The sequence below is a fragment of the Bos indicus genome, chromosome 14 (genome assembly GCF_029378745.1).
Source record: "Bos indicus isolate NIAB-ARS_2022 breed Sahiwal x Tharparkar chromosome 14, NIAB-ARS_B.indTharparkar_mat_pri_1.0, whole genome shotgun sequence".
In the NCBI taxonomy this organism is placed as follows: domain Eukaryota; kingdom Metazoa; phylum Chordata; class Mammalia; order Artiodactyla; family Bovidae; genus Bos; species Bos indicus.
Window position 1 is genome coordinate 7102802 of NC_091773.1, and position 72089 is coordinate 7174890.

Sequence of the window (72089 nt, forward strand, 5' to 3'; positions counted from 1 at the left end):
ATTGAAAAATGAGAGATTTCCCTGGTGGTCCAGTGGCTAAGACTCTGAGCTCCCAACGCAGGGGGCCTGGGTTCAATCACTGATTAAGGAACTAGATCCCACATGCCACAATGAAAGATTCTACATGCCACTGCTTAAAAAAAAAAAAAAAAAACCCATAAGCCACAGGGCTGCCCAGGTGGTGCTGGTGGTAAAGAACCCACCTGCCAATGCAGGAGACATAAGAGATGCAGGTTCAATCGCTGGAGGAGGGCACAGCAACCCACTTCGGTCTCTTGCCTGGAGAATCTCATGGACAGAGGAGCCTGGCAGGCTGCAGTCGATAGGGTTGCAGAGTCAGACATGACTGGACCAACTTAGCATGCACCCATGTATGCCACAACTGAGACCCAGAAAAGCCTAATAAATAAATAAATTTTAAAAAGAAAGAAAGAAAGGAAAACAAGCCAACAAGTAAATAAGATAATCTCAGGAAGTGAGAACGCTATGTGAAAATACAGCAATATAACATGCTAAAGGGAGCCTGGGAGAAGGATTCCATATGTACGCGTTAGCATACGATATTTGACACCTCTGATGGGTGTCTATGGACATCCGCTGAGCAAGCTATGTCTGAGCTGAGACTTGAGGGGCAAGGGGCCAACCTTGAAGAACATGAAGATCTGGGGAAAGAACATTCTAGGGAGAGGAAACAGCAAGGGCAAAGGCCCTGAGGGGGAATGAGCTTGGCTTATTTAAGGGAAGGAACATACGCCAGCATCACTGAGCAGAGAGAGCGCAGAGAACAGTGGCGCAACACGAGGTTGGAGGCCCGTGTTTCCTCTGTTCCGTCTCTTACATTTTGGTGCTCAGTTTCTCCACCTGTACAATGGAATTGGTGATCATTGACAGCTTTTACCTCCTAGGATCTCTGCAAGAAGTCTGTGCCAAAGTCAGGTATTAACATTCTCCACTTGATGGGTGAGGGAACTGAGATTTGAAAAATGACTTTTTCCGAAATCACACACTTTGATTCAACAGAATCAGGACTCAAATTCAGCTCTCCTGATTGCTATCACAAGGCCCTCCCCACTCTGTTATAACCTCCTCCATCTCACATGCGCATCTCAATAACAGTCACCACAAATCCTGAGGTGGGTCTTCATAACCTCCAGTTCTTTTCAGAGACGTTTAGCCCCAGTGTTGTAAGAATAGACAAATCGAATTCTTCAGCCTGGAGCACGGAGCCACCCATGGGTTCATGAGTTTTATTTTCAATATACTTTTGCTATTTACATGTTTATCTCTCCCACTAAAGTGTGAGAGATCAACATACTGGAATGATCCATGTGGTAGAACTTGGGTAGGCAGAGAAGTTGGGGATGGAAGATATGGTGAGGGGCACAGTGTCCAGGATACACAACCAAAGTCACTCAGCTTTTAAATTGTGAGACCAGGGCTTCAGCTGATATCTATCCAAATGGAAGCTCTTCTATTTACAATAGCTAGGACCTGGAAGCAACCTAGATGTCTATTGGCAGATAAATGGATAAGAAAGTTGTGGTACATATACACAATGGAATATTACTCAGCTATGAAAAGGAACACATTTGAGTCAGTTTTAATGAGGTAGATGAACCTAGAGCCTATTATACAGAGTGAAGTCAGAAAGAGAAAGACAAATATTATATATTAACACATAAGGTCTGATGCTGTAAAGAGCAATATTGCATAGGAACCTGGAATGTCAGGTCCATGAATCAAGGCAAAATGGAAGTGGTCAACAGGAGATGGCAAGAGTGAACGTCAACATTCTAGGAATCAGCAAACGAAAATGGACTGGAATGGGTGAATTAACTCAGATGACCATTATATCTACTACTGTGGGCAGGAATCGCTTAGAAGAAATGGAGTGGCCATCATGGTCAACAAAAGAGTCCCAAATGCAGTACTTGGATGCAATCTCAAAAACGACAGAATGATCTCTTTTCATTTCCAAGGCAAACCATTCAATATCATGGTAATCCAAGCCTATGCCCCCACCAGTAATGCTGAAGAAGCTGAAGTTGAATGGTTCTATGAAGACCTACAAGACCTTTTAGAACTAACACCCAAAAAAGATGTCCTTTTCATTATAGGGGACTGGAATGCAAAAGTAGGAAGTCAAGAAACACCTGGAGTAACAGGCAAATTTGGCCTTGGAATATGGAATGAAGCAGGGCAAAGACTAATAGAGTTTTGCCAAGAGAATGAACTGGTCATAGCAAACACCCTCTTCCAACAACACAAGAGAAGACTCTACACATGGATATCACCAGATGGTCAACACCAAAATCAGATTGATTATATTCTTTGCAGCCAAAGATGGAGAAGCTGTATATAGTCAGCAAAAACAAGACTGGGAGCTGACTGTGGCTCAGACCATGAACTCCTTATTGCCAAATTTACACTTAAATTGAAGAAAGTAGGGAAAACCACTAGACTATTCAGGTATGACCTAAATCAAATCCCTTATAATTATACAGTGGAAGTGAGAAATAGATTTAAGGGACTAGATCTTATAGACAGAGTGCCTGATGAACTATGAACAGAGGTTGGTGACATTGTACAGGAGACAGGGATCAAGACCATCCCCATGAAAAAGAAATGAAAAAAAGCAAAATGGCTGTCTGAGGAGGCCTTACAAATAGCTGTGAAAAGAAGAGAAGCGAAAAGCAAAGGAGAAAGGGAAAGATATACCCATCTGAATGCAGAGTTCCAAAGAATAGAAAGGAGAGATAAGAAAGCCTTTCTCAGCGATCAATGCAAAGAAATAGAGGAAGACAATAGAATAGATCTCTTCAAGAAAATTAGAGATACCAAGGGAACATTTCATGCAAAGATGGGCTCGATAAAAGACAGAAATGGTATGGACCTAACAGAAGCAGAAGATATTAAGAAGAGGTGGCAAGAATACACAGAAGAACTATACAAAAAAGATCTTCACGACCCAGATAATCATGATGGTGTGATCACTCACCTAGAGCCAGACATCCTGGAATGTGAAGTCAAGTGGGCCTTAGAAAGCATCACTACGAACAAAGCTAGTGGAGGTGATGGAATTCCAGGTGAGCTATTTCAAATCCTAAAAGATGATGCTGTGAAAGTGCTGCACTCAATATGCCAGCAAATTTGGAAAACTCAGTAGTGGCCACAGGACTGGAAAAGGTCAGTTTTCATTCCAATCCCAAAGAAAGGCAATGCCAAAGAATGCTCAAACTACCACACAATTGCACTCATCTCACATGCTAGTAAAGTAATGCTCAAAATTCTCTTCAGCAGTACATGAACCGTGAACTTCCAGATGTTCAAGCTGGATTTAGAAAAGGCAGAGGAACCAGAGATCAAATTGCCAACATCAGCAGGATTATCAAAAAAGCAAGAGAGTTCCAGAAAAACATCTATTTCTGCTTTATTGACTATGCCAAAGCCTTTGACTGTGTGGATCACAATAAACTGTGGAACATTCTGAAAGAGATGGGAATACCAGACCACCTGACCTGCCTCTTGAGAAACCTGTATGCAGGTCAGGAAGCAACAGTTAGAACTGGACATGGAACAACAGACTGATTCCAAATAGGAAAAGGAGTCCGTCAAGGCCGTATATTGTCACCCTGCTTATTTAACTTATATGCAGAGTACATCATGAGAAACGCTGGGCTGAAAGAAGCACAAGCTGGAATCAAGATTGCCAGGAGAAATATCAATAACCTCAGATATACAGATGATACCACCCTTATGGCAGAAAGTGAAGAAGAACTAAAGAGCCTCTTGATAAAAGTGAAAGAGGAGAGTGAACAAGTTAGCTTAAAGCTCAACATTCAGAAAACTAAGATCATGGCATCTGGTCCCATCACTTCATGGCAGATAGATGGGGAAACAGTGAAAACAGTGTCAGACTTTACTTTGTTGGGCTCCAAAATCACTGCAGATGGTGACTGCAGCCATGAAATTAAAAGACGCTTACTCCTTGGAAGGAAAGTTATGACCAACCTAGATAGCATATTGAAAAGCAGAGATATTACTTTGCCAACAAAGGTCTGTCTAGTCAAGGCTATGGTTTTTCCAGTGGTCATGTATGTATGGATGTGAGAGCTGGACTGTGAAGAAAGCTGAGCTCCGAAGAATTGATGGTTTTGAACTGTGGTGTTGGAGAAGACTCTTGAGAGTCCCTTGGACTGCAAGGAGATCCAACCAGTCCATTCTGAAGGAGATCAGCCCTGGGATTTCTTTGGAAGGACTGATGCTAAAGCTGAAACTCCAATACTTTGGCCACCTCATGCAAAGAGTTGACTCATTGGAAAAGACTCTGATGCTGGGAGGGATTGGGGGCAGGAGGAGAAGGGGACGACAGAAGATGAGATGGCTGGATGGCATCACCGACTCAATGCACATGAGTTTGAGTGAACTCTGGGAGTTGGTGATGGACAGGGAGGCCTGGTGTGCTGCGATTCATGGGGTCGCAAAAAGTCGGGGACAACTGAGAGACTGAACTGAACTGAACTGATGTGAAATCTAGAAGGACGGTACTGACAACCTTATTTGCATGGCCGCAAAGGAGACACACATAAAGAACAGACTTTTGGACTCAGTGGGAGAAGGAGAGGGTGGGATGATTTAAGAGAATAGCACTGAAACGCATACATGACTGTAGGTAAAGTAGACAACCAGCAGGAGTTTGATGTGTGACGCAAACCCAGAGCCAGTGCTCTATGAATACCCAGAGGGATGTGGTGGGGAGGCAGGTGGGAGGGGGTACAGGATGGAGGGGACACATGTATGCCTTGGCCGATTCAAAGTGATGTATGGCAAAAACCACCACAATATTGTAAAGTAATTATCCTCCAACTAAAATAAAGCTTTAAAAAAAAATGTGGAAATAAAATGGGTGCTCTTTATAATAACTGGGATGATGCTGCATGCAAAGGACCATGCAGAGAGCCTGACATGGTAACAGCTCACTCAACTGCAGCGGCTGTTAGTGTATTGCAGTGTCTTCTTCAAAGGGTCTCTCCCTAGTCGGCAGTCATCCAGCCTAAAGACAGCAAAGCCTCTACCTGGAGATGCTCCGGACTTGAAAGATCGCCTTGTGAGGATTCCAGATGATTCCAAGGGCTGTGAATCCTCCCTCCATAATTCACACAAAAGCCTGACAGTCTCGCTTCATTTCTCAGAACAGAATCTGCTGGGGACTGAAAGATTAATCAGACTTCATTAATTCTGCAAAATAAACCGTGGCATGTTTACCCGTGCACTCAGAGGCATTATCATAAATCACTAAAATTAAACCTCACCTGTCTTTGGCCTGCACTGGGGCCCTGTGAGCAGAAGGTCACGGCATCAGTGGTTTTTCCCAGTGGCTTCATTTCTTCCTGAGCTTTCGGTGACCAGTGAGACCAGCTGCGCGTTGCTCCAGTTTGATCATTAACAGAATCCTGGCCGCTTGTCCAGCGGTGAAGGGGCTCTAAAGTGTGTGTTTTTGCTTGGAATAAGTAAAGAGACTAAGCTACATTGAGAGGAGATTAGAAGTTTGAGAGGCAGTGACTTGTTTTTTCAAGCCATAGCTTCTTAAGCCCAAAGCCTGAAAAGGTTTCAGAGATCCGGAAAGGATTAGTAGTGTGTCCAAGGTCACACAAACCATTAACAGCAGATCTGGACCCAGAACTCAGGACTCCTGGTTCTCACTTTAGTGCTCGTTCCACACCAATGCATCTGCCTACGGGCTTGGGGGAGATTAAAATGCATTCCAAAATATTTACTCCCTTGTGGGACAAGTCTGCCGCTTACCTTGGTCTTGGTCACACGACTTTCTTTGGCCTTCAAATAGGAGCTGACCCACTGCAAGCAGGGGTTGGAATGTGCTTGACAGGTTGGTCATAAGACCTTCACAATCTCATGGGCCCAAGCGTTACTGAAAGCTTGGCCTCTCTGTGCACCTGTGCCGAAGCAAATCCCAGAGATAGAGTAGAAAAGGAGAGCTTTAAAGAAGGCTGAGTGCTGAAGAATTGATGCTTTCAAACTGTGGTGCTGGAGAAGACTCTTGAGAGTCCCTTGGACTGCGAGAAGATCAAACAGGTCAATCCTAAAGAAAATCAACCCTGAATATTCATTGGAAGGACTGATGCTGAAGCTGAAGCTCCAGTACTTTGGCCACCTGATATGAAGAGCTGGACTCATTGGAAAAGTTACTGATGCTAGGAAAGATTGAGGGCAGGAGGAAAAGGGGACGACAGAGGGTGAGATGGTTGGATGGTGTCACCAACTCAATGCACATGACTTTGAGCAAACTCTGGGAAATAATGAAGGACAGGGAAGCTTGGCATGCTGCAGTCCATGGAGTTGCAAAGAGTTGGACACAATTTAGTGACTGAACAACAATTGTTTTGCAAAGAAAAAGGGGACACAGTGGGCTCCTGCCTTAAAAAAAACTACGTGTCCCAACTCAGGAGGATTCGGTGAGGACTTTTACAGCAGTACTTCAAGGGTGGGATTTTAGACAAATTAGGGTGTGTGCCGGGCCTCAGTCTCCTAATCTCCATGAGTTTCTCAGGTCCCTTTAATCTTGCCTTGTGGTTTTTTTGCTACTCCTCCTTTGATTAGCAGCTGTTTGGAACTCAGGGAAGGACATGGAGGCTGCAGTCTTGCTTACAAGAAACAGCAGACAAAAAAAGCTTTCGTGCCCAGGAGCCCACAGCTAACTCCACGCCCAGTTTAACTAGTGTGATTTGGCTAAATGACCAAGTTCTTCTCAAGAAAGATATAAGTGGAAATGCCATGCACTTCTGGAACACATCCTTAAAAAGAGTGGACTCACCACCTTCATCATTCCTACTGACTTGAAAGTGGACACAATGGCTGGAGCTCAAGCAACCATTTTGGAATAGGAAACTGCATGCCATGTACAGCAGAAAGGAGACAGAAGGAGTCTAGGCTCTGACACCACAGTACCAGCCCCGAATCAGCTGCCTATGAATTTCTTTAACATAAGAGAAAATAAATCATTAACTTGATTAAGCCACCAAAATAAACCATTAACTTGATCAACAACTTGTTGTTATTCAGTCGCTGTTATGTCCAGCTCTTTGTGACCTCATGGACTGCAGCATGCCAGGCTTCCCTGTCTTTCACTGTTTCCTGGAGTTTGTTCAAATTCATGTCCATTGAGTAGGTGATACTGTCTAATCATCTCATCCTCTGCCACTCCCCTCCCCTTTTGCCTTCAATCTTTCCCAGCATCAGAGTCTTTTCCAATGAGTCAGCTCTTTGCATTGTGTGGCCAAAGTATTAGAGCTTCAGCTTCAGCATCACTATTTAGGACAGCCCTATTCTGCACTATCTCTACACAGATTCTCAGTCACCAGTACAGAGCTGCTCTGGGGCCCGGGAATCTGTGTTTTGACAAGCTCTCCAGGTAATTCGTATACTCAATAAAGCTTGAGAGGCACTGATTTAGAGTTTCCCACCACATACACCTAACCTGATAACTGATAAAGTAGTCCTAAATTGCAGGTTTTGTCAAGGGCTTGGTGAAAGCTTAAAAGACAGGTGATGTAAAGCCAGGAAAGACGGCAAAGGCAATAACTGACAATGTCAAGATTTAAAACGATTTTGACAGAGTGGAACGCTGGACCAAAGCCAAGCAGATGAATGCAATAGGGATATAAAAAAAGCAAATCTAGATGTTCTTTTTTTCTTGAAGCAAATATAAAATGTTCTATCTTTGACTTCGTAAATTAAAAAGAAGAAATGTAAAATTACTTATTTTGAAAGACTGCAAATAATGCTATAAATCAATGCCAATTACAGCTAGTGCAAGGGACAAAAGAAGGAAAGGTGATCCGGAAAGGGAATGAGAACAAAACCCAACATCATGAAGAGATGTAGAGTCAAGAACAGAAAGGAAGAGAATGGGGGCCCCAGTTCAGCATCACTCTGTGGATCCTTAGACGGTCTTTGCATCTGGAGGTGATCATGATAAAGCATCAGATTATATTAAAACTCACTGTGCACCAGGCACTGGGTGTTATGCAAATGTATCCTCTCAGGAACTCTATGAGATAAGATCTATTATTATCATTGCTTCTCAGATGCAGAAACTGAAGCAGAGAGAGGCTGAGTCATTTTCTAACAGCCACACAGCTAGCACAAGGTGGAACAAGCTCGGAACCCAGGTGGCTAGACTTCTGGTCTGTGACCCTCAGCACCCCTGGCATGGACCCTACCCTTTGGTGCTGCTGCACACTCCTCACTGATCAGTTTCTACTGACTGATAGCCTGGCATAAAAACAAGGAAGCCCATTACCTCCTGTAACTGTAAAGCCAGAAGTTGAACGGGAATCTAGATGCAGTCTGATTGCAAGCACGAAGACAGCGTCACAGACACACTCTGTTTCCATTCCTATGTGCTACTGTCCTCAGCGTCTGGATTCAGCCTAAGGCTGGTTCCCCGCACAGTTCCAACACAGCCAGGCACCCGTCCTGAAACTTCGTGCTTTGTTCTTCATGGCCAGCAAGGGAGAGACGTCTTCAGCCCAAACATGGAATACACTGGAATACATACTCCTTAATTCAGTTTATTATACCGACGTAGGCAAGTGACCATCCTTAGACAACAGAGGTCACCCGTGGGAATACTGCGAGTTGAGTGGGATAGACAACTCCTTGTGGCCAGAGATGGTCTCGCCAAGTCAGGGCTTCGTACTACTCAGGACAGATGGGTGTCACTATTAGCTGTGATTCTTTTTCCTTCTAAAGCAAATTAAGTTTCTTTCTGTGTTCGAATTCTGGCAAAACAACAAGTACTGAGAAAATCATACACTATTCATTAGAAAGCACCTTGGGTAGAAATCAGTAAACCCCTCTTACCAACTCGGTGCTGGTAGCAGGTGATTTAGGAGGAGAGAGGTGCCCAGTGTGTACTAGACACCAAGAATGATGCCTCATGCTTTATTATTTCTTTTAATCATTACAAGGAAATCATATTATCCCCATTATGTAGATGAAACAACCAAGGCCCAGAATTTGTTTGCATGTGAATTGCTCAATGCCATTCAGCTTGTCAAGTGGCAGAGGTTTAAACTCAACCCTATAGGATTCTACAACCCAAGTTCTTTCCATCCTACTATACTGACCCAGTACAGGGTCATTTCCATTTGAGAAATTATTAAAATTGAATCTCATTTTTCTTTTTCATTTTTGACTGCACACTGCAGCAATGTGGGGCCTTAGTTCCCTGACCAGGGACTGAACCCACACCCTTTGGCATTGGAAGGTAGAGTCTTAACCACTGGACTGCCAAGGAAATCCCAGCATTGAATCTTTTAACTGAGATTTCTTGCTATTTCTTATCTGCTCTCTGGCCCATTTTTCCAAAGAACTACTCCACTTTGCTAAATGCTTTATGTGTACAATCTCAGTTTATCCTGCCAATAACCCTATAATGCAGTTTATTATAGAGAATGCTTTTAGTTGCAAATGATAAAATCCCAAATCAAACGTTATGTGCCAATGGCCACATCCCCAGTTCTTTTCTAGTTATGATTCTCTCTAGACTTAATTGCAAGTATTTTGAGTTTATTTTTCTTCAGTGGCAGAACCACACTTATAATCTCTTTTCCTGGAGTCATTTTGTCCAGTTGAGAAGATTTAATGGGTGCCACCTTCATCCACTGAGAGGTTTTCATAGAGGGACCACGCCTTCTATTGGTCCTTGGTACAAGACTGAATTTTAATCAACCTTTGTCACTTAATCAAACTGGTCAATCCTAAAGGAAATCAACCCCGAATATTCATTGGAAGGACTAATTCTGAAGCTAAAGCTCCAATTCTTTGGCCACCTGATGCGAAGAGCTGACTCACTGGAAAAGATCCTAATGCTGGAAAAGATCGAGGACAGATTAACAATGCTGTGATAGTTTCAGGTGAACGGCAAAGGGACTCAGTCACACATGTCTCCATTCTCCCCAGAACTCCTTCCCCAGCCACAGTGCCATGTAACACTGGGCAGAGTTCCCTGTGCTATACAGCAGGTCCTTGTTGGTTATCCATTTAAAATACAGCAGTTTATACAGGCAACCGTAAGTTCATTCTCTAAGTTGACAGCAGATATTTTTGAGCAAATGATACAATCTACCCAGTAGTGTTCTGGTGAATGTTTAACAACTACCTCTTGGGGAATAAAAGTTCTGATTTATAGCATTTGCCAATTTACATAAGGTAAATACTTCTGCAATGGCTGATTTCAAAATACCAATGAGATGTCACTAAATGCAGAATTAGAAAGCGTTGTGTGCAGTTAGCTTTGTGAACAAGTATGAGCAGGCTGTAGCACGGCTATGAACTTGCCCCATTTTAATTAAATCAATTACCATCGACCTCCAGACCTCTTAGCCACAGATTCTGAATCGGGGATTAAACCAACCATATGTTGAAAATATTTTGAAAAAAAAAAAAAAACATTTCAGAAAGCTCCAAAAGGCTAAAGTTGAATCTGCCGTGCACTGCACTATTTACATAACATTTACATTGTATTTGCAACTATTTACATAGCATTTACATGGTATTAGATATTACAAGCAATCTAGAGATGATTTAAAGTATGTGTGTAGGTCAAATGCAAATGATATGCCATTTCATATATGGGACTCGCGCATTCGTAGATTTTGGTGTCCGTGGAAGTCCTAGTCCCCTGGGATCCTGAAGGCCTGTTAAGTGTGTGTGCTTCGTCGCTCAGTCCTGTCTGACGCTTTGCAACCCCATGGACTATAGCCCACCAGGCCCCTCTGTCCTTGGGATTTTCCCAGCAAGAATACATAGTGGGTTGTCATTTCTTCCTCCAGGGGATCTTCCCAGCCGAGGGATTAAATCTTTGTCTCCAGAGTCTCCTGCATTCACAGGCAGATTATTTGCCACTGAGCCACCTGGGAAGCCCTAAGGACTACTATACTAAACGTAAATTATCTATACTTGTTCCACAGCTTGACTATGAAATCCTGCTGTGGACTAGAGCTATTATATGGCAGCATATACCTGCATAAACCTGCCTTAAGCCTAAATTAAGGATTTCCAGTAGGGCAAGTAGGACCTAGACAACTCAGACTTCATCTCCACATCATTTGCTATTCCTGCGTTAACTGGCAAATTCAAGAGGAGAGTAAGACTGTGAGGTTGAAATAAAAATAACCCTCTGCCTCTATAAATAAGATTCAGCCCCAGGTTCCTCCTCTTTTGCAGACATACTTATTAAGAACTTGGCTCTTTTCTAAGGAAACTAAGGTAGAGATCATTCAAAAACCCTTTCATTCCAAATTACTCATGATAGGAGTCGCTTAATGAAGCTACCTCTTGATTTTTAATCTTTACCATCATAACTTTTTTTCCAGTAAAAACTTTGTTTAAAATGTCCCTGAGCTTGTAATTAACTTTTACAAACAGAAGTTTTCCGTGGTTTTATTATTATTATTTATTTATGAATTTTTGGTCATGCTGGATCTTCACTGCTGCACAGACTTTCTCTAGCTGCAGTGAGCAGGGACTACTTTGCATTGAGGTGCAGAGACTTCCCACTGTGGTGGCGCCTCTTGTGGAACATAGGTCCTAGGTGCATGGGTTTCAGCAGTTATGGTTCATGGGCTCCAGAGCACGGGCTCAGTTGTTGTGGTGTCCAGGCTTAGCTGCCCACCGCATGAGGGATCTGTGCAGATAAGGGATCAAACCTGTGCCCCTGCACTGGCAGGCAGATTCTTATCCACTGTATCACCAGGCAAGTCCCATGGAGAAGTCCTGAGGTTTTTTATTTTCCAAAGAATATACTTTAATCAAATTGATATCACCACTGCAGTGACACTGAGCAAGTTGCTTATGTGCCCTGAATTTCTCCTCCCCCATCTATCAGATGGGATAACAATTCTTATTTCTGGCTACTCCTTATAACCTTGCAAGGTTGTTATGAGACAAGTATCCCGGCACACCTAAAGCACTTGCAAGAGAACGTTGCATGTGGTAGTCAATCAATAAATAATCATTACCATGCATTACGGAGGATAAGAATTTTCATGATTACTATTCAGGCATGGTACTAGAGGGTTGGAGCTACCATTTACATAGTACGGGGCTTTATTCAGTAGCTCAGAGCATTTGGCAGGAGTAATTTGGCTGTTGATTTTGAGTACATCTGACGGGAATGACTTTTGCAGCTTCCCTAGAAGCGTGAATGTTATTGTAATTTAACAACACTCACCTTCCTAGTTTTTAGTCCATTATGGCTGTTGGTCCCTAGCTTCCCTCAAATTGCCAGTCCAACAGAAAGACTGAGCAGCCTGTCTCAGGACAAAATTGTGGCCTGGGTAGGTGTGGGGGATGGATGGGAAGTATGGGGGGCGGAACCCTGAGCCCCATCCCCGGGAGAATGAACAGTTCACTCAGCTCTCCTGCAGTCTTTCATCACGACGCACACACAAAATCTCAGGAGCAAACCCTGCCTCCAGCTAGCTCCACAGTAGTCCTGGAGGAGCTGGAGGGCCATTCACACACAGAAGCCTGGTTCAGTGCTGCATGCCACCTGAGGTCACAAGACAATCAGTGCAGAGAGACCGAGATGACAATCCACAAAAAGGCTATCCCCCCTCCCTTCCTGGGGTCACCTCATTCATTCTTCCTGAGTTGCTATGAATACTCAAGATTATTATTTCAGACTTCTTTAAACCTCTTGACTTAAAAAAAATAATAAGGGGACTTCCCTAGTGGCGCAGTGGATGAGAATCTGCCTGTCAATGCAGGAGACACAGGTTCGAGCCCTGATCCAGGAAGATTCCACATGTGGCAAAGCAACTAAGTCCGTGCACCTGGGCTTGAGCCTGTGCTCGCAAGCCCAGAAGTCACAGCTACTCAGCCCACGTGCCCAAACTACTGAAGCCCCTTCGCCCTAGAGCTCATGCTCTGCAACCAGAGAAACCACTGCCGTGAGAAGCCCGTGCACCGCAACTAGAGAGCAGCCCCAGCTCTCTGCAGCTAGAGGAGAGCCTTTGCAGCAGGGAAGACCCAGCACAGCCAAAAACAAATAAATAAATAATTTTAAAAGATAGCTCTAAAAAAAAAGTGCTGATGCGGATAATGACAACAGTTAAAACGGTAAAAGTTACCTGAAAGTCCACATAGTACCGTGTGTGTGTCTGTGTGTGTGACACTATGTACGCATGTGTGTGTCTACTGGTTTCTCCTGAGTGGCCTAATTATCAGCTTCTGGAATTGAACATAATGATTTTTTTCTAGCAGTGACAGTCACACATAGGCCATCAAAAACTTGGAAGCAAGGATACAGAGCCATTCTTAACTGGGTTCTGGAGAATGTAATGTTATTTGTATGAGCAGCTCAATAAATTTGGGGTGTGAATATGGCCACATGGTCTTTTCCAATGAAGCCATAGAATAAAGCTCACTGTTAAAACAAACAACCGCCCCCCAACATTTTCATTTATTTCTTGCCCATCTAACAGTCCAAAATGTCTGCAGTTGAAGATCAGCATTCTTCCACAGAGTGATTCAGGTAGAATCAAGTCTGATTATACCCTCTTTTCTGGACAATGTAGTCACAAACTTATTCTACAAAAGGTGGCTTCTCCAGTACTCCCAGGAGACGTTTAAAGAAGCCAACTAACCTTTCTGGCCCTTCTCTTGATAGAGCTAGGAGGGGGGAAAAAGTATGTTAAAGCTTTACATTCACTGGGGCATCCTCGTATATTGGATTCTTTGAAATGCAAGAGCTAGATGTCATTTCAAGGTTTTAGTAGATGAGTGTCTTTATCTACTAAAGAGAAATGAGAATTTGGAGACTATCTTCATAGGTACAGGGGCATAAAGAAATTGAAAAATGCATACGTTTTTATTTAGTTATTTATTTAATTATTTAGCTTTGGCAGGTCTTAGTTTCAGCCCTCGGGATCTCTAGTTGCAGAATGTGAGATCTAGTTCTCTGATCAGGGATCGAACTCTGCACGTTGGGAGCTCAGAGTCTTAGCCACTGGACCACCAGGGATCACCAGGGAAACCCCTATAAACTCTTTATTTTTGAAGGACTCAGTTAATATTTATAGTTTTTTATAAGACCTATAGTTACTGTTCGGAGAAGGCAATGGCACCCCACTCCAGTACTCCTGCCTGGAAAATCCCATTGGATGGAGGAGCCTGGAAGGCTGCAGTCCATGGGGTTGCTGAAGATCGGACACGACTGAGCGACTTCACTTTCACTTTCCACTTTCATGCATTGTACAAGGAAATGGCAACCCACTCCAGAGTTCTTGCCTGGAGAATCCCAGGGACGGCGGAGCCTGGTGGGCTGCTGTCTATGGGGTCGCACAGAGTCGGACACGACTGAAGCGACTTAACAGCAACAGCAACAGCATAGTTACTGTTCAACACATTTGTTGAATCCAACCTCTTGAATCATGCCTGGAACTTGGCCGCTCAATTGTTGCTTATTAGAATTAATAAGTGAATAGTAATGCTATTAGTCTAATACGTACTTCAAAATACATACAGATCCTTAGAAATAACTCTATACAGTAAAAGTCATTTAAGTTTTTGAGATAAAGTCATTTAAGTTTTTGAGATGAAAACTGGTGGGCATTCGATAAATATTTATCTATTTGTATTCTCAAAAGTATACTTGGGATCCTTTTAAATTTTCAAAGTAGACAGAGATGTGCCTTGTATATATCACAATCAGGACGGCTACATGTTGAGTACGGTACAGAGGAAGTCATTCGTAGAGACACCCATGGAAACAGCTTCCCCTAGGGTTGTGCAGTGTGCATTACCCACACAGTAACTTCAGTCTATCAGCCTGAACAGGTTATGAAGGTGCAACAGCGGGCTCCCCTTGTTCACCACCAGGACCGATTGAGCTTCTTGGCTAACTGGGTAGTCACAGCCTCTCAATACCACTTCTTTCTCATTCACCACCTTTCCCTACAAGTCTATGTTCTTGTCAAAGATGTTGACTCTCCCAGAGAGAGGGGAGTGTCCTGCAGTAGAGAGTGTGCTTACAACTCTGCGGGAGCCCCACTCCACCTCCAGGGGCCTCTAAAGCCTGGAGCAAGAGATCCCTCCAGATAGGAACTGAACGTTCTCCTCACTTTCTAATGAGGTACTTACCCAACGTCCTTTTTCCTAACCCAACATTTTTTTTAAATGTGGTTATTTATTTATTTGGCTGCACCGGGTCTTAGTTGTGGCACAAGGGATCTTTGATCTTTACTGCGGGATGCAGGATTTTTAGTTGCACAGCATGTGGGATCTAACTCCTTTACCAGGGGTTGAACCTGGGCCGCCTGCATTGAGAGCTGGGAGTCTTAGCTACTGGGCCACCAGGGAAGTCCCCCTGGTAGGTGTTAGAGTTACGTACAGGAATGAAATATACCAAAACCCCTGCCCTCAAGTAGCTCACAGTCTAGTGAAGATAAGACACATGAACACATAAGGTATACTCGTAACACTGAATAAGAGCCATGCCAGAGGGATGAAGCATGGCTGTCCTCACAGACATAGCAAGCACAAATGCAATTAACTTGGTGGAGAGGGCGTGGACAGAGAATCCTAGGCAGGTGAACCTTCGTGTGCACAGAACAAAGTAAGTATGAGAAACTACAAGTATTTAACATTCCTGGAGCAAAAGAGTTCTTGCAAAAGTAGTGGGAGCCTGGCTGAAGAAACTGGCTGAGGATGAAGCATTAAAAAAAAAAAAAAAAAAAACATGGATGAAGTTTGATGGTTTTTCCTAAAGAGGAACAGAGGAGCCGTGGAAGATTAAGCTGTTTGATGACATGGTCAATTCTCTGCCCTTCAGAAAAGTCCCTCTGGACTCTAGAGTACAGTCAAAGTTGGGCTGGACCAGTCAAGATGAGGTGAAGACACCAATTAAGGAGGGTTTTGTCCAGATGAGGGATCCTGTGAAGGCTGAGGGCATGGGGAGCAGTTCATGGTTATCCCCGTCATTGGAAAGGATGACTTTATGAGATTCAGAGACTAACAGGATAGAGGTGGGGATAAACAGAATGGCTTGTGCTATTGGATGTTTCCCAAGCGGTGCTAGTGGTAAAGAACCCGCCTGCTAATGCAGGAGACATAAGAGATGTGGGTTCATGCCCTGGGGAAAGATCACCTGGAAGAGGACGTGGCAACCCACTCCAATTTTCTTGCCTGGAGAGGCCCCGTGGACAGTGGATTCCCTGGCGGGTTACGATCTCTAAGGTCACAAAGAGACACTACGGAAGCAATTTGGCATGCACTGGGTGTTTGGGCTTCCCTGGAGGCTCAGACGGTAATGCAGGAGACCCAGGTTTGATCCCAGGGTCGGGAAGATCCCCCGGAGAATGAAATGGCAACGCAATCCAGTATTCTTGTGTGGAGAATTCCATGGACAGAGGAGCCTGGCGGGCTACAGTCCATGGAGTCGCAAAGAGTTGGACACGACTGAGCGACTAACTCTGGCAGTGCCATTGACGTGAGGAATAAGAGGAGTAGGCTTGGTAGGGATGCACTCACACACACACAGAGGGAGTTAAACAATACAGCAAAGGGAGATCAGGACCACACACAGCAACACCACCAGGCTTTGATTAGGCAAAGGAACAAACGCTACCATACAGAGTAGCAAACACTGCTTGATCTCTTTTTCAAGACTCCTCTTTGCATAACTTTTCTCCTTTATGGGAGCAGTATCACTTGGAGGAATCTGCTTGTTATCCTTAACAACATTTGAAAATCTTTCTAGGTCCGCAGCAGCAGTTAGTAAGAAATCACGACCTCTTCTTTTCTGGATTTCCTACTTCTTCTTTGGGGGTTTTATTTTTTAAAGTTATTTTAGCTGCGTACAGGCTTTCTTTAGTTGCGATGAGCAGCGGCTACTCTCTAGTTCTGATGCTCAGGCTTCTTCTTGTGGTGGCTTCTCTTGTTTCACAGCACAAGCTCTAGAGGGCGCAGGCTTCAGCAGCTGTGGTTCGTGGGCTCAGTAGTTGTGGTGCATGGGCCTAGCAGCCCTGCAGCATGTGAAATCCTCCCATACCAGGAATCGAACCCGTGTCCTCCAGACTGGCAGGCAAATTCTTAACCACTGGACCACTAGGGAAGTCTGTGAACTTCCTACTTCTTGCTCTGCTCAGTATCTTCTGCTACTGCCAAAGCCTTCCTTCATTGCATGAGTGTGACCATGTAATTTCTGGTGCATTTTAGAGTAGTCAAAGATTTATAACTTCCCAGAAAATATTTGGTTCTGAGATATAAACACAAAGTAAAGGCTGCCCCTAAGAACTTTATGAAGTAGGCAAGGAGCCATTCAGCCATTCAACAGCTAGTCATTCTGTAGTTATGGTTCTGAGGTTAATGCTGGAAATGCAAAGTAGAACTAAAAACCTTTCTTGCCATTAGAGTTTTACATTTGATGGAGAAGGTGAATAAATCAAACCTTAAAGGAATGGGTAAGGCATGATTTATTACAACATAAGATGCTATCTGAGAGCAAGGAATAGGAAGAGCCAACTCATATGTGGATATCCAGAGAAGTTTTCAATAGGTGAAGGACACAAATCACAGAACACAATGTCTACCAGGAACAATGTCCCAAGTAAGGAACGCACCAAGTGCTCAGAAAGAGGCACTATTTCATTCTAAGTAGATCCAGCAAAACTTTTTGGACAGAAGTACGTTTTAGTTGAAATTTGAAAGGGTCCAGTGAATTGAGTTCCAGAAAGTAGGGAGTATAAGAGCATGTTTGAGAAGCTGATGATGTCCTTTACCCAGATCAGACTTAGGTATTTTGGAAGGACTCTAAGACAGGGAAGGAGACAAATACTTTTAAACATTTAACAGCAAATCTAGAGTTAAATAGTATTATAGCATTCAAGAAATACCACAAGGCAGTTAGTGATTAAGAGCGAAGTCAGAGAAAGGACTAGAAGCACATGGAAGGATGAGGTCACCAGTGTGTCTGAATCATAGGGTACCCGCACAAATCTGAGGTCACAGGTCTTTTGTGGGCTGGAAAGGCATTCTCGCCTACTCAGTGGATGCAGGGTAAATGTTGGTTAACTGAGTTAATCTTCCCTCTGGTAGCCAGAAATTGTGGAGGACCTTGCTACTGTGTTTACATTTTAACCACAACTTTAGGAAAAACTAAGGCTCCCCAAGGAAACTGAGGAAAGCACCATTCTGGTGCTTATTTGGGCAAATTCATAGCCAGAAAGCTGCCCTCCAAAAACTGCACCAAGGCTGTCCAGTCCTCTTTTCTAAAGTTCTAAACTTTAGCTGGGCGGGGCGGGGGGAGATGAGAAGGGTATTGGTGTGAATTAAAAAGAGATTCACAGAGAGCAAAGGGAAGTTCTTCACATGCTTTTCTTAGTGGTCCACCTCCCCTCGACCCCCACCCTGCCTCCTTGAGGGAAAGCCATGTAGCCAAGAGTATTGAACTTGAAACCTGGGTCTCTGCCACTACCTGACAATGAACAGGTCACTTAATCTCTTCATCTCCGAGTCCTCTGTCCTCATTCATGGTTGTGGGCTCCATACTATTTAGGGTCTACGATATGAAAGGTGAGGCGTTTTCCACGCTCTCTTTTAATCCTCACAACCACTAAGGTAGATTTCAGTAACCCCATTTGACTCAAGACATTCAGTTCAGAGTGTGTAAGTTACACGTCCAAGGTCACACAGCAACAGCGCGGGGGCCAGATGGCAATCCAGGGTTGCTTGAGTCTCTCACTGCGCAGTCCCAGCTTGGCATCAGTTGAGCAGCCCGATACTGGTTCCCTGGGTCCCCCACTCCTGGACTACCGGACTGCCTCCCCTCCTCCCACCTAAACCCCCAGGCTAAGCGCCCCTTTCACCACCGGGCACGCTCAGTCGCTCAGGAAGAGTTTTCGCTCTGCCTTGGGAAATTTTTCACGCCGCTCCGGCAGCCGAACCCGCCCCGCCCACGGCTTCTCCTCACCGGATTGGTCGAACTCAGGGAAGCTACAAGGAGGCCCCGATGACCTCCCAACTACCCCTCCCAACGATCTGGGCGCGCGCGTTCCGAGCGTGCGTGCGTTCGTGCGTGCGTGCGTGCGTGTGAGTGAGCACGTGAGGCCCCGGAACGTGCACTGGGGGAGGGGGGCGGGACTGGAAAAACCGGAGGCAAGGGGCGGGGCTGCCGTTGCCATAGCAGTGACGTCAGGCGTCGCGGAGCGAACCCGGCCCCTTCCCCACGCGCGCGCGCGCGCGCGCGCGCACACACACACAGAGAGACAGGCACACACGCGCGCGCACCGCCGCTCTCCGTCAGACACACTGGAGGGAAAGGTCAAACTAAAGGCGAGGGAGCCGGGAGGCCGGAGGGAGCCGCCGCCGCGCGCCATGACGGACGCGGCCGAGGCGGCTTTCTCGCCGCCGACGCCGCCGAGCCGCTGCTCCCGCCGCGCCCCCGATCCCCCCTTAGCGCCCCGCGCCCCCTCCCCCGGCGCTCGCGCGTCCCCGCGCCCCCTCCTCCCCGCTGCGCTCCGGGCGCGCGTCGGGCCCCGGGCGCGCGCCGGCTGGAGCGGGCGCCGGCGGGTGGGAGGCCCCGCGGCCTCCACGCCAAGAGCCCCCCGACCCCCTCGGCTGGTCCCTCGGCCGGAGCCCGCCAGGTGAGTGCGGTGGGGGACGGGCGGCGGGGAGAGCGGGTGTCAGGAGCCGTCCGGGCAGCCGGCGGGCTCAGCCCGCTGCCTGACCCCTTCCGGGGGTGCTGACAGGCGCGCGGTCCCCGGCCTCTGGGGGGCGTCGCGGGGTCGGCGTCTCTCTCACGGGGTTGGGGGGCTGCGGGGGGGAGCCTGTTTGGCGTCCCTGCCCTTCGGGGTCGGCCGCGGAGCGCCGGGCGCTCGGGGCCGGGGGAGTGCCGCCGCCCGGCGGGAGTCGGTCGGGCGACCCGGCCGTGGGGACCGGCGGCGGGAGGGCAGGTGGGCCCCTCTCGGGGGGTGAAGTGTGGGAAGGGGGCGAGGGGCCGGGCCAGGTGCGCGCGGGGCGGGGGGTCCGCTGAGCTCTCAGGAAATGTTTGTCGGGCAGTTGGGAGAAACTCCGTCCTGGGGACGAGGCGCCTTGCATTTTGCCCCCGGGGCAGCGAAAGTGGAAGATCTTTACAGCAAAACTCGGGGGAAGCCTGGCTGGACCGGACTAAAGGGAGAGGGGGACCCCCCCCCACCACCCCTGCACAGGGACCAGAGACGAACAGACCTGCCTGTGGGTAGCATTAGGGTATGAGGCGTGGACGTTGCCATGCCAGTGTTGGATGTTTGTTGCTGATGGTTATTTTAGGACTAAATGTTTAAAAAAAAAAAAAAGTTTCTTGGGAGAGAGGGAACTGCTTGAATGGTCAGGAGTTCTTCCCTGTGTGTGTATGTGCAGGAATTGGGTTAATCTTTCACACCATCACCACCACCCAACTGAATCGATGCCCAGTGGACTTTAAAAATAATAAATACGAAACCCTAAAGCCCTGAAACGAAATGGTGTTTGTCTGATGAGTTTCAGGTGTCAGGCTCCGGGTTTTGCGAGAAAAACAGAGAGGCAGGACACCGAAGTACTTGATATGCTCCAGCAGCCGTTTTTTTTTTTTTTTTTTTTTTTTTTTTTTGTGGTAATAAGCTTTGGAGCCCATCAAAGTGGAGTTTAGTTATAACTGCCAGGGTTAAGTAATCACATTGACCCCGTGCCACCCACCAATCAGGAGCTTCCCTGAAAGTAACTTGGAAGCGAGCTATCAGTGCAGTCCTCTGCTGATTGCGAATAACCACTGCTTCTGCTCATTTCTTTTTCCCTCTTTAATTTTCCGCTGTTGTAATGCATGCAACCTATTTACCAGACGTTGGAACGAATCATCCATAGTTGAGTTGCTCTCCACACACTTTTCGAAAGATCAGGTGCTAGCTGTAAGATAATTTCTTTTCATGTTGGAAAGTTGTTCGGAAATTTCCATTATAGTAATTTCACATGATAAAGATTTTTTGAGTGGAAGTCTAGCTTAAACAGATGATTACCAAGTGGGTAATTGGGAAGATTTTAGAGTTTAAATCTCATCCAAGAAAACTTCTGGTTTGTGAAAGGTGCAGGATTGTGACCGTTGAGGAAATGTCTTTGGTAAAGAATCAGGAACGCCCGGACGCCTGGTGAATTTCATGTTAATTGGCAGGCTCCGCATATGTTATACAAACTTTCTCCTTACCTAAGCATTTCTAATACGTGGGTGCTGCTTTGGTTGTTTATGGATCTTTAGTTAATTCATCATTTTCAAAAAGTTCTATGAAGAGAGAACTCTCACTTTGAAATTAAGTCCTGGTAGCCGTAGCCAGGATACCAAAGGTTTTCAGTACAAGATGTGAGGGAGGATTTTTCAGTGTACCATCTTAATTCTTTCTCTGCAGCTATTTTTGTACCTGGTTCTGTGCTCTGATGCCCCTTTTAGGCCTTATTCCTATGGCAGTTGCTGACATATGTCTGTATACAATCCTGTAATGGGGTACTTAAATGTTACGATTTAGAACATCATTTCCTGTACTATATAAATAACTTTTTGTTTGTCTTCCTTCCTTATCTGTGTCTAAAGGGAACTGTAGAACTGGGCAAATCAGTACTTAATCAGCATATCCCCCCTCCTGTAAGTCTCGTTGACCTTGGTGCCATCGTGGAGGTCATGTGTTCATGGAGATAAACAGTTCTTGAATAGTTTCCTCCAGGTGACAAAGGCACATGGGAAAGTGATTTGAGATATGAGTTTCTTGATTTTTCAAAAAAAATCATTTTAATTAGGCATTTATTGTGATCATTGCCAAAATAGTTCATTGACTTGTCTTTGGGAGTCCATACATTTCTATTTCACATTTTAAAGAATCACTTAATTTCTTTTTTGACTTTTCTAGTGTTGTATATTCTACTACAGATGAACAGCTGGTTTTTTGGGTGACATTTTTAAAACTTGGGAAAGAGAAGCGCAGTAACGCTGGGAAGAATTTAAGCAGTTGTGCTCAACTTTAAGAAATTTGATATTTAAAAGTGTAAGATTACAAAACAAGTAGTGGTTACTTATGTTATATGAAAATTCTAAATTTTACAAAAAGGATTCCCTAAAGGGTGCCTTCAAATAATAATCCCTTTTATATGTTATTTACCAAATGTGATTTGATTTTTGAAAAGTCAGTTGTCATACAACAATTTAAGAACAGATTTTTGACATAAGATTTATCAGTGTGTTCCTTGAATTGTCCCTTTCCCTAAGGTGTTTTGGGGCAAAGTTAATATTTATGGGTTTCCTGAATTCAAAGTTGTGCCACTTATATGCTGCCTATTAAGTAAGGTTTTAACTGAATGGAAAAATTGCCATTTGATTTGTGCTGTACCGTTTACAGAGTACATTGAAACCTAATTAAAATGCCAAAATTTTATGGTCTGGTTTGTCTGGAACCCTACCCAAGGTTGTTCAGTTACTAAGGTATCAAAGCAGCTTGTTGTAAGATACTCTCACTAGGACGGTGGTCCTGAAGCAAAGGCCAACAAGTGGTTATACCCAGACTTCAGCAAAATCCAAATAAATAGATTTGGTCTAAAGTCCACATGCAGTGAAAACCATTACCTGAGATTTTTCTCTAGGTGCAAATTATTCTTCAGAATTAAAGGTTTGATTTTCCTAAGCTGTAATTCTATTTGGGTCACTTGTGAAAAATCTATTTTGATAAAAGAACAACTGCATACTCTTGGAACTTTCAAGGGAGCTTTTTTTTCCTCTCTCTCTTTTTGTTAGTGCAGTTGGGTTTTATTTGGAATCCCAGGAGATACTGAATGAAGTCCTTGGGGAGTTTTCATTCCAAAATCATTTGGCTTTGATGATATTTAAAAAAAAAAAAAAAAGGAATGTGAGTTAATATGAGTAGAACTTGCTTATGTGTTAGCTCAGACTTTATGTTGGGATAAAGGGGAAAGGGAGGAACTGAACACAAACTTAATTAAGGATAATTAATCAAATTTGTTTTATGCTGTTCATGCCTGGCTGTGTAAGAGTCTCACCCTTCCCAGCTTTAGAGAAATCTTATTCCTAGAGAAGGGATTTGAAGGTTAAGAGCTAAGTGTTGAGTATATAAGTGTTGTTGGAGTATCTTTTGAGCATTTTAATAGTTTTTTGTCTTGTTCTTGTGCATTAGACAGAAAGCAGGAAACTATTTTCATGCTGAATATAGATTGAGAGCCCAACTTTGGGATAATGGGCACAGTTTTATTGCTCTTAGCATAATTGAATATTATAAAAATTAAGGGAACAGTTTGAATGATGCCATTAATTTTTTAGTATAGGCTCTTAGTTCCTCTCCTGAACAAATGAATAAAAATGAAGATTGAAATTGTGATGTTAAAAAAAATGTTTTCAAATTTTGTTTTGCTTTTTTAATCTCAAAGGACTGTCTCAAGGATTGCTAATTTAGAACATAGGTAAAAATTTCATTACTTGGGTTTATCATAATTGAGGGCATGTAATTTAAAAAAATTTTAAGTACATGCAAAAAAATAAGTAGACTACTGCATTTTAAAAATATTTGTGCCAAGATCTATGAGAATAGGGGTAATGATCAGAAATTTTAATTGGGACTTCAGGCTGATTTATGTTATTAGTATCATTATTTAACCCAATGTCACTTTTAAAATGTCATTTAATTTTTCTTTTCTGTAAAATACAATCAGTGGAACATATTTTATATAAAATTGGGTTCTTAAATATTTGGTAGACTTCTTAAATATAAAATATTACCAGGCAAGAGTACTGGAGTGGGGTGCCATTGCCTTCTCCATAATAAAGATGTTTAAGTCTATAGGATTTTTTAAAGTTTTTAGACCTTGTAATCTGCAGAAATTTGGAGAAAAAATTTTAAAAATAAGAAAGGCTGAGTTCAGATTTATAGTCATAGATGATCCCATAAATTGCATTTTACTCATTCTACTTAAAGGGTTTTACTGTTCCGTGTTTATATTTTGCATACTCTCGTCACACTGGGTTTTTTATTTTGATTTTTTGTTCGCACACCACGTGGCATGTGGAATCTCAGTTCCCTAGCCTGGGATTGAACCTGTGCCCCCCGCAGTGACAGCTTGGAGTCCTAATCACCGGGGAAGCCTCTGGTCACACTGGTTTTTAGTGTTGGATCATCTTATCTTTAGCATCAAAGTTCTTTTGTAAAAACTGTCCTCTATTTTCTCCCAGCTCCTCTATCTGAAAGATTGTTTGAATCTGTTATTGAATGTTGTTTAATCAGAAGTTAGTCTATATAGAAGAGTTTTTGCAGTTTTCACAAACTTGGGAAAAATACAGATTTATCTTAAGATAATTTATGAACTTCTTTGTATTAATACAAGGACAATTAAACACTATATAATTTAATATTCCTAACTATTAGCATTTATTCTAAGTTTATTTGATGTACTGTTGAAATCAACATAGTAATTGTACAGTCTCTAAAAAAATATCTATTTTGTCTATGGGATAGTTTTCAAAACACTTCCCTTAAGTGGGAAAGAGATGGAAATTTTACTCTGAAACTTTCTACTTGAATATATAGTTAAATGTTTGAGATTGGGTGTTGTTTTGATTGTTAGTTACATGTGAGGATTTTTTGTACCTTTTTGTAGGATTACTTTCAAGTATGTTTTCATTTTGTAAAAAGCTTTTTTTTTTTTTTTTTTTGGTTATTTTGTTAATGATTGCAAATTCTCCGGCTTTTATATTTGAAAGAAATATAAGTGAGTAATTTATTAAACTGTTTCCCTAAAGTGCGTGCGGTAACATTTATTTTACTATAACAAAGAGAGTTATCTTCATCCCAAACAAATTTATAACAGAATAGTTGGTTATTTTTGCAAATTTAGGGAGTGTTGAGTGTGCCCAGAAATGGCGCATTGAATGCTAGATTTTGGACTGAGTTTATCATATGGAGAGGGTGTTTATCTTATAAAGACGTTTATATTTCTGTTTAAGGACCATATCTTACGTATGCTCGAAGTGACTGTGCTGTACATGTTGGTCGAATGATTTATGGAAGAGTTAATTGGTATCCTGAACTTCCGTCCCCTCTTCCTCCTTTTACTAATTGTCACTGGTTGGCTCTGAGCCAGGTGCTAGGAGGGAACTTTTAATGCTCGATAGATAGATAGAGGATGGTTGTTGGTTTCTTCCCAGTGTCATATCCTATAAAGAAAAGTGAGGTGATTCTCTAACTTTCTTTTAATATGTGTTAAATGTTGTTTTGAACATTTGTTTTCAATCAGTCTATTTGTAAAGGGGATGATACTTTAAAAATTCTCGAGACTGTTTAAGTGGTTATGTTCCCCACAGCAGGGAAGGAGAGGGTAGAGAGGATTGTAGGGATTTGATTAAATTGTGTAAAGCGAATATAATTATTTTGATATAAAACATGTTAAATTAATCACTACCTTTTCTGTAGGATGGTAATCTTGCTTTTTTAATGAGCATATCTCACTGTGAAGAATCAGGAGTAGTGAATTGCTAGGAGAGGCATATGCATATCATTAGTCAGTTTTACATGTTATTGCTGGGGACATTTTAGATGGCCATGAGAAAGATAAGCAGTTTCACTGAAGATCATTTTCAGAGATCTCACTTGGAGCTCCACATTTTAAAAGGTGGGAGAACAGATTCTCAAGTGATGGATGGGGAAGCATTTTCAGATACAAAGTCACTACTAAGAAAACAAGTGTACCAATCTTTAAAAAATTACATTATACCAATTACAATCATATATCCTATATTTTCCAAAACTGTACCAGTTTTCAATATCCTGTGGCCATAAATACACTAGAATTTGTCCACCCATAAGTTCTAACTTTGAGGTTAAAAAGGATAGTCACTTACATTATAGTTTAAGTCATAAATGAAAAAGCTGATCATTTTTATCTTCCTTTTCCTATATTATAACTTTGCCATTGACTTTTGAAGGCCTAATGTTGTTGTTCAGTTGCTCAGTAGTGTCCCCAGCGTGGGGGTCACAGCATGCCGTTTTGCCCAAACTCATGTCCGTTGAGTTAGTGATGCCATCCAACCATCTCGTTGTCTATCATCCCCTTCTCCTGCCTTCAGTCTTTCCCAGCATCAGGGTCTTTGCTAATGAGTCAACTTTTCACATCAGGTGTCCATAAGTGTTGGAGCCTCAGCTTCAGCATCAGTCTTTCCAATGAATATTCAGGGTTGGTTTCCTTTAGGATTGACTGCTTTGATCTTCTTGCTGTCCAAAGGACTCTCAAGAGTCTTCTCTAGCACCACAGTTTGAAGGCATCAATTCTTTTTTGATGTCAACCTTTTTTACTGCCTAGCTCTCACATCCATACATGACTACGGGAAAAACCATAGCTTTGACTATAGGGATGATGGTCGGCAAAGTAATGTCTCTGCTTTTTAATATGCTGTCTAGGTTGGTCATAGCTTTTTTCCCAAGCATCTTTTAATTTCCTGGCTGTAGTCACCGTCTGCAGTGATTTTGGAGCCCAAGAAAATAAAGTCTGTCAGTGTCTCCATTGTTTCTCATCTATTTGCCGTGAAGTGATGGTACCGGATGCCATGATTTTTGTTTTTTGAATGTTGAGTTTTAAGCTAGCTTTTTTACTCTCCTCTTTCACCTTCATCAAGAGGCTCTTTAGTTCCTCATCACTTTCTGCCATTAGGGTGGTGTCATATGCATATCTGAGGCTGTGTAACCTCAGATTCTATGATTGAAGAGAAACTGTAAGAATGAATACTGGCACCTGAGACGTTAGATTCACATTGGGAAAGAGAGGCATGAAGTAAATAAAACACATCTGTGTGGCTATATTAATTCTTCTGAAAAGCAGTGGTTTTGAAGCTATATTCTGTAAAGGGTTCATTCTAAGCATATTCATTCCAGTTTCAACCAGTGCAGTTTTATGTTGCTGTTTTAAATGTGGACGTTTGCATAAGATTTCATGAAATCGGGGTACCATTGTTTAAAATAGAAAGTGTGATAGCCACTTTTGGTAGCATGTTTGGTCTTATCAGTGTCCCGCTTAAACCCTTGCAATGCTTGAGTCTTTATTATGACTTACACAACTTATTTATCTAGCTCCAGCTTCATCCTTCATCTCTTATCACTGTTTCCCTTGCTTTCCTTGGAAACCTTGCATTGTAGTGCTACTTAAATTGCTTGATATTCCCTAAGAAGGCAATGCTCTTTCCATCTCCAGGCCTTAACGTGGAGCCACCCTCATTCTCGTCATGCTGAGGAACTCTGTTTCCTTGGAGCCTTGGTCATTGCTCCACCAAAGCACTGGTTTCATTATTTTGTAACTATGGCTTTCCTCAAGAGCAGAAACCATCTAATTTATCTTCATATCCATACTGCTTGGTGTTCATTAAGTATTCAAATGTCTGTTGAATAATTGCATTCAGGACTTGAGAAGTAGAAGAATTACTGTAATGCGTACTCATGTGAGTAACATCACAGATCTAGTCTGTGTAAAAGTACTCTTAGTGACATTTTGTCAGGCACAATGCTAAGTGTATAAGAAGTACCCAGATGCACTTACCAGGAAGTATAACAAAGCCAAAAGATACATTAAATGGAAAGTTAGATTAGATTAGGTACCAGTGATTTAAATGAAGTGATTTAAATGTATTGGCTTCAGTCATCTAATCCTGCAAGCTGGTTGTGGAAGCATTTTAATAATTCCATACAGTCTTGAAAAACTTTCTTTCTATGTGACTAATGCTAATAGATTCAAAAAGACCTTCAGATGTCAAAATTTAACATAGTGTTGTGCGTGTGTGTGTGCGCTCAGTCACTGAGTCGTGTCCGACTCTTTGTGACCCCATGGATGTAGCCCACGAGGTTCCTCTGTCCATGGAATTTCTCAGGAAAGAATACTGGAGTGGGTTGCCATTTCCTTCAGGGGATCTTTCTGGCCCAGGAATCAAACCTGCTTCTCCTCCATTGGCAGGTGGGTTCTTAACACTACTTGGGAAGCCCCTAACATACTGAAACCTATCCGTAAGAGTGAGCTCTGGAGCTGTCCTGCCTGAATCTCAGTCCCTTTCCTAGCTTTGTGATCTTGTGCAAGCTGTCTAATCTGTGGCTCCTTTTTCTTATCTGTAAAATGAGGATTTCAGTCATACCCTATATGGCTGTGATGAAGGGTGAACACAAGTTAATGTATGTCGAGCAGTTAGAAGAATGCCCAATACACAGAAAACATTCAACACATATTATAATTTCTAGCAGCTTCTTAAGCAGTTTTTTAAAGTGTACATATTTCCATCATTTAAAGACAATTTCTTTAATACATGAGTCTCTAAAATAAAAATAGCACTTTTAGTTAGTTACTGTTCTATCTCCTTATGGCCTTCCCTTGTGGCTCAGCTGGTGAAGAATCTGCCTGCAATGCCGGAGACCTGGGTTCAGTCCCTGGGTTGAGAAGATCCCCTGGAGAAGGAAAAGGCTACCACCACTCCAGTATTCTGGCCTAGAGAATTCCGTGGACTGTATAGTCCATGGGCTCACAAAGAGTCAGACAAGACTGAGCGACTTTCACTATCTCCTTCCTGCCTCATTCTCCTGTTTCCCAGTGGAGTATAGGCCGTTTCTGTCCTCTGGTTGATGTGAGATATGAAAGTGTTCTTCTGATTTCTGCAGCAGAGCATTTTGTTCCCATGACCTGTGTGGTTCCTGATGGTGCTGACAAGAGAGGAGGGGGAGGAGCATCAAGTGTAGGAAATCCAGTGACAGGTTCCTAAACCAGCCTTAACCTGTACCAAGTAAGTCCTAAACTTTCATCCTTCTTGGTAGAGGATAGGTATGCAACTTTTTTCCTTTACACTTTCCCTGACTTTTTTGTCTTGGAAGAATAGATTTTAAAAAAATCCGACTTTATATATGCATACTGGTGTTAGTTGCTCAGTTGTGTCTGACTCTTTGTGACCCCCTTGGCTGTAGCCTGTTCCTCTGTCCATGGAATTCTCCAGGCAGGAATATTGGAGTGGATAGCCATTCCCTTCTCCAGCCAATCTCCTGACCCAGGGATCAAACCCAGGTCTCATGCGTAGCAGGCAGATTCATTTACCATCTGAGCCACCAGGGAAGCCTGTGGATAGAGGAGCCTGGTGGGCTACAGTCCATGGGGTCGCAGAGAGTAGAACACCACTGAGCAACTAACACATATATTCCGGAAAGGCACATACAAATTTAATAAGTCAGTGAACCTATTTTTTAAGTTCAGCGTTCACACATGTACCTGTAGTGAGGACAGGAAATGGGATGTTAGTAACTTGCGTCAGTACCCTGAAAATCCTGTGTGCCTCGAAATCCTGTCCAGTGTGCCCTTTGATGATACAAAGAACAGTTCCAAGGAGAGAGAGCTCTGTTTCCAAGACACTCGGTAAAGAGTGGTTATTCACTTCTCACTGTAACAAGAAGAGAATATCCAGTGTATCCTTACAGCCTAGTGTGACCGCCTCTCTTGTGTAACAATTAAAATATAATGAAAAGCTCATTGGTTTTTTTTTTAATATTTCATTAAAAAGAAAGAAATTTAACAAATAATTTTGAGCTGACTGTGAGTGATTTGAAAGTGAGGGGCCAAGATATAAAGATAAGTTGAGCACTTATCTTTACTACTTATGACCTATTAGAGGGACCAGAGTACTTGGAAGTTGAAAGCTGGGAATGAGATTGTACAAGTGCTGGGTTTTGAACAGATTAAGGAAACAAAATAAGACGTTAACAAGGGACCATTTTAAATGCCAGTGGCATCCCGTGTGATTGTTTGCCTTGGGAAGTTTGAATCCTTATACAAATCAGTCAGTAACACTAGTTTAGCATTAGCAAATTTTTGCTCAAGGGCCTTTGTAGGGACTGTCGAATCCTTTGCACCTTTGTGCAATTGATGAGTGAGGTCATACAAGAAAAACCAACTTCTAGAACAAATACAGTTTTGACTAAACATATTTCTTCCGTGCAGACCTAGACTCTGTCCATGTTTAAATGTTATCTAGCCTTGAAATTTCATTTCCTTCAACAGCATGCCTTTCTGTATTTGTCAGGCCAAAGAACTTCTTGTTTTACTTCTTACCTCAGTTTTTGTTCTTTGTTGTTGGTAGTATTGATAGTATTATTTAATCAGGAAGGAGAAATACTGTTTGGACATTTTCAAATGCCTCAAAACTGTTAGGTTACCTAGTGGAATGAGTAAGATTTGTGTGACTTCTGCCCAGTTGGATCACCTCAAGAACATCTCTGTGCTGTCATCCACCCTTCCTTGTTTTAGGGTTCTGAGTGTTAGAAATAACTTCTTATTGAACTTGATTTGTTTCCCCTCTTTAAGTTTCACTTACTTGTCTTTGGCTGTCTAGGGCACTATATACATGAAACTTAACTCTTCTTACACACAGTAACTCTTAAAATGCTTGGAAATGACTGTTAAATCCTGCTTGAGTCTTGTTGCCACAATAAGGGGGGAAAAAAGCCCTAATTCTCAACCATATGCACATGACATGGTTTACAGACCTTTCTCCGTGCACATTGCTAAACTCATGACAAAGTCTTTTTGTCAATAACCTCTCAAAATACAGTGGCCAAAACTGACTGACGGCCTCAGATGTGGACTGCCCATTGCTGAAGACAATGAAGCTATTATCTGGGTACTGTGCTTCTGTTAATACAGCCTGAAATTTGTATCACATTTTTTGGCGGCAGCATTATCCTTTGATCATATGTAGCTTATGGTCAACTAAAACGTTGTCTCTTTTTCATGTGGACTGCTTGAAGTCTAGTTTTTCTCATTCTTTACTTGCAAGTTGATGCTTTGAAAATAAATGCAGGATATGATGTATTACATTACCCTGAAAGTTTAAGTGAATTTTTTAAAATCAAATTTTATCTTAATTTGACTATCTAGAGATACAGCATTTGTATAAAAAAGCACAATTTTCATGGTGCTCTCTCATATATTTTTATTTAATCTTTACAGCAACCATCCCAGAATCAGAAGAGAAAAGTGGCTTTCTGCTAGGTCAGTTATTGGCAGGTGTAGTACTTGGTCACAGGGGTTTTGGTTCCAGATCCCCTGTTCATCTTAACCACTGTTCACTTGGCATTTAGCGCGTCCTCCGCCATGTGGCCAGCTCCGCGTGGGGCTGGTGCGTTTGTGAGCGAGACAGCCTCTGCCCTGTGGTTTGTGGCTTGCGTGTAAATAGTTGCTGCCGGCTCCTGCGCACCTTCTCCTTCAGAGGGCGCTGTGGTGGACTGTGGGATCGTCCACAGTATGTGTTGCCTCTCTCCTAGGGTCCTCTCTGTCAGAGGATTGTATTTCCCACTCTGTTGACATCAGGTTTGGACACTTGGCTTTCCTAGACTGATAAAACGTTAAAGGAAGTGGCATGTCCCATGTTTGAGCAGATGTTTTAGATTCTGCTTTGCAGTTCTGCCAGTGGCTCTCTTCCTTCTGTCATGGAACCAGCCTGCCTTAGCTGGGGCTGGTCCCAGAATGATGGAACTTCAGACAGAATTCCTGAATGATGGAGCAGAGCTGAAGCCAATTCACGGTTGACATCTAATGTAACTGAGAAATGAAACCTTGTGTTGGAGGCACCATGATTTTGGAGCTGTTTGTTAGCATAGCATCATGTATCCCAAGCAGGCTGTGATACTGACATTCAAGGTGCTGTTTGATGATAAATAAGACTTAAGCCTTGTTCTCAAGGAATGTGCAGTTTTGGCGGGTGCAGTAAATTTCCATCAGTTACTGTAGTTGAGGAAGAGGAGACTACGTGAATGGAAAGGTCTTTGAAGCTGAGGATCTTTCCTGACTGCTTCATCTCTAGGCTGAATCAGTCAATATGTTTTAAATTCAGAGTCTAAGGTCCAGCTACTCACGGTCACAACTTCTATCCAAAATTTGATAAGCATGCTTTCTCTGTCTTGGTTCAAATCACCTTTTTAAAAACAAATGTTCAAGAGGATGGGCTTTGACAGAATAATCACTAGAAACTTTCTTCCTAAGTCTTACTAGTTAGCATTCACTAGGTAACCTAAGAACCTGCCTAGTTGAACTGTTTCCCCAACATACCCATGAGAGTATCATGAGACCCTTGGTCCTGTTGGAATTTTATTTGTCAGCATTCAGATTTTCCATTGCTACAGCCTCCTGTACCTGGTTTTGCATGGGTTTTCATTTAAAAAGGAAGCCCAGGCTGGGATTCTGTGAGGAATTTCCTTACCTGAGAAGCTGAGGGATGCGTGGCCAGGGTTCAGAGGAGCTCTTGAAACCTTTGAAAAAATTACATGGAAAATTTTCTGTAAATATACCTTGTTCTGAGCTGTAGCTTTCATCAGATTATCAAAGAGAATTAATGATTCCCCTTAGAAGGTTGCAGCCGCTTTTGTGGCGTGAGAGGAGAAGTGGAACGAGGATTGAGAGGGCGTGAGTGTGTAAGGGACGGGTCGAGAGGGCACGGGTGTGTAAGGGACGGGGGGCCATAACCCAGGAGGAGGGCTGAGAAGGGAGAGGGAGCAAGGGCTGAGGACCGTGAACACGTGTTTCAGAAGCCAGTTCCTTATTAGTCAGGTTGTTACAAATCGTTCTAGGATTTTGCATGGATTCTACTTCCATTCTCATGGCACTTATTTGTGATTCCTTGGAAATTACCCAATTTTCAGATATATTTAATGTTTTATGCTGTAATTTTTCTCAATCTATAAATATGAATTTAAGCAGTTCTTTCTTCTGTTCCCATCTCCTTCCTATCTTCAGCTTTGATTTTTTTCTTTCATTCTTTTTTTTATCCCCCCCCCCACCCTTAATCCTTATTTACCTTTCTTAGATTAAAGGTCATTCTTATTTAAGAAGGCTGACTCAAGATAGAAACTGTTCCTTAGGTTATCTGTTGATAATTGGCCCCAAGTCAGGAGATAGCCTTTGTTATTCTTTCTTGTTGGGAAGGCTTCCTCCACCTCACCCCACCTCAGGATCTTAGATTCCCAGCCAGGGATCAAACCCTGGGCCACAGGACTGAAAGCACAAAGTCCTAACACCTGGACTGCCAGCGACTTACTGAGGAAGGCATTTTTAAGTTTAAAATTTTTTAACACTTATGACAAATATCTTAAAAAAAACAAAACTGTATTGAGATATAATTGTTATACAGTTAACTGCACATATCAAAAGTATATAATTTGATAAGCTTTGACACAGTGCATACCCATAAAACCATACCTGTAGTCAAGATACTGAGCGTATTTGTCACCCCTCAGTTTTTTTAGTCCCCCTTGGTAACCTCCCCCCCTTTATTACCCAGGCAACTACTGTTTATTTTCTTTTTCTTTAGTTTAGTCAGCATGTCCTAGAATACAGGATGCACTCTTTTTTTAATTTAACTTCTTTCACTCAGCATGATTATTTTGAGATGTATCCATTTTGTAGTGTGTATTAATAGTTTATTCCTTTTTTAGCTAAGAAATATTCTATTGGATGGATACATACTATAATCTGTGTATCCGTTCACATCTTGATGAGTGGGGTGGTGATTCTAGTTTTTGGCTTTTACAAATAAAGCTGCTGTGAACATCCATGAGCATACCTTTGTATGGACATAGGTCCTCATTTCTCTCGGGTAAATTCCTAAGAGTGAAGTGGCTGAATAATATGGGGGGAGGGGGGAGACAGGGAAGAAGAGGTTGAGAAAGTAAGAGAGGTTTATTGTAAGAAATTGGATCACAGGGTTGTGGGGGCTGGCAAGTCCAAAATCCATGGGATGGGCCAGCAGGCTGCAGCTGGCAGGGGAGTTTGCTGTTGCAGTCCTGAGTCCAGCATCTATAGGACGGGCCCAGAGTCTGGGAGTTCAGGCAAAATTTCTGTCCCTGTCTTGACACAGAATCCCTTCTTCCCCAGGAAGCAGCAGTGTTTTGCTTTGAAGGCTTTCAACTGATTAGATGTGGCCCACCCACATTGTGGAAGGCAATCTCCTTTACATATAACATCAGCTAGTTGTACATGGTAATCACGTTTGTGGAATACTTTCACAGCAAACTAGTGTTTGACCAAACACCTGGGCACGAAGCCTAGCTAGGCTGACACAAAATTTAACCACTACAGTCCCTAAATATTTCGTATTTTTAATGCTGTTATAAATTTTTTATTCATATGTTTTTAAATTCAATTTCCGGTTGTTGCTAGCTCACTAGCATGCTGTTGGTGTTTTTTGTTTTGTTTTGTTTTGTTTTTTAAATTTTTTTAAATTTATTTTTTGGCCATGCCATACAACCTGTGGAATCTTCGTTCCTCGACCAGGAATTGAACCTGAGCCTCTGCAGTGAAAGCGCAGAGAACTGGACTGCCTGAGAGTTCCCTGTTGTTTTTTTTAACTGGCTACCTTTATACTACTCTTAAACAGATAAGTGTCAGTTTTTTCATTCTAGTTCAGGATTACCTTCCATCTTTTTAGACATATCCTTTAAAAATAGGAATTATTTTAGATACTTCATAATGTCATTACTTCTCACTTCTCTTGTTTATTGGAATCATCTTGACAGGAATGGCAAGTTCATCTTAATAATCTTGTCTTACCTTATTTGAGTCATCCTTTTTATTTTTTTTAATCATAGGACTATAACACTTCTTAAATATTTTAAAGATTAAAAATGTAGGTGGATTTAGAGTCTAGAACCTAGAAAATTTCAGAGCAGAGGCACTGATACCCAGAAAGGAAACAAAATTTGGGAGAGAAGATTCAGGCTCATATTTTAGTCATCACCTTTATGCCACTCTCTTTGTGATTCACTTTTTGAGCTTCAGGTCCTCATCTGTAAAATGGAATAACAACATCGATTTTCATCAAGCCATTGTGAAATTAAGTGAGCAGTTTTGTGTGAAGAGGCTGGAATCGTGCTTTTAAACATAATAGCTCCCATTACTATTAGCATTTTATTCAGCAAATGTTTGATACTTCTATTTGCATTTTTTAGAATGAATTTTGCAAGAAGTTTATCAGATTCTCCACCAAAAGCTTGCAGACACTGTTCCATGCTCTAGAACTATAGGAGGTAAAAGGATGAGCAAGGTTCCTGCTCTCATGAAGGTTCAACCTGGCAGGCTCTGACAGGACAGGCGGACAATAAGCAAGTAAAGGAACGAGCCGAGGACATCATTTCAAGTCGTGATAAGAACCGTGAAGAGCAGCGGGGCAGATGCAGTGACGTGGGCCGGTGGGGGCAGCCCCGTCAAAGTGGGCAGGCCAGGAAGACCTCTCTGCAGAGATGACGTTGGAGTCAAGACCCCGTCTGAGGAGGGTGTGAAGGAACCAGGCATGTGAAGGGCCATGTAACAACTGGTGTGGCAGAGATTGCAGAGCCTCTGCAGTGGGAAGGATTGGCAGATGGGAGGAAGAGAGAGGAGCCCCGAGAGCTGGTGCAGAGGAGCGGGGGAGTCAGAGAGGGGACGTGCGTTCCACACCAAGCACAGGGGGGAGGCCTTGGACGGGTTCTAGGAAGGGAAGTGACCTGATCAGGGGGCATCGTTGCCCTGGGCCTGTGGGGACATGAGCCCAGCCCTGAGGCACCAGCTTGCTGCACATTTCAGTGTGACTTGGATTTCCAGTTGCCTCAGAAACATTAAACTACATGTTTTCCCCGATATAAAGATCCCAGCCAGACCCTGTCAAAGCCAAGGGTGTATTGTCTAAAGCAAATTCTGTTTTATATCTTCCCAGTTTTACTAAGATTTATTATATACTTCCGTGTATTTTCAAAAATAGTGTTTTGGGGATTTTTTTGCCCTTTCAAGCTCATGTGGCAATTGACTGGCATCGCAGTCAGGGCTCAACCTTGGTGTCAGATATCAGCATAATTATTGACCACATGGAAGCATTCGGCAAATATTAATATCAACAGATCTTTATTACTAGAATATGATTCCCTCATAGAATCATGGAACCAGTGAACTTAAGAATTTGTTGGTCTCGATTCCTTCCTTTTATAGAAGAGACAGCTTGCATCCAAAGAGGTTAAATGGTTCGCATTACATAAACATAAAAAAAAATAAAATAAGCCTGGTTTATGTTATCCTCCCCTGATCTAAGGTGAGAGATTCTTGAGGCAAAATATGGAGCCAGTAAAGACGCAGACATCAGTTTTCTTTATGTTTGCTGCCTTCTTCTCTGTGGCTCGTTTATTTTATACCTGTGGTATTTTACACTTATCCCTGGACTAAGGATACTGGAATGAATCAGACAGCCATTCTGTAGTGGGGAAATAGGGAAACAGACAAGTAAACAAGCAGTTGCCATACAAGTCACATGGCACAATGAAGGCAAGCTTAGCCTGTGGGAGCGTAGCCTGTTATGATGGCCTCGTCTGTGAAGTGTGACCCCAGGTTCAGACTCTGTTCACCTGCAGAGCTGGAAGTGCTTTGGCCACCTTTTAATAGTGTGCATTATATTGCCTTAGCTGTTTGACCTTCTGGTTTCTTGCCTCCCATCCATAACCCAGGGCTAAATGTAGTGAGTTCCGAGGTCAGGCTGTGTCTGACCAGTCCATATCTGACCAGTAAGACTTGTCTTGATACAGCCCTGCTCTGCCCCTGCCACTTGAGAAGCCTGAGGCCTCAATATGGACCCACAGCCAGTGGTGACAGCTTGTCTTATTTTAAATAGAAACCCATTTAGAGACTAATTTAAGAATAGTTGAACTTGATGTAGTTCCTCTCTCAAGTGATGCAGATTTTGTTCTTTATTTTTGAAAAATTCTTAAACAGAAACAATGACTTTCTTTTTTTTGGTTTACTCTGGCCCGTTTGCCTTTTTGCTGTGTTTTATGTGGGGAGAGTGGCCTTTCCTAAGAAAACTAGCACATGAAGTTCATTGTCATCTTATACCATGTTCTCTGTCTTAAAATAAGGCTCCAGAAATGCACTCAGAGAACAGGTAGAGAAAGCAGCACTTCTCTGATTGTGAAGAAACAGTAGTTTGCTGTTAAGCCTTTCTCATTCAAGAGCTTATAATTTTCTGTAAAAGCTAAACATTGTCCCTTGGGCGGGTATGTTTTATTCTTGGCTCTGATTCTGTGTTAGAAAGTTTGATTTAAAAGGAAAGATATTAGCTTTTTGTCTCCCACACAAAGAATGTTCTTATTTGTCTTTATTTTTGGTAAGATTCAGTTTCATTCTCCTGAGCCAGGACTTCATTGGCAGTCCAGTGGTTGAGACCCTGTGCTTCCACTGCAGTGGGGCGCAGGTTTGATCCTTGGTCAGGGAACTAGGATCCCACATGCCACACAGCGTGGACAAAAAAACTGAAAACAAAAAAATACCCCTGAGCCTGCCTTAGTGTGAAGAGTAGTATCAATATCTTTTATCTACAAAAAGTATCTTTGCCATCCTATGTGTGTATTTGTGTGTGTGTGTGTATAAAATCAAAACCTGCAAATATGGTATATGTTGTCGAGGGTATTAATCAACTCCTGATGACTATGTTGTATTTGCACCAGGTGTTAGATGACAGCCATTTTTGACAGTCCAATGTAGTAGGTGATACGGCATATGGGGATAAAATGATCCATCTCTATTATCCATCTCCTCCATTATGGTCCTAGTCCCCTAGATGGGAACTAGAATTTTAGATGTGTGCACTGAGAAAAAGGGAACTCGAGTTGGGTAGCTCAGATGGTAAAGAGTCTGCCTGCAGTGAAGGAGACTCGAGTTCAATCCCTTGATTGGGAAGATCCCCTGGAGAAGGAAATGGCAACCCCCTCTAGTATTCTTGCCTGGAAAATCCCATGGACAGAGGAGCCTGATGGGCTATAGTCCATGGGGTCACAAGAGTCAGATGTGACTTAGTGATTAAACCACTGTAGCAGCCTAAAAAACCGTAAAACCAAATTGTGTATGAATAGTAGTTTGTCCTCCTTTATTTTGTGCACATTGAGAAACTGAGCCATAGGGGTATTTTTAATGACTGGAATAAGCTGTTCATAGTGAATGATTTTAGCTTGTACAGAAAAAAAAGTCTCCAGGTATACCAACTCTAATGCTGTCAGCTCTGAAGGTCTCTGCAGTGATTACTCCTCCTCCTTGGATGACAGAGACAGCACGTAGTACAGGGGAGAACCGCCTCTGGAGCCGGGCTTCGGGGTCCAAAGCCCAGTCCCCGAGCTCCTGTGTTGCTCTGGGCAGACTGCTTTCTGTCTCACACTCCCTTCCAAAAAGGGGATAATACTAGTACTTCCCTCACAGGGTGCTGGGAGAATTAAATGAGTTAATATATGTGGAGCACTTAGAACATGAGGTAAGATTTTTTACCATCAATAATAGTTGATGCTTTTCTGCCATACATTTTAAGTGGCCGGTTTTCCTAGAGAGTTTGGCATTTGAACCGGGCCTGAAAGAATAAATAAGATTTCCAAAAGTGAAATGTAAAGAATTTAAAATGGGGAAAGCTGTGTGTTGAGGGGAGGAAAAGAACGCTAAGCGGAGGTAAAAAATCTTTTCTCCTCCGTTTTGTCTCCCGTTTATTGCTTACTAATTTTACACCTGCCGCAGAGCTCAGCATTGATGAATGTTACGTAAGCTTATTCAGCCCTTATGAAAACCCTTGCCAGATAGGTGTTTTAAAATCTCATTTCATAGATGGGAGAGTAGCCACAGAAAAGTCAAGTCACCAGGTTAAAAGCTTGGCCTAGTTCTGACTGTAAAGCTCAGGCTCTTAATTATCATCTAGTCCTTCCTTCGTAAGAGCAGGCTGTTAGAAGACGGCTCCAGAAAATATTTATAAAGCGATGAGTGCTCTGTGGTTGGAGTTGAAGACGTTCAGAGTGGTGCTGTCAGGGGCGCACGTGATCCCTTTGTCCCAGCGAGAGACAGAGACTGTGTGTGCGATCGTCGCAGAAGATGGACGAGAGGCTCGCGTGCCCGCGCGTGCTGCCTGCGTCGCCGTGCCCGTCATTCCGGCAGCGTGGAGGTGCGTGTGTGCTCCCAGCTGAGAATGGCAGCATTGGGTTGTTGAGGTCTTTATTATTTTTCTCATGAGAAATTGCACACGTTTCCCCCGCGACATCCCGATTGACCCCTTGGACTCGAGTGCTCTTCACTTCCTTTTGTTGCCTCAGATTGACGGCTGTTTGAACACCCTTTTCAGTTCCCTACCTACATCTGCTTCCCAGCCTGGAGCACTTTTTGGTTTCATGCCCGTGAGGTCTGTTGGGAATAAAGTGAGGACGATGGTAATTCTGTTGCTGTTATTCCTTCCATCCCCTGACTGTACTTTGTCACACTGTCTTCCTTTTGAACCTTTAATGGAATCTGTCATTTCATCCTCAGACTTTCGTCTCAAATAGCTCACTGGCCTTGACTTGAATTTTAAGTTGTTCTGTCCCCATGTACTACTTCCTTCCATTAATTAGCTAATGGCTGTTTTTTTTTCCCTCTTTAATGTTCATGCCTTTTTTTTTTTTAAACTGTCAAATTCCTCTTTCCAGAAGACACAACCAACAACTCAGTACTAGGCTTTATAAAACTAGAATCAGACTAAAATGAACTAGAATCTTGGTAGCTAGTATCTTTCCCTGGAATTTATATCTTTCTCTGCTTTTAAGGGAGAGGAAAAAAAAAAAAAAACATTTTCTGAAAACAAATACCAGAGATTCAGCCAAAAATTTCAAAAGAAAAAGCAAAAACATTCAAGATTTATCAGTCAACCATTAACATCTGTTACATAGCCTCCAAGAGACAATGAAGGTTTTTACTTACAAGTCAATCTCATGTCTATACCTTTTACTTATTTCTTTTCATCATCATGAAACAGGCCTTCATGACTTCTCTGGACTGTGGCAGCAGTCTTAACAGCTGGTTCCTTATCCTTCCCACTTCCCCAGGTCATCATCCCTATCAGCAGCAGTCTGATGGTTCTTAAACAGTGATCTAATCTCATGTCTTAAAAGTCTCCTTTGGCCCCTCCTTGCTTGCGCTCATATTTAAATGCCTAACATGCTTCATGCAGCCTTGTAGCCTGCTTCAGAGGTGGTGCTCCATGGAAATAGGTACTTTATTCACCGCTCCCCCCACACCTAGATCAGTGCCTGAAACAGCCTCTCGTGCCCTGAGCTCACTAGGCCGGGGCTTCCCCAGAACAGGTCCTGGGTTTGCCTCTCACAGGTCACAGGTGTGTTGAGAGGTGCTGGTCGGGGCCCTCCACCTTTCGGATGGGCAGGACTCGACTGAGTAATGGGACTCTCAAGTCTGCGCGCGGGCGAGGAGGTACCCTGCCACCTGCACAGCTACGATAGCCGCCCGCTGCAGAGCGTCCCGCCGTGGGTGAGGGTTCCGGGGCTGCTGGCGGGTTTATGATCCAGGGGCCTGAGCAGCTCAGCCAGAGGTGCTACTACTCAGAAGCAGGGGTGGGCTAACAGAAGGCCAGTCAGGGGCGTCGCCTCTGTCTTCACTCCCACAGGATACATTTCGGTGCTTCTGTGGGTGCTGTTCACATTTAGTAGCATCCAGGTTAGCCACGGGCTGACCAGTCCACTAGACATGAAAAATATAATTAAAATCAGGCTTATCTTTTATACCTTTAGGAAGTCTTTCCTAACCTAAAAGTGAAAACTAAGGGTATTGTTTATAGTAGTATTGTCCTTAGGATTGCCGATGGATGGGCCCAGTTAGCCTGTTTGGTGTGAAAGAGAGGCCACTGTTGTTGGTGCTCTTTTGTTTTTATTTTTTGCCCAGGCCAGTGAACGTCACATCAAAGAGAATTCTGTAGAACCCTGTCGTGTTCCCACAGACCATGATCCTCATGGTTGTCCTGTCTTTCCGATGCATACTCGGGAGGAAGGTTCGCAAGAAAATGTAGGTGCAGACCTGAGACTGCAGTCAGCATCTGTACAGTGCTTTGTTATTTCAGATATGCTTTCATACTCACATAATTTTGTTTAAACTTCACAACCATTCTGTGAGAGTTTTTTGGTTTTTTTTTAATTCACATAGGATTTTCTAGTTTTGCAGATTGAAAAACTGGTTCTGAGTAAAGAAACTTAAAGTCACACAGCCAGTATATCAGTGGAAGTGCAAAGATTTGACTGAGCAGGTGAGTAGGGACACAATGTAAGCAGACTGTATGGAAGATAATGACTGGGAGAGTCATTCATACCTCTTGTTCTTAGAAGAGGATTCTTTTTCTCAAGTAGAGCTTTAAGTAGATTTATTATTAGAAAAGTTTGAAAAATTGAAAACAGTATTTAAAACTCGATAGATATACATGGATCATCTCTGAAGATTGACACAGCTTTGACATTAAGACACGCACAGTGAGACGCATGACATCCACTTGTGTTTCACGTGTAGCGATAATGTCTGATACATAAGTGTGTGGATATTTAATTTACTCTGTGTCACTAAGGTTCACAGTTAGGGTCTTAGATCCTTATTTGCTGAAATCTCCTTTTGCTTGTAAGTTGAGGCCAAAGTTGGCAATTTTCCTTCCAGGTGTGGATTTTGAAAATAAAGTCGACTTGTTGAAATGTGACCTGCCTCATCATGATGCATTCATATCCAGGATTATGGGAAATTTTCAGTGTCGTAGTTTGGCTGATGGTATCCATGAACCATGGAAAGCACTCTCCAAGTGAGTTAAGTGGACTGAGCGAGTTATTAGTTTTGTTTTGGGTGCAGTTCATGGTGTTTAAGTCTATAAAGCAGAGTTTGGAGCCTCTTGCATCCTGTTGGCTGAAGAGACTCTGCCTTTCAGCACTTACCCGAGCACTGTGGAATCACAGACCTGCTCAGCTTATCCTGATTCGAGTGGTCTAAATGCTCGGGTCGGCGCTGTGTGTCACTGGTGACTGATTTTGCCCCGTTTATGACCTGGGACCTTCGGTGGATGGTATTTTGAGAATCTAAAAAGATCCTTAAAAATCATGAGACTCTAAAAAGCTGCCTGCCATCAGCTCACTGTCAGTGGTCAGCAAATTTTATTTTAAAAAAATACAGGGAATTCCCTGGTAGTCCAGCAGTTAGGAATTTGAGCGCCCGCTGCAGGAGGAACGGATTAGGAATTTGAGCGCCCGCTGCAGGAGGAACGGATTTGATCCTTGGCCAGGGAACTGAGATCCTACATGCCATGTGGTGCGGCCAGAAAAATTTGAAAACTTTTTAAAAATTAAAAAACTACCAACTTGTGACTGCCCTATAGTTTAATACAGTGATCGTTTTGTCCAAAACACTGCCCTACCTACCTCCCCCCAGGTGGTTTTTTGTGTTGTTTGCTGTGCTTCACGGCGTGCGGAACCTCGGTTCCCTGACCAGGGAGCCAGCGTGCACTGCCTGCATTGGATGCGCACAGTCTTAACTGCTGGACCTCCAGGTCTCTCGCCTCCAGGTTTGAGGCATTCCTGGGCACGCTTTTTTTTTTTTCGAGTAAGTACATAACAACTCAGTGGTTATATGTAGATATATGGCACCCCTCTCATGGAAAGCTTTCTTTGTTCACAACAGTAATGGAGAAAATGCATAGTTACCCTGAAATGGTGAACTAAATTAGCCATTAACACTTCCTGGGATTTCAGCGTAACCTTCTTTCTCCACCCAAAAGGCAACATGTGTTCAGTCCATAATATCACTGATCCATTTTTTCCCCTCCCCCCCTTTTTTTCATTTTTTATGTGAGTAGTTTTTTGGGCTTTGATCTGTAATGGCGATTAGGGTAACGGATTAGTCCTTGCCTGCCCAGGACTGTCTGGGTATTAAAACTGATAGTCCCTGTCAGTTCCAGACGAGCCCTAACACAGGGCTGTGTTGTCAGTGGGCTTTGGCCATGTTATTGGAACTGTGGTACCATCTGGATCAGTGGTTAGGAGAATTTAGTGTGCCTCAGAACAACTTGGAAGGCTTTGTAAAACACTGATTTCTGCGTCTGATTCCCCCTAATTCCTGATCCAATGGGGTTGGGGTAGAAGCCTGCAAACTACTTTTCTTACAGTGTCCTGGGTAGTACTGATGCTGCTGGTTTGGGGTTGAGCCATGTATATACCGTGTGAGTATATGATGATGTTTCATTAAGCTTTGTGGAGAAAGGAACTGGCTCTCTGCCTTGCAAGCCTAAGCACTGACTACCCCAAATGGTGTTTGTGTGTCTGAGCAGTGATCACGCAGTGCCAAAAAACAACCCATCCTGTTAGAAGTGACAGAAATGGGGGAAAAGTTAAAAAAAAAAAAGTCAAAACAGGTCATTTTTACACAAACATGTATCTGTATAGACACACACATACATATTTTATAGTAAATTTTCTAGGTAAACTTTCATTTGATAATCCATTTGGATCTCATAAAGTATCTGACATGGGTAGTTGCTTCCAGAGAACACATAATTCATTATTATAGCAGAACCGATGTAAGCTGAGTGGAGTAGAGATGATGATACCCACCCTGCCTGCCCCTCGGAGCTCACCATGAAAACCCACAGGGAGGTGTGATCACGCCATGCAGACATCAGATGTCACGGTGACGATTTCCGTGCTTTTCAGCGCTCTGCTCTTCACCATCTCACTGGTTGTCTGGTGGTCAGTTTGCCAGGCTGGTCTGTCCTCACAGATGGTCACCTTGTAGATGGTTCCTTGAGAGAGGCTCACAGTCAGACCACCTGCCAGTTTGTACCATCTTCCTCACCTGTAGACACCTGCTCTACTATAACCTCAGGACTCTAGTTATACGGCTAACTTGAGAAATCATATGAAAGCACATTCAAGCCTCTGTTCCCAGTGGCAATTGGCAATAATGAGTAAGTCATAAATAAGCCTCATAGAACAAGAAGCATATTGTTTTGTACTAATGCCAGGAGTAAGAACGGTCGCTCTCAAATATGAAATAGATTTGTGTCAAGTATGTAAGTCGTTACGCACACCAAAACGTGTTCATCTTTAGCCTCAGCTGTACCTTCATTAGATTCAACCTGCTTACTCTGTTTTTAATGATGAATACAAGAGCAAAAAGAACATTTGTGAAATACAGGGTACATATTGTAATTACAATTTGTGTCTAGATACTTTATAGAATATTCATAATTGATTTTATTAGAACATACTTAATTATTCAACTTCTATACGTTTAGTTTTCAACTGTCTTCAAGAACACATCATAAACAAATTACAGCATTTGACAAAATTCCCTAACAACCCTGAAGAAAAGATTTTATATATTATATGTGAGAATTAAATATAGTAGCTCTGATAAAGATGTCAGTCTTTTTGTCAACCTTTAAAAAAGAAAAACAGGGAAATTGTTTGAAGGAGAGACTTGCAATTGCTGGTTCATTGCAACTCAGTATGCAGCATCCTAATTAGTCAAGTATTGTGTGCCTACCTGGGCATGAAATAACTTTTTTTTCCTAATTTAAATCTGGAAATTTTCAATTGCAGAACAGCTTGAATACCCTTTGTTGGAAATAGCCACTGGGTTCTTTTTTTTAAGTATTTGTCTTCAGAAACAATGAAGGTCATCTTGTATCCATAGAGACCACATGCACTTTCCTCATTATTTCTAGCATTGTTTCTGTAATGGGTAGTTATTTATGACATTTAAAGCAAAAAAAAAATGCAGAAAGCAACATTAAATATTACCACAGTAAATATCAGTGACCGAAATCACTTACTCCATAGTTTCTCAAAGAAATTAATTAATATTAGAAAATTAGTAGCCTTTCAAAATTGTGTGTATTGATGTGTTCAGTAGTTATCCTGTAGGGTGTCTGTCTGTGTGTGTGTGTTCATTTCTTGGAAATCACTGAAACTTAATTGTATACTCTAATTGTTTTAACTGGGTTGTTTTTTTTTTTTTTTTTTTAAGAAACAGTAACTTCACATACTTTAGATGAAAGCAACTCTTGGTTTTGGTGGCGTGCCGATTTTTTTTGTCACCTAATCTTCCTTCTGTCTTTCAGGAAAGTGGTGTGGTAGCAAAACGATTTTAGCCTATCACTGCTTATAAACAAAGCCGAGGTCAGGAGTTCGTTTGCTTATTACCTGCCTTGCTTTGTTATCTCCATGGCCTGTATGTGCATCTCTAACCTAACTCAGATGGGCACAGGCGAAGAAGGCATTAGAGTCTTAGTACAGGTCCACTGCCAGTGAAACCCACTGTATTCGTGACCTAGATTAGGATGCTTTTGTTAATGGAAGAGTCACTTTTAATGACAGCATCAGGGCAGCAGGCATGCCTTCAGACTGTTTCAGGCAAATGTATGGTCTGTCTGATTATTCGGATTGCCATTCTGGTGTGTTTATTATTAATTCTGAAACTCTGGGTTACGGGAGAGAAAACTTCATTTTTTGCACATATCAAATAGAAAGTGTATCTTCGTATAGAATAACTGGGTCATATCTTTAATGTTACTAATTTGCCAAGATAACTTTACAATGCATATTGTCTTTTGTAATAATTTATTCAGGAAAAATTGCTGTTGATAAACCACTTATCTCTTGCTAATGAATTTCATTAATCATTTCATTTTTTTGTCCCAAAATGTCACAGATAGTGTTCAGGACTAAAAGGCCTAACAAGCATTTAGAGATGGTGACCAGCAATACTTGTGTCGATGCCCTCTGTTAACTTGTGCAGAAGGTCTGTTGTTGTAAACATCCCCGACTGGAAGCTGTACCACACAGCTAAGCTTTCAGTCAGATGTTTGCTGCTACCGGCTATTCGCAGACGTCATTTCAGTGTAATTACATCTTAAGAGGTAGAATTGGGGGGGGTGGGGGGCGTGCCTGTAAAGTGTGTGGATGAACACCAGGAATCTTTGGGGTTCTGCCTTCACTGCGCTCTGTGCGAATGCGTGTTTCATGCCGAGTAGTGTGGGATGCTCTCTTCAAAACAGGATATCCTGGAGCAGATGCCAGCCGAGCTTCCAGACTTTAAGATGCTGCTGCTGCTGCTGGGCCTTAGAGAATTCTGTTAAAAAGAAATTTTTTTTTTCCACTATGGATTCTTATTTCTGGTTTTTACCCTGTCAGTGAACTCACATTCTTTATTGCCTTTCCAAGTAGGCTAGAGTTTGACTTCCCAGCAGTTCAGAAGACTGATTTCCTCCTTTAGAAATTCTGTAGACGTTCTTGAGAGTAAATTTATCACCACCGCCCCACCCTACCGCCCAGCAGTATATAACCTAGAAATTTTCAGTTTTCTCTGTAGTGAAGAAATGTGTGTATAAACTCTGTCTCTCTCCTCTCAACACCCCCCCACCCCAGCTTCCTGTTCTCCACCCTGAGTGACGTCACAGCTCCTAGTCAGAACTGTCCTCTAAAAACTTTTGCAGGACCTCAAACTTCTGAGCCTTTTTACAGCATTCACCGTTGGTTATATTTGTCTCAGTTCATTGAGTGTTTTCCTGCGTATTCTCAGGTCATCACTTGGCTTTTCTCTTCCTTATTTGCATGTTGATGCCTTGTGAGCAGATGCACTGAGTCTATTTTTTTGGGTTTCCCCACAGAGCTGAAGAATACAGGGCTTTTCTCACAGCCGACATTCAATGCAGACTGTTGATAATGTATAATTTTACAACAGCTCTTTCTTCGCGTTTTGAAAATTTGCTTTCTTACCTCTATTTGTCTTGTAGACACTGGAAAACATTTCTGTTTTATTGAAACCTTTCTCTTCAGGAAAGCTTTAGTATTTTTATCATGTATTAATATTAAACTGCTGAACATATTACTGTATAGGGCTCAGTGCATAATTAAACCAAAAGGTAAAGCCCTTGGTAACTTTTTACGTGCACATCTTCTGAGGGTGAGGCCGTTGTATCCATATAATTATCTGTTTTCCTGGCCATCAGCACCAAGTAGGGCACCTTGCGTGCACCGGGCTGCACCAGCGGTTTTGTTTTGCTGCAGGGGCTACTGTGTCCTTTCTGCAGAGGAGCAGATGACAGTTTGGGGCATCTTGTAGCTGCCCAGTTGTGTTCCTGCAGCAGCCCCACTTCTTAAACACTCCTTCGCCAGAGTGCTAGTTTACAAGCCTGATGTGGCCAGCGTGGAGGAGGGGAAGGAGGGTGGTGAGCTGCTTCAGACACAGGTGGCTCTGCAACTTGAAGTATAATTTTCAGGCTTGATGATTTGCTTGCAGCAAGTGTCCCTTCCTGCTGAACTCTTAGTAAAGCAGGTTTCTTATGTACTCCTTGACCCTCTGATGTAGGCCTCAGAGTCCAGATAGCAGCAAACAGATGGGGCCATTTGGGCTCTGAGAGCCCGAGGCATGTCCCCTCAAAGGGTAGAACAAGTCCTCTGCTAACAGGGTTGTTCTGTTAGACAAGGTGACACTGTTTCCTATGAAAAGTTGTGTTACACAGCCTTGCGATTCAGTAAGATGGATAGAAACTGCCCAGTTTAATAATTTGCCTGGCTGGATTTGAGAGGCTTGTTAAAATGATAGCCCAGATCTGTGCTAAAAGGAGGATGCGTGTCTTGCACAAAGCTGTCACGCTCTGCCCAGCCCAGCCCCTCACCCCTGGCTGCAGGATTAATGTACAATCTGTGTTACATAACATTTGTTCCATGTTATTCTGCCCTGATGAGGTGAATCAGAGGCCATGTCAGCTTTAATTCTGGATGCCCTTGCCTTAGTGTACTGGAATACCACCTTATGAAAGTCATCTGCAGATGACTTCTTTATGTTTTAATTTGGAAGAACCACAGACTTCCCAAATGACCTGCCAATATAGCAATTGACTGTATAGGACAAATACTTTAAAATGTTTGAGCATTAGTTTTTGCTAATAAACCTATAGCAGCTTGTTTCCCCACATTTTAATTTAGTATTGAGGAAGAAGTGTGTGGTCTTTATTGACAGGTCCCAGAAAGCTCAGAAATTCTTTCCTAAGAAGATATTTTGATTGAAAGTAAAACATTTTTAGTTGCTGAGTAGTATTCTGAAAATGACAGGCTTTTTTTCCTTAGCATTTGCTTTGAGATTTCTAAGGGGTTACTTTTTAAAAGCAAAACTGCACAATTGTGTCTGCAGGTTCATTTCCAGTTAGACACATTTGTGTGCAGATGTTCTCTGTTGAAGGTCGCTGTTCGACAGGTCCTCATTGGTCTTGGTGCCGGAGTCCCTTTTACTCTGACTGGCTCCCTCCATTCCTCTGGATAAAGCTTTATTCATTGAGTGAATGTACCTCTATTTGCGGTGGGTATTCAGGGGAAAAAAAGTTTCAAGTGTGAGTCCAAACTTAATCACTTTTCAAAACTATGCTGTTTTAGGTTGTCTCTGCCAGTTTACCCGGCCTGGTTCCTTACGGGTGGACAGTGTGGTGGGTGTTTTGATGTTGGGTGGGTTTTTTTTTTCTTCATTCTTTAGCATATTACAAACTTCCTGACAATTTGATGTTCACTGCTCTTTGCTCTGGCTCTCCAGCATGTTTGGTAACACCGTTATTAACGCGTTGGTTTTCAAATAATAGCAGGTATCAGAATTACTTGGGAGAGATTGTTAATTAAAATACTGATTGCTGGGCCTTGCGAGACTTTCTCATTCACTAGGTCTGCGGTGATGCTTGCTTCTCCTAAATGCCCACGTGCTGCCGATGCTGCTGTCCTAAGTCTAGGCTTTCAGAACCATGGCTTATCTTCCGTTCGTCTCCTGGGTCAGTGGTGGCGGTTGTTCAGTCATGTCCGGCTCTTTGTGACCCCATGGACTATAGCCCACCAGGCTCCTCTCTGTCCATGGGACTTCCCAGGCAGGCAAGAAGACTGGAGTGGATTACCCTTTCCTTCACCAAGGGATCTTCCCGACCCAGGGATCGAACTCATGTCTCTTGTGTCTCCTGCATTGACAGGTGGTTCTTTACTACTGAGCCACCTGGGAACCCCTCACTGTTCAGTATCCATGCCCAATTAGCAACTGAAGAGAAATGTGCATACAATCCCTAACTTAAAAACATATAGTAATCCAAAAATTTGTTTTGAAAAAGATTTGTTGGAAATCTGGGACCCACTTTTCTCCCAGAGAAAGCATCATATTCATTGTCTAGCCCACAAAACCTGTTTGAATATATTTGCAAAGAAAAGCAGAAGGAAAAATAATAGTGTTGCGGTGGAATACTTGAAGCAAAAAAATAGTATATTTGTAGAGGAAAAAAAATGTGTATGTTTAATCTTGAGAACTTGAGAATTTAATCAGAACTCCTGATTTAATCTTGAATCAGGAAAAGTGGCCTGAAGAGACAGGAGGCCAGGTAGAGACAGGAGGTTCACAAAGGTCCTGGAAGGCCCGCGAAATTCCAGAGATTACTTTAGAGTTTGCTGGCAATCATTCTGTTATTTAATTTTACTTCCAAGTTTGAGGATTTTTCTCTTCTTTGAGGCAAGTGTATTGATCGGGCTTCTTAAAGTGCTTTATAGAGGTATCAGTGGTAGTATTTTCTTAATCAGAGGAATCCAGAGAGACGACGGATTCCTGGGAGGCGACTTAGCAACACTTGGGCAGGAGGAGGAGGACCCGGGTTAGAGTGTGGAGACGTGTTCCTGAGGTGAACATCCTGAGGCAGGAGCATGGGGAGGAGATGAGGAGAGGCTGGGGGCAAGGAGGCTGCCGCGGGGCCCTGAGCTCCTCACACGTGTGCTGCTAACTTTGTCTTCGACTCGAAACAGGAAGCTCCTTCCTGAGGAAGAATGGGTTCCCGATGTGCCATCCCGGCCATCAGGCAGGTTCCTGTAAACGCAGGCTGGCTTGTTTGGAAGGGAAGGCTGTAAACCCAGCCACATGTAGGTCTGGAACATTCATGAGACGTCTGCTATATCACCACCAGTTATGAGAAGAACATCACTTGTTCCTTTTCCCCTGGATTCTAAACCTTGTCTCAGAAATACCTCTTGACTGGACTTTTACCTCATTCATGTCAATCTTTGTACCTCCTGTTCTTTTTTTCAACAGATTCTACAAAGTTATCTTTTTAAAAAAATCGTATGAATTATTCATCATATATCCCTTAATTTAAATTTGAGTCTCAAGGAAAGGACCGGTGCAAATACGGTAAAGGATTGTGTAAGTCCTGCTTTAAACCAAGTTTTCAGTTCATGTAAACATCCTACACTCAGCTGTAACACACGAGTCGGCTGGGAGGTGGATGTTTACTTCAGCTGACTTGGACTGTCAGCCATTAACACGGATAGAGGATATGGCAAAAATAGTACACAGAGGCTTGATTTTTTTTTTCTTTTAATGTAATTACTGTAAACTTTCATTACTGTCATATCTTTGCAGTTGTATTGTTGTATCTCTAACATGACGTGAGACTCGGGGGTTGGGAAAGGAATGTCCTCACTGGAGTGGTGGCGTGCCGGCCCTGTGGAGCTCGCGCTGTGCTCCGACAAGAGGGGCTCTGACAACAGACCCCTGGAGCCGCCTGGGCTGTGCCGGACAGTTTGCTGTGTGATTTGGAGGAGGGAAAGGCACTGCTTCACACCTCAGTGCTTTTCTCATCTGCAAAATAGGTATGGTATCCACTTCACAGGATCGTTGTAAGGACCGACCTCTGTGATGAGCGCAGAGTGGTTCATTAGTGCTTATCACGTTAAGTCCCGGTAAATGCTAAGGGGCTAGCTGTTGTTCTGCCAGTGAGAATGCCTAATAATAGTACATAGCCTATTTTAAGTGTTCAGTGAATAATTGCTGTTCTGTTTAAAGTAGATCAGACTCATTTTTATTTTAGCAATAAAGACGATACCGGCTTTCCAATTTAATGGAAATGGTTTGAAATCACTGTGATTTAGCGGTAGGGTTTTGAAGCCCAGCTTCTTGAACTCATATCCTGGTACTACCGCATACTAGGTGTGTTACTTTGGGAAAATTATTTCTCCATTTCCTCAGTCTGCTAAATTGGGATTATAATAGTACCTCCCTAATAGGATTGTTATGAGATTAAATGAGTTAACGTAATAAATAAGTTAATAGCGGTCAAGTGTTGTAATAATTCCTGGTACACACTAAGCTCCTGATAAATGGTAGCTGTTATTATTGTTATTTCAGAAACATGTTGGTCATCCTTTTTTTTTGGAGCATAGTTGTGCCAAACATTTATAGATAATTTAAAGATAAGCTAACACCTGATAATTAGTTCTAGATATATATTGTTTGATTTAAATGATACTCTCATATTTCATGCTCTTATTGAAAACACTGTACTTAAAATTAACTTTCTATAACTTTGTTTTTCAGCCCCGTGAAATCACCTCTGCTTTTCATTTTTTGATGATACATTCATATTCTATATAGGTGAAAAACAAAGTAAACAACAGCCACCAAGTCAGAAGTACTGAAGGACAGTTTTAACAGCTTGGCAAGTATCCATAAATTTATCTATGCCTACATTCAGAATTAGAGTTCACATTTGATGCCTGTACTCAGGAAGATGTCTATGTTTATGAAAAAGTCAGAGTTAAATAAAAATGTGAAGTCCAGACAGGGAGACTTGTTCCTGAACAGGTGAGTGCTGTCTTTCTAATTATATTCTGTTTGTTCAGTAAACTAAAATTTTGTGTGTGTGTTTTAAGTTTCTTTTTATTAAGTGGGAGTTATTCTGTTATGTACTTGGATATAAAACATATTGCAGTGAGTTTCACATTTTCATTTGAAACTTGTGAAATGCTTAAGTTATTTAATAATTTATAATACTTGAAGAGAAGTATCAGTGCATTATGGAAGCATCATATAACCTAAGGGTAGTTTTATGAAAAGTGTTTTTTCATGTTTTCAGATTAAGCATATTTGGAGGTTCCCCATCAATTTACCTTTGAACCTCAGTGAATAAAATATAAAATTTTTCTTTCATATTCTCCAATATGAAAAAGCATTCATTTAGCATATCATTGTGGTTTAGGCTTCCAAACACCTTATAGCTTAAATTTCTAATTTATAGTTTTTTAATTTATTGCTTTTTTCTTTTGTTTAATAGTCCTGTGTTCGTATCTTTATATTACACACTTTTCTGATCATAGTATCATTTGGGCTATCAGCTGTGTCTCACTTCAGCACTTAGAAAAAGCTCTATGTGAAAGTTGAGTTGTAGTTGAGTCAAAAAAATTTTTTTCACTTTATTTTGTTTTAGTTAATACTATAAAGCATTCTGTAATACTGAGCTGTCTCTCACATTTTAGATAATACATGCCTTGATTTCTTTGAAAACTGTACATTTATTAGAATTTTTTCTGATGAACATGTGCTTATAAGTTTTAAATGTTACAGAATCTGGATAAATGTTAAAATGTTCCCATTTTCCCCCATTATTTTCCAGTTGTCATTTTTCATTTCATTGATTGATAGAGAACATAATATAGTTGGATTTTTACAATATTTGACATGTTCTGAAATTAAACTCCAGCTATTTTCTATCAAGTTTGAAGATTTGTTATCTCTCCTCATGATTATTTGCTATGCATTTGGCTTAAATTATTTAGCTTCTTCCTGTTTCATTACATCTTTCTCATCCCATCAGTTCCCAATAGTAGGATTTCATGCTTCCAAGCAAATGTCTCCTATAGACTTCAGTAGTTGAAAACTGTCACTTATCATGGGGAATCTGATACACATGAGTTTGCCTTTTAGTTTATTCGTTTCACTTTTTTTAAAAAAGCAGTTTTACCTTTTGATAAAGGTAAGATGTTATTCAGTGGAAAATATTATGCACAATTATAATTAATTAAATGATCTCTTTTTGTTGTTAATGGCTTGTGATATTAAGGTTTGTTTGTTTTTAAACTAAAGAGATGATAGTATCAAATTCTGGCTTTTTCTGGCTTTCAATGAAAGGTGGGATTTAGTTTGTTTTGTTTTTAACTTTTAAGTTACCAGTGCATTATGAAACCAATAGCAGTTTCACTTTTAGGATTTTTATATTTATATAAATTAGGATTATTTATTAATATTAGCTTTAACTTCCTTTAACTCTATGGAAGAGAACCTGTCCTGAGGATGTTTGTATAATTTTATGCATAATATTCCTGTGAGGCTGAGTAAAATTCTTCCATCAACTAAAATCGTAGCAGTAGAACCTGTTCATCTACTTAGCTATCTTTCTTGGGATTAACCAGATGCAATTATAACTGGCTTTTAAAAGTTCCAACCTTTTCCTTGCTTATTTCAAAGTGGTTTTCTTTAGAACTGTTAAGCTATATGGTCAGTATTTGTCCTGCTGTCTAAAGCTACTTAAATATAGGATTGGGGCTGTTTGTTTTTTAAAAGTAGTTTGAAAAAATTTCTTTGCTACTTGTTCTTCATGCAACTTTTATAGGAGTTCAAATTCCCTGGAAAAATAAGGGTTTTGTAAGATTTCTTTGAAGAAGTATAAAGGTTGCTAAAGGTATATAGTTGTCTTAATATTGACATAAATTTTCCTTATTCTGTAGGTATCTCTGAAAATTATTGTTTTAGGTATTCTATTTATGTATATAATCATTGTTTAAAATTTTGTAGTAACATAGTCAGTAGCACATAAAGATACCATATTAACCAGAATACTGGGTTATTTCAAGTAAAGATATGACTTTGAATGAGAAACGGAGTTTGGGAAATAGGTACTGGGAAATCCTGCATTCTGAGATAACTTTCTAAATATGTGGTCATTCTGTATTATTTAGACTAGATGTGAAGAGTATATAAAAATATTCTCTTCACAGTCACATACCACTGGCCACCTTTTTCTTACACTCCGCAGTATTAATAATGGTGATCCTTCCAAGCTCTTGTGTTTTTACACAGTCATACGTTGGTGATATATTTGGGATTTATTATACCATGAAATCATACCATATCTTGTACTTTTTTCCATGCTTTGGAGAACTTTCCATATCTGTGTCTCACATATTTTTTTTTAGTTCTGTATATAAATACACCAGATTACCTGTTGGTGAATGCAAAGGTTGCTCCAGTGCTTCACTGTTGTAGGCTGTCCTGCAAAATACAGAGTATTTTGATGCATATTTTGTGTGATTATTTCTGCAAGACCATTTGTAAAGGTATAATTGCTGTGTCAAGGAACATATCTGTTTGAGATACTTACAGGTACTGCAGAATTGTTCTCCCAGGAGTCTGTGCCGGGTTACCCTTCACTGGCAGTCTAGTGCTTGTTCCCTCACACGCTTGCCCCCAGGGCATTACCGTTCTTGTTCGTTTTTTTTGCTGATCTGATGGCCGCAAAAAAATATCTCTTTATTTTCATTCCCTTGTCTAAGAGCAAAGTTAATATCTTTTCACATTTCTGTTGGTTTTCTTTCTTTCATTTTTATTTGTTTGATTGTTCATCCCCTTAGCCCACATTTCTTTTGATTTGTTCATTTGTTCTCATTGTTTTCTAGGAACGCTATATATTTTGGATTGGGTTACTATATATGTGTTGCAAGTACTTCCTCCTAATCTGTCATGTGTTTTTTAAAACTTTATTTTAAACCATTACGTAGTCTTTGGTAACTTCTGGGTTTTGTTGTCTTAGGAAGGCCCGTTGCACCCTCAGTATTATAAATGCATTATGCTGAATACATTATCCTTTAATCTTTTGAAACTGTATTTCATCAAGGCTAAGAAATACCGTCGTTGATTACATGAGCCAGTATTTTATATACTGAGATAGAGGGGACCAAATCTTGAGGAATGCACGGAGTATTTTCTAATCGTTTCAAATTTTATTTATAGTTACATAAAGATTTCTTCTAAGACATTTATTCTGATCAGTTTTTTAAAAACTCGCATAAAAAGGAACGTCTGTTCTGTCAGTTCTTTATCTTTGCATCAGCAATCCTCAGACCTTGGGTGTTCCCCTCAATTTGTCCCTCATTTTAATACAGCTTTCATTATTACTGAGTATTCATCAGGCAGTAATAATGTATATGAAACACCTTTTATGATACAAGTATTTTATTAGATACTTGCATAATGTTCTCATCTAAGCCTTGCAGCAGCCCTTTAAGTGTTATTAGTGTGCTTTACAGTTGAGGAAACTGGGACTCAGAAAAGTTAAGTTGCTTTGTAATTACAAACAGTTAAAGTGATGGAGATTCCTGAGCTCAGAGCAAGCACCCTGGGTACCGTACATAAGTGGTTCAGAGATGCAGGCTGTGGGTCTGAGACATTTGTAGAGATTGGAAAACTAAATACATGGGTGAGATTGACCCTCAGGTATATGGTCAGTCTAGAATGGAGCACGTAAAGTGTGTGATTAAATGTGTGATTCTAATTTTCATACCTTTCAGAACCAGTGTATGCCGTGCCTCCAGATAAATGTTTACTTTTGCCCTTATTAATAAGCTTGCTGATACTCCGGCTCTTGTCAGTTTTCATATTGTTATAGTTCTCGAATCAGTAGGATTTATAACTGGATCTTCCCTTTAATGTGGGAAGTAAATGCAGTGGTACCAGAAATGTTGCATAACCACTCTCTCCATCTGTATGTTAAACCTAAACCAGAACAGGAGATGAGAATTGTGCACTAGCATGAGCAAAGTCATTGGTTTGAATCACAGTCAGTCTCAGCAGTCATCCTCCTTGAACCTTTAAAGTATATTTTTAAAACTGCTTACATAATAAGAATGGCAGAGTTTTATTGTGACCCTTGGCAGAGTTTTATTATGACCCCAAGGAAGTTATTTAAGCTTTTTATTTCCACACAGGCATTTAAAGTTTTTGTTTCAAACTGAACAAACAGAATGAACAGTCCGTACTGTTTGCTTGTGTATAAAAAATGATTGAACAGATCCCAGGCATCTCAGACAGGGCAGGTAGAAGAGTCCCAGGGCTCGTGTTAGGAACACTAACTCAAGTGCCTAGAAAACCTACTGTTGCCACGCCATACAGGGATTTGTGGCTGTAAGGGCTGGAGGCAGAGCTCTGGGTAGACAGAGTGCAAGTCTCTTCTCCAGTCCTGTGGCTATCTGGAGTTTAATCCATGCCTTGCAGTTACTTCTGTGTGTAACAGGTTGAGTGTGTGAGAAGCAGTGTTCTTAAAAGTTGGCAAACCTGTTTTACTTGTTTCTCAACCTTTGCAGATCATTGCTTATGAAACACTGGTATTTACAGTAAATATCTTGTTTTAGATGTAGGCCAGCTCCATCCAACCGTTTGTCCTTCAACAACTTCGCCCTTTGGTAAGTTGGCACGTGGTTTGAGGTGGCCTTTGGTGATGGAGTGTCTAAAGGGAAAAGCTAAAGGGAAAGGCATGAAGAGAGTAACATTTCCAGGAGCACGTGATCATACCAGGGATGGACGAGCCCTTGAGAGGAGAAAGGATTATCTCTGTCTGTGTTATGTGACCTTTGGCTAATTCCTGCAGCATCCTGACTTCATAGCCTTTTGTGTAAATGAGAACATTTGGATGTTATACACCCCTTTATCCCTGTGACTCCATCCGGTGATCTGTTTTACTGTGCATGTGTGTATGTCAGTAGCTCACAGTGTTAATATTTAGCAGATTGAGTCCTAGATTAAACCATCTGAATTCATTTGTAAAACTTGGTTACCTGTCTCCTAAATTGTAGCCGTAATTTAATTAGATAATCCAGATAGTCCCTTAGTATGGTATCTGGCCCATACTAAGCCCTCAGGAAATAACTCGCTCTTCAAAACTCTGTTCAGATGTCCTAATGCTACCTGTATCTTGGGTCTCCCAGGTGAAAGGGGGAGAGTTCCTCTCGTTGTGCCATACACACGTCTTCCGCTGTCCTCTCGTTCAGCACCATGCTGTGGGTGCTAGCAGGGCTGCTTAGCACTGGTACGAGAATCGTCACCAGTTTATCTGCATGTGTAGTGCTCCACTTAGATTATGAGCCCCTTGAGGACAGAAACAAGCTTATTTGTCTTCATAAATTCAGTGTCTGGCATGATAAGTTTTGTTGGAGGAAAAAAGTTTATTCCTGTTTAAATAAGGTCCCCTCCTCTCTCAGAAGAAGATAATGTTGGAACAAAGGTGTTCAGTAGAAATATTCTCAAAAATCCTGGGCATAGGGACTTCCTTGGTGGTCCAAGGGTTAAGACTCTGTGCTTCCAGTGCAGGGGGCTTGGGTTCAATCCCTGCTCAGGGAATTAAAGAGTTTGTTTCCATGCCGTGACTAAAGTTCTCACATGCTGCTACTAAGACCCAGTGCAGCAAAATTTAAAAAAAGTTGGGCGTATTCTCCAAACACCTTTCTTTCTTATTTTTTTTTTAAGTTATTTGCCACTGTACTCCCAAGGATTCAATCAGTTTTTTTACTTTGCTTCTTCACAGTGTTTTCCTTACAAAAAAAACTGAAGTGAGAAAATGACCGCCTGGTGGAGAATAAAGCATCACAATGGCAGCACAAAAGAGTTGCTCCTGGAATCAAGGCCCTGGGGTCATGTTACAGCATCTGCTGCTTTCTCGCCACATGACAGTGATCGAATCATTGTATCTGTCTGACTCTACAAAGTGGGCATGCTTCCGTGACTTGTAATGGTAGAAATACAGACTCCGGGATGTGAAGGGCTAGAGTCCTCTGGTGGTGCTCTGGTCTCTCAGGTCTTTTCTAAGTTCTTCTAACTTAATCGGAGGTGATACTCATATAGTGCCAGCACTGGACCTGCTTACTAGAACACACTCAGTTACTTCAGGAGTGGAGTTAGTTCAGTTCACACCATACCCTTGTGGGGGGTGGGGGGAAGCCTATTTATTTTACCTAATACACAATGTTTTATTGTTAAAGGTGTTTAAATTAATTGTACCCTTTGTTCCCTGTTGAAAAACAGAACTCAGATGTAAGTGGTGATCAAGTAATTACAGTTCCATCATGCAGGTGTTGTAGGGAAGAATGAACAGCAAAGGCCTACCTGAGGATTAAGTTGTACGATTAAAGGTTAATACTTTCTCAACACAAACATACGGGTCTCTCCTTCATCCTGTAACTCTTACAGTTAATTTTGGTAACTTGAGACACACACAAAGCATTAAAGCCGACTAGGTCTTCATTGATTGCATGTTCCTTAGAAAAGATGGAAGTGTAGGGAAAATTATTCTTAGTACTACTGATACATATCAAACTATTAGGTGCCTTGCAGCATAGTGCATATGGTATCTGAACCTTTGTCACCTATGAAATTTTTGTCCACATCACTTCGCAGTTGCCGTGTTTTAAAGGAACCCCTCAAAATCCCCCGCTGGTAAGTTCTCCTTTCCCTGTTTTACTGGTTTTGAACCTCATACTGTTTTACTGAATAAACATTTTCTCCCAACTCTTCAGTTTCTGTTTTCTTCATTTGTTCTGCTTTTCAGAGTGCATCAGTGAGTGAGTGAATTTTACTGCAGTGTAATAGAGAACTGCCGAACTGTGGCTTAAGATGGTGGTTACTGTCCTACCCCCTTACGTGGTTTGTTTCCAGGAATCTCGATGGAAGGGCCGACCAAACTAAGATAACCATCCCATGGCTCCAGACTCAGATGTCAAATAAAGCATAAGCTGTGCACAGCCAACAGCAAAAGGAAGTCCCAACTGCCGGAAATGAAGAGAGAACAGAGCAATGCACGGAGGAACTGGAAGAGACACTGGCCTTCAGGGTCGTCATCTTGGCTGAGAACCTCGCCGTTGAACTGTGGGGCTTTTACAGCGAGACAGAGCCTGACAGTTCCAGGAAGGGGGCCCGGGACCCCTGCTGGTGCTGCAGCCTCCGGGAGCGGGGTGCAGAGCTCTGCACAGCAGCCTCTAAAAACCTGAAACTGGGTGGAGGGAAAGGAATAGTCCTGTGAGAAGAGCTGAAATGTCTGGTGCAGTCTTGCTCTCCAGCATCCACGCGCAGCTCAGGAATTACTGTGTGCGCCTCCTTAATGTGCGGGGGCAGTGGGCTGCTGGTGCTGAAGCAGCGAAGCAAACAAATGTCTGCCCTCCTGGGGGCCTCTCTTCCTGTGCCACTGGGAAGGAATGTACTATTGTACAGATCAGACACACTTGATAGTCTAAGAAGTGGCAGGAATAAGATAGAATAAGCGTAAAAGAGATGGGGAAAAATGATTCACACAAGGAAGATCCAGTACACACATATATTTTAGGGGTTTTAAGCAGGAGAAAATAGGTGTGGCAGTTGTGAGCTGACCTAAACCTATGTGTTCATGTACCACCCTTGGTAGATAATAGCACCCACTGAAAGCCCACTCACCCCACACACACACTCTCTCTCCTGCCCTCCCATCAGCCCCTAACAGGTCATAAGGAAGACAGTTTCTTAGCGACTTATGTCACCAACACAGATTAAACAGTTCTTACTGCCTCTTCTGCAGGCTTAAGGAAGTTGTTCTCTGCCTTTGAGATGCCCTAACTACTGCCTTACCTGAAAATCCCCTTCAAGAAGCAGAATTCTGTTACCCTTAGCAAAACCTTGTTTGTGGCTGGACAGAGGACCTTCCAGGAGCCTGTATTAGGACATCTTCCCAAAGGGTGAGGGTTCAGACCAAGCTGGGTTCTTTGACCTTTTCTTGCAGGGTGGACGTGCAACTCCACTCTTGGCCAGTCCATGTAATCTTACAGGCCACTAATTTCACCAAAACTTCTGACATTTAGTATGTAAATTAGCAAAGCATTATATGTTGGCCAGGAGAAACACAACAGTACTTAGGAAAGTTTCTTAAAGATTTGACAGGCCACGTAACATGTGGAGAAGTTTTGAAGCTAACCAAATCCCGTGGACAAAGAAGGCTGGCAGACTGCTGTCCATGGGGACACAAAAGAGTTGGACACGACTTGTAGACTAAACAGCAGTGGTGACAGAGTCAGGATAGAGTTTATACTGGCAAATTTTCAATAAAACAAGTTGATATCATAAAAGAAGACATGAATAAGGATATAGTTAAGGTTGTTACATAGATAAGGGCTTCCCTGGTGGCTCAGCTGTTAATTTGCCTGCAAAGCAGGAGATGTGGGTTTGATCCCTGGGTTGGGAAGATCTGGAGGCAGGCATGACAACCCACTGCAATATTCTTGCCTGGAGAATCCCATGGGCTGAGTAGCTTGGCGGGCTACAGTCTAGTCACTAAGAGACAGACCCACAATGACTGAGCATGCACGCACAGAGTTAAGGTGTTTTTTTTTTTTCTTTTAATAACAAAACTTGTGAATATTTGTAGATAAATTTGAAGTTTTAGATATTTTTAAAAATGTGGATCATTGTAAAATAACACTGAATCTGTTTTTTAAAGTCTCCCAAGTAATCCACCAGAACTGGATGGTTTATGATGTGGTCTGTCAAACATTCAAGAAACCACCTTTATAAATACTGTAGTAGAAAAATTTTTTTAAAGGAGAGGGAAGTTCAGCTGTGACGCTGAAGTTAAATGGGATATGTGAAGGGAAAGTAATATAGTTCAGTCTCATGAACATGGTTAAACTAATCTAAATTGTAGAATTTCACTTTCACCAATTACAATACACTCATTGTGGCAAAGGAAAATTGATTGCCAAAATGGAAGAATGATATACACCGGGAAAATCTTTCCATGTAACATTCCACATTGATAAAGACAAAAATAGCATCTCAATGCAAAAGAGGAAACAACGCAGCACTCGTTTTAAAAATCAACAAAATGAGGGCCTCCCTGGCATTCCCGTGGCTGAGTGCTTCCACTGCAGGGGCGCACGTTGGATCCTTGATTGGGGAACTAAGATCCCGGATGCCACTTGACGTGACCAAAATAGAGGGGGAGACAATCAGTCAAACGAAACATTCTCTTGATGGATTATGAATAGACAGATGCTTCCTTGATATGGTTTTGATAGGGGCTTCCCTCATGGCCCAGCTGGTAAAGAATCCTCCTGCAATGCGGGAAACCTGGGTTCGATCCCTGGGTTGGGAAGATCCCCTGGAGAAGGGAAAGGCTACCCACTCCAGTATTCTGGTCTGGAGAATTCCATGGACTGTATAGTCTATGGGGTCGCAAAGAGTCGGACACAACTGAGCAACTTTCCGTTTACTTAATATGGTAAATGGTAACTGGCTCAGTGGGCAAAGAATCCGCCTGCGATGCAAGAGATGAAGGAGACAAGGATTCAGTCCCTGGGTCGGGAAAATCCCCTGGAGAGGGAAATGGCAACCCACTCCAGGTTCAGTCCATGGAGTCACAAAGAGTTGGACACAACTTAAGTGAGTTGATAACACACATGCACACTAAAAACATATGGTTTGGGCCTTCCCTGGTGGTCCAGTGGTAAGGACTGCAGCATTACCAAAGCAGGGGGCCTGGGTCCGATCCCTGGTCAGGGAACTCGATCCTGCATAACAATAACATGATGAGTTAAGGGTATAACTAGTAACTAGATATGTCAGCTGTAGGACAGGGATGACTATTGTGCATCTTGTTCCGCGTTACGCTGAGAGCCTGGCCACCACAGTAAGACTAGAAGAAGAAATAGACATTGTAAAGTAAGAAACGATTATTATTAGCGGGCAATATAATTGTTTATTTGAAAGTCCTAGGGAAATTGCAAAGTATTGTAACAAGAAAGTTGAGGGTTTGGAGCTAGAATATGCAATATACGAGAATCAATAGTGCTCTATTTAAAAGTGTAATATTTAAAAGAGTTTTATTCACAATAAAAACTATAAGACAGCTAGTAAAATGCCTAGTAAAAAATGTGCAAGAATTATATAAAAGCAGAACCAAAATAAATGAAGCAATATTCCATGTTTCAGGATGGGAAAAGCTAATATATTAAAGTGTCAGTTCTTGCCAAAGTCATCTAGAAATTCACTGAAGTTCCAAACAAATTCTCAACAAAATTTTTCATGGAATACAATAAACCTACCTAACTTAATATGGAAAGACAGAGAGCCAAGACAGTTTTTTTTTTTTTTTTTTTTTTTTTGTTAAGAGAATCATTAGAGGGGAGGGGCACCTATATCTTAGGCAAGACAACAGGACTTAAAAAGTTGTGATTAGCCCTAGTGGTGCAAGTTTGGGATGTATAGATCTATTGTGTAGAATAAAGGTCCAGATATATGAGAACTTGATATGACAAAGTGGGGAAATAAAAGTTCCTTTGGCTTTATTTGCTGGGTTTTCCCTACTGCACATGAGTTTTCTCTAGTTACTGTGGGGGCTACTTTCTAAGGGGAGTGGGCTTCTCACGGCAGTGGCTTCTCTTGTTACAGAGCACTAGGCGTGCAGACTCAATAGTTTTAAAGGAGTTTTCGATAAATGGCATTAGGACAATTGCATGTTCATGTGGGAAAAAATTAATGTACCTTTCTCACACCATACACAAAAAAATTTGGTAGATTGAGAACATTTTAAACATACTTTGGAAAGACATACAGAAAAGAAAAAAAAATACCATGACCTAGTGCAAAGAAATAGTTGAATGTGACAGAAAATCATCCATTAAAAGATAAATGCATCTGTTTGTATTAAACGTAGAAACTTAAATCGTGCAAAAGACACTAAATATGAAAAGGCAATCCACAAACTTGCAGTGAACTTGCAATGTATCTACCAGTAACTGACAAAGGAAGCATCCAGAAAGGATGAATTAAGGGGAAAAAAATAATACATGAAAGACCCAAAAGGTCAATTAACACAAAAATATTTTAGATCTCTAAATATAAGACCAGAAACTATAAAACTCTTAGAGGAAAAGATAGGTAGAACACTCGATGACAAATCAAAGCAAGATCCTCTATGACCCACCTCCTAGCGTAATGGAAATAAAAACAAAAGTAAACAAGTGGGACCTAATTAAACTTAAAAGCTTTTGCACAGCAATGGAAACTATAAACAAGCTGAAAAGACAACCCTCAGAATGGGAGAAAATAATAGCAAATGAAACAACTGACAAAGGATTAATTTCCAAAATGTACAAAGAGCTCATACAACTCAATACTGGAAAAACAACCCAATCAGAAAGTGGGGAAAAGACCTAAACAGACATTTCTCCAAAGAAGACATACAGATGTCTAACAAACACATGAAAAGGTGCTCAGCATCGCTCATTATGAGAGAAATGAAAATCAAAACCACAATGAGGTATCACCACAAACCGGTCAGAATGACCATCATCAAAAAGTCTACAAACAGTAAATGCTGGAGAGGGTGTGGAGAAAAGAACCCTCTTGCACTGTTGGTGGGAATGTAAATTGGTACTGCCACTCGGTACAGCCACCATCCATGGAAGATGGTATTGAGATTCCTTAAAAAACGAAGGAGAAAAAAAAATCTAGGAATAAAACCATATGACCCAGAAATCCCACATCAGTTCAGTCCCCCAGTTGGGGAACTAAGATTCCACCTGCTTTGTGAAAACAGCCCTCATGTTGCACCTATGCAGCCAAATAAATAATTTTTAAAAAGAAAATAGATGTCATAAAATAACAAAATAGTTCATACATCCACGTAAAAACACAACAGAGCAACTTGTTGCTTATGATAAAATACATAGACTCTAATATCTCTGAGACCTTTGCATTAATCTCCTAGTATCTAACAGATTTTATATTTAGTTCACTAGTTGTAAAATTGCTTTCCTTATTAAGAAAGGCTGAGATTTTATAGTCCTACGTATACATACATAATTTTTAAATCCTAGTGATTAGCATTATAGATTGATTTCTAAAGAGAGTCACATATTTCTAACTTCATATTTTTATTTCTGGAAGAAGTTACTTATATCATTGTTCCCACAATATATTGTGTGCTTATTTGGGCTTCCCTGGTGGCTCCAACTGTAAAGAATCACCTACCAATGCAGGAGACCCAGGTTTGTTTAATCCCTGGCTGGGCAAAATCCCCTGGAGAAGGGAATGGCTACCCACTCCAGTATTCTTGCCTGGAGAATCCCATGGACAGGAGCCTGGCATGCTACAGTGCACGATATCGCAAAGAGTAGGACACAACTGAGTGACTAACACTTTCCCTTTTTTTTTTTTTTCATTCTTTAAGATATCTACAGGGATGTTTCATACAGCAATGACTGAAGTAACAGGGGCAAAAGTAGGTGACTTACATACTAGCACTAGAGCCTCCAGTCAGATCCAGTCTATAGCCCTGAACTAAGAATGGTTTTACAGGTGTGCAATGAAGGGCTTAGTGAGTCTGGCTTACTCAATCCTGCTCATTCCAAAGCTAAGTCTGACCCTTGGCCAGCTTCCCTGGGAGATAACCTTTAAGCTCTTGGAATAACCCGCCTTCCCTGAGTGCCTGTGTCTACCTGGGGCCTGAATCACATCAGACAGTTTATCCTAACAGTGGTTTCTGGCAGGAGGGGCCTCGTGAATGGCAGGATCAGTTTGCTCTCCAGAGGATTTAGGAGCTGAGTGACTTAAGGTCAGCCATGTGGGTGCTCCATGCCTGTGAGAACTGACCCTCAATGGCAGCCCTGGACATGAAGTTTTAGTTTCCCTGGTTGACAAGTCTATATGTGTGCCCCACATCACTTTGGGGAGAATTAAATGCTGTCCATGCGACTTTTCTAGAGAGGACGCCTGGAAGCTTGTACCTGGTTTTCTGAACTCTTCCCTATGTGCCTTTTACATTCACTGATTTTAAACTGTCTTTTTGCTATGGATTGTAGCTGTCAACCACTTTTCTGAGTTTTATGACACTGAACTAGAGGGTAATCTTGGGGACCCTGACACAACATATTAAAAAAAATTTTTTTAGAGACCATATGTGTCCTGTGAAGCTTAAAATATTTTCTGTCTGGCCCTATACAGAAAACTTTTGCGAATTCATGCAGAAATGTAGCAAATAAATAACCTATGTTATTTTCATACATTGACATCAGATCAGTTAAAATGGATGAATAGAGATATACATAAAGCTCCAACTGTTTTAAGTGAAAAAAGTAACAAGAATAAAACAGTATGATACTATTGGTGTAACTTAAGCTATCAAGACTTCCTTATAACTCAGATGGTAAAGAATCTTCCTGCAATGCAGGAGACCTGAGTTCCAGCCCTGGGTCAGGGAGATCCCCTGGAGAAGGAAATGGCAATTAACACACACATGAGTAAATGCACAGCTTGTTTATTCACTATGTCGTGTCCCACTCTTGCGACTCCACGGACTGTAGCCCATCAAGTTCCTCTGACCATGGGGATTCTCCAGGCAAGAATACTGGAATGGGTTGCCATTTCCTCCTCCAGGGGATCTTCCCCACCCAGGGAATGGAACCCATGTCACCTGCATTGGCAAGCAGATTCTTTACTACTGAGCCACCTGGGAAGCCCAACAGTACAGGTAAAACCTAAAAGATTACTACGGAGGGCATCTCGAACTTTAGGATTGTGGTGAGCTCTGGGGAGCAAATGGAATGGAAGGTAAGGTTCATTTGTCAGATTTTCATCCTTAAAAGGAGAGATTCAAGGCGTGGGGGGAAATGAGTGTCTCCCATCCAAGTGCTAGCTTCCCAGATCAGGTAGGATCAGGCACATTCATGGTGGCCTGGTACAGACTAACACTGAGTCTCGTAAAACAAATGAAAAGGTTTTACTTTATTGATACTAATATATATATATATTTTTTTTTTTTCACCAAATCTGTTTATCTTGGAATTTTAGAATCATTATTCTAAAGATCTCAGCTGCTTCAAATTCCTCAAGTCCTCAGTTAAGAAACAGGCCTTGGTAGGTGAATTGCCCAGGGTCGTGCTGAATTCTTGTTTAACAGGCCCTCTGTGGGGAGTATGGTCATGCTGGTAGGGTCAGTTATTTTGAACTGTGGAAACTTGAAAACTGATTCTCATAAAGATATGAGGGCTGTGGTATACATTCCAGAGACATACCAAGTTCTCTTTCAATTTTGTCAGTCTATAAATTAAAGAACAATGAGAGATTAGATGAGTAAGGAGAGAGAGGAGCATACATTCTGAGAATTCATAAAACCAGCTTTTTTACAAATAGTAAGCCATGTCCTTCTCGGGTTAATTTCCTTTATGCTGGGAGCACGATTCTGAACCCATTTAGGTTTACAGTTGAAGCAATGTACATAATTTGTGTTTTCTTTTAAAAAAATTTTGCTCTTTGAAGCAGTTATAGAGATCATGCCAAGTTTATTGTCTGCTGATACCTAGATGATTTTAAAGGTATTAAAAGTTAAATACTAGTAGGATCTTAAGTACCCATCAAATAAGCAAAGGGTTTTTAAAATGCTTTGTAAACTGTAAATTAGGGTGAAGTGGTACTAATGTGAACCATACTGAATTCAGACTTACAGTGTATAAAATTTAATGATACCTTCCCTACCTACCTTAAGGGCTCCCCTAGTGGCTCAGATGGTAAAGCGTCTGTCTGCAATGCAGGAGACCCGGATTAGATCCCTGGGTTGGGAAGATCCCCTGGAGGAGGAAATGGCAGCCCACTCCAGTATTCTTGCCTGGAAAATCCCATGGACCGTGGAGCCTGGTAGGCTACCGTCCATGGGGTCGCAAAGAGTCGGACACGACTGAGCGACTTCACTTTCACTTCCCTACCTACATTCAGGGAGTTACTGGGAGAATCAAATGAGATAATAAACATTTTAAAAGGAAAAAAAAGAAGAAATCTTTTATAAATGTTAAAATACTATGTAAATGAGTTATAATAAAGTATTACCATCATTACTGTGATGACACTCATGGGGGCTAATTTTAATTGTGAAGGGAAAAGAAAGGAAAACATGCTTTCTTGGTTCCTGAGACCAGAGGTGAGCTGTGAGCTATGAATAAGGAAAAGTAATAAACACTCCTTTAGCTTTTCCTTCGTCCACACGAGGTCACACAAGAGATGAAAGAAGAGCACAACACAGCTCATGCCATTTTCTCAACATTTACTGAACACCCACTGCGTGTTAGGTGTGGGGGTCAGACGGCTGAGAACTTACTGTATTAATCGTCCTCAGATTTGTCTAATGAGGTATTCTTGTTTCTCACATGGAAACTGAAGCCCAGGGAAGTGAAGTAGCTTAAAATCAGATGGATCCAGAGCTAGCCTTCAAACCCGTTGTTTCTGGCTTCAAAACACATGCTTCCAAAAATCACCTACAATACAAGAAAGCTAGGATCCAAACAAGCAGTCTGGTGAAGGGAAGCAACAATAGAGGAGGTAAGTGAAAGAAGACACTGGTGTAGGGGGCGGGGGAGCAGTTCAGGGAGGCTTCTGGAACCAGGCAGGACGTTTAGGAGGCCCTGCAGGATAGCTGGAATTAAGAAGATGCAGAAGAATGAACGTTATCAGCAAGGGAAGGTGGTAACTATGGTTACCATTTACCAGGCTCCCTACCAGGTGGAGCCCAGCAGTGTGTCCTGGGGATGGGAACATGCACCAGGTGTGCTGCCTCTCTGGTCAGTTGATCCCAGGACAAGAAACGGGCATGGGTAGATGGGGAAGATGCTGAGGAAGCAGGAAGCAAAGGATTCTTCTCGTTTCCCTAAGGCCTGTACGGTAACACTCATTTGGTCAACAAACCACATTGGAGAACCATGGGGATGGCAACCAACTTGTGTGTTTGCTTAAGTCTGTCATTTTGTTTTTATTTAATATTTTCTTCCAGTTTTATTGAGATATAATTGACATTTGTTGCTGTTCAGTCGCCAAGTCGTGTCCAATTCTTACAACTCCATGGACTACAGTTCACCAGGCTCCTCTGTTCGTGGGATTCTCCAGGCAAGAATACTGGACTGGGTTGCCATTTCCTTTTCTGGGGGATCTTCCCAACCCAGGGGTCAACCTGTGACTCTTTCGTCCCCTGCATTGCAGGCAGATTCTTTACTTCTGAGCCACTAGGGAAGCCCAGTGTACGGCATAGTGACTAACATATACTGTGAAATGATAACCACAATCAGTTTGTTTAATATCCATTGTATCATATAGATGCAACAAATATTTTTTCCTTGTGATGAGAACTTTTAGCATCTACGGTCTTAGCAACTTTCAAATATACCATACAGCAGTGTTAGCTATAGTCTGCACGCTGTACATTACGTCCTCAATATTTGTTCACCTTATAACAGGAAGCTTGTACCTTTTGAAAAATCCTTTATAAAGTAGCTGTTGATGTAAGGTGGAGAGGGGTTGGGGTTTTGAAACACGGAGGTAGAATTCAATAGACTGGGTGCAGTGTAGAATTCAGTAAACCTCTTCCCTTAACACAATGCACTGTAAATGCACTTATGCATTTTTATTATTTTTTAAATTTTCTTATTTTTGGCTGTGCTGAGTCTTTGTTGTTGCTCTCTAGTTGCAGCAGGCGGGAGCTACTCTTTGTTGGGGTGCACGGGCTTCTCACTGCGGTGGCTTCTCTTGTTGCAGAGCACAGGCTGTAGGCATACAGGCTTCATTAGCTGCAATACACAGGCTCAGTATTTGTGGCACACAGACTTAGTTGCCCTGCAGCACGTGGGACTTCCTGGACCAGGGATCGAACCCATGTCCCCTGATTCTTAACCACCGGACCGCCAGAGAAGTGCACTTATGCATTCTTAAATTGTATGAGTGTATTGAACCTCAGTTACATCTGTCCTACCTTTGGGGTTATGAGTATAAAATAACCAATGTGAAAATACTTTGAAAAATGTGGACTGATGCAGATGATGGGTTTTATGTTTCAGCAGCACCAACATCATTCCTATTGTAAAGCTGAAATAAAGTTGAAAACAGGAAGTTTATCACAACATGTGCTCTAATATGGTTTTAAAGGCTTCCTGTCCCCCCGCCAAAGTTTATAAGACTTGTAAAATAGATGTCTGTATATTTCTCATTTCTTTCAGCAATGGTTTTTAAAGAGAACTAAATCATGTTCTGGTAGCCCAACTTTCCAAATAAAAGTGGTACTCTGAGCCAAGGGAAACCTCATTCTGGACATAAGGCACTGTGAGTGTTGTAACTGCTCAGTTTTCATGTTTTTCCTAAGACTAATGAAAGTACAGATGGTAAATTTCCCTGTGCTGTGCATCCTCTGCTGGTCACCAGAGTCAGGAGGGTACGTGGGCTTCCAAGCAGGCAGATTCCTGCGCCCGCCACGTGCTGCGCTGCACCCCGCGTCCAGCAGTGCTGTGGAACATGCGCCCGCCTCGTGCTGCGCTGCACCCCCGTCCAGCAGTGCTGTGGAACATGCGCCCGCCTCGTGCTGCGCTGCACCCCCCGTCCAGCAGTGCTGTGGAACATGCGCCCGCCTCGTGCTGCGCTGCACCCCCCGTCCAGCAGTGCTGTGGAACATGCGCCCGCCTCGTGCTGCGCTGCACCCCCTCCCCCCCCCCCGTCCAGCAGTGCTGTGGAACATGCGCCCGCCTCGTGCTGCGCTGCACCCCCTCCCCCCCCCGTCCAGCAGTGCTGTGGAACATGCGCCCGCCTCGTGCTGCGCTGCACCCCCTCCCCCCCCCCGTCCAGCAGTGCTGTGGAACATGCGCCCGCCTCGTGCTGCGCTGCACCCCCGTCCAGCAGTGCTGTGGAACATGCGCCCGCCTCGTGCTGCGCTGCACCCCCTCCCCCCCCGTCCAGCAGTGCTGTGGAACATGCGCCCGCCTCGTGCTGCGCTGCACCCCCGTCCAGCAGTGCTGTGGAACACTGTAACTTGTATTCTGCCAGCCAGTTTTCTTTGCGTGTTTGATTTGTTGTTTTTGTTGTTTGTTTGCTTTTTCTACCAGCCAGTTTTGTCAGATTTCAATTCTTGTAGTGTGTATTGTTAGGAGAAGGCGGTGGCACCCCACTTCAGTACTCTTGCCTGGAAAATCCCATGGATGGAGGAGCCTGGTAGGCTGCAGTCCATGGGGTTGCTAAGAGTCAGACACGACTGAACAACTTCACTTTCACTTTTCACTTTCATGCATTGGAGAAGGAAATGGCAACCCACTCCAGTGTTCTTGCCTGGAGAATCCCAGGGACGGGGGAGCCTGGTGGGCTGCCGTCTATGGTGTCGCACAGAGTCAGACACGACGGAAGCAACTTAGCAGCAGCAGCAGTGTGTATTGTTAAAACAGCCCATAGGTTTTTCCCGATCTAAACATCTGTTGAGATCCACTCCTCCTGTTAAGAGTCACTGTCCTGTAGAAAATAAGGCAGAAATGAGACAGTCTTCATCACTCAACCTTCCTTAGCACAAGATGCTTCATTACCTAGGCCGGTGGTTTTCAAACATTTCTTATAAGGGAACATATCCTTTAAAAAAGAAATCTTGTAATATTGAAACATATACATTACCATATGTAAAAGAGATAGCCAGTGGGAATTTGCTGTATGCACTTGGAGCTCAAACCCAGTGCCCAGTCTCAGCCTAGAGGGGTGGGATGGTGAGGGAGGCGGGAGGGAGGTTCAAGAGGGAGGGGACATAAAGTATGCTTGTGGCTGATTCATGATGATGTATGGCAGAAACCAACACAATATTATAAAGCAATTATCCTTCAATTAAAAATAAAACAGACAAAGAAAGGAAACTTTCGGGGACTTCCCTGGCGGCCCAGCCGTTACGTTTCCACACTCCCACTGCCCTGGTATGTGTTCTACCCTTGGTCGGGGAGTTAAGATCCTGCATGCCACATGGCCAAAAACTAAATAAAATAGAAATCTTTCATCAAAACCCAACATAAGTCACACGCCTGTGAGCCCAATTGTTAGGCTGCTCCCCGAATCTAATCCCTGGAAGCATGGGAGGAGCCTGACTTGACTGCCACTAACATAAGGCCGCCTTCCTTACCCTCCTCATCTTTGGCCACTGGCCTCAATGAACTCTCCAGTCTAGCCATTCCTACCTAACCTTGTCTGCTTCTGCAGAGTCCTTCTGTGTTGCAGTTCTGTGCCTCTGCATACGTTATTCTACTGGGAATCTCCCCCACATTACAGAGTTTTTATTTTGATGACATTTAATTATCCTTGATCTGAACTTTTCCTAGAACCCTTCCCTGACATCCTTGTCTGGGCCTCCGGGCCATTCATTTGGCTCCTCCAGAGAAGTGACTTCACAATAATGGTTCACCTATTTGTCCGACTCACCCACGTGGCAGGTATGTTCTTTTCAAGGGCAGAAACATTGTTATTTAATATTCTGCTTCCTGTGTTAGGCAGGTGGTTGGTAAAGTGATGAATAACGTCTACTGGATGGGTGGATGTGCAGGAAGATGGACAGATAAAAGAAGGAATTTACCAACAGACCCGGTGAATGAAGTGTCCCAAGACCTCGAACCCAGCAGGGGAGCAGACGGAACAAAGAAGAGAATCCTCTTCAGAGGGCTGGCTGCCTTGGAATGTGCCTGTAAGTTAGGAGTGGACCTGCCGCCACTTCCCAGAATACAGTCATCACCCGGGTGGCCCTGGGGAACAGTCCAGCATGAGTCATATGCCCTCTCTCCCATATCTGGTGCCGTGTATTTATAGCTAATGCTGGTGGTTTGTCACTTGTTAAACAGCACAAGAAAAATGATTGCATGAAGGCCAAGCAAAAGACTAATGGAAATGGTTTTAATAATTAATTTTTAAAAGGCTTACGAATGACAATTCAGCTGGGAAGCTATCAAAACATTTAAGCTGAAATTTCAGCTGAAGGATGCTGCTCTTTGGATTGTTCTTCTGGGGTTAAATGGGGGTAATTTGAAGCTGGCAGAAAGAAGGCCAGTGACACATCATTTTGCTTGCCTTTTTTTTTTTTTTCCTCTTAAACAGCAAACCATATCCATGAAAGGAAGAATGTTTTACATTCGAGTGCTCAAGGATGAAGAGAGACTGTGAAACAAACTGGAAGCTGTGTTCAAAACAGTTTTCAAAATTACTCAGATGATATTTAAGCTTCACTGTCCTCTTAGCCTAATTGGCACATTACTTCCCCCAGCTAATTATCACAGAGCAAAAAGTCCTGGAGAGATTTTCTCCTTAAGTTTTCCCTTTCCGTATGGAATTCCATTAATGAACCCTTGATAAAAGGTTAACAAAATTAAATTCATAAATGCAGCAATTCCCTTCTTGGAAAGAAAGAATGGAACTTGCATTTATTGAGCATCTACAATATCCAAAACGCTCTTAACTTTTTCATGAGGTGTCTCAGGAAATCTTCACTATCACCCCAAAAAGAAGTACCGCTTAGGCAGTTTTCTCTCCCTGTGCCTGTG